The sequence below is a fragment of the Haliotis cracherodii genome, unplaced genomic scaffold (genome assembly GCF_022045235.1).
Source record: "Haliotis cracherodii isolate W230 unplaced genomic scaffold, xgHalCrac1.p SCAF_5, whole genome shotgun sequence".
NCBI lineage: Eukaryota > Metazoa > Mollusca > Gastropoda > Lepetellida > Haliotidae > Haliotis > Haliotis cracherodii.
In genome coordinates this window covers 281,338-353,426 of record NW_027266308.1, presented here as the reverse complement: position 1 = coordinate 353,426, position 72,089 = coordinate 281,338, and the positions used below count along the sequence as shown (strand labels likewise).

Genomic DNA, 72,089 nt, shown 5'->3' with positions numbered 1-72,089 from the left:
GTAAGGACTTTTCGCGACTTGAATAAATGCTTACTCTGGACTGAGTACTACTGGAAATACAGTAAACGGAACAAGAATTGCTTAGAACCTTTAAAAATATTATAATGAAAGGATTTTACATCTGTAGATGAAGCCTATCTTTGCAGTATAAAAAGACTCGATTACCTTAAGTCGTCAGTTATTAACAGGGCTATAACGGACTACGGGTTAACACAACAAACAAGAGGTATTACTTGATATGTGCATTTATATACCAGTATTTCAAACATAGATTTGTACAATAACTTGATGTACTATGTACACTAGTATTTGAGTGATACTTGTATATTCAATATTTCAATTTTAAGCCAGTTCATATTTTCGAGTATTTCTTTTATGTAAAATTATATTACTAACTTCCAGTGTCTGATACAAACTTTATCACAACGTAATTGGGGAGGAGAGGGCTGTGGCATGTACATTTGACACAGTTCTACCTTTTCAAATATAATGTTATATCTTTGAGCATTACTTACGGAAAAATGTTACATGTAATACTATGTCATATTGGACAGGTGTCTGTGTGTGTGTGCATATATGTACATGGATATAAGTGTATGTATGAATGTGTAATTATATATGTAGTCTTGCATGTATTTTTCATCAAGTATTAAATGTACAAAAAAAACACACAAAAAAAACAGAGTCCAGATATTCGTGCTTATCAAAACTCGTTGACCATATTTGTCAATAAAATATGCTTAAAACATAAAACAAGGGACAGGAGTGAACTTTCTTAGTTATTGTGGCACCGCTAATTACAGTCCGAATGTATAAGGAAGTTACTACAAAATGTGATTTTCAGAACCCTGGGAGAATCACTCCCACCTTGTTTCAATTTTCAGCACACGTTACATTTCACTATCGTCGAAAATCAGATATAACACTACCCCAACCTCCCCCGCCCATGCTGCCCCGGTATATTACATATGCATTGATACCCTGTCCCTGACGTGTGTCAACACAAGAGGCTTGAGTTGTATTCTGACCCTCAGCCGACAGTAACGTTGCGTGGCCGGGGTCTTGCAGACAAGGGTCGTGTCCTGACTCCATGTACGTCCTTCACCTATACTTGGAGATATTTATACATCTGACGTGTCTTTGTCGAGCAGCAAACTAATCGCTACAATCTGCCTCCTTCAACTTCTAATGTCGTGAAAAATTTAATTTCATACATACAGGTTAGAAAACAACACTTTCGGATACACATTACACTGTTAAATTTGTTAAGTTTCAGACAACTACGCACGCGACATGCACGTGCTATTTTCAGATCGAACACAGAAACATTCCTCCAGCCATGTGTATGCCACAGATAGGAGACATGGTCCGTTTTTTGTCCGTTAAACGTATGCAAAGCGCTTAAGAACGCAGGAAAAAATATGTCATCTGTCTGTCGCTAAAAATATCTAAATTAATATTTATAAAGATAAATGTATCTTGAAGGCGAGATCTTCAGCCACGGCTCTCTAACGTAGGCCCGCGGGCTTGTCTTAAATCACAATTATCTGTCTTGTGCTGCATATATTTATCTATTGTCTTTATTTTACAATACATTGTATTTATAATGTTTGCAGACCTGGCGTCCAAACCTAAGACAGGTTCGTCCTAGGACAATCAATTATACAATCATAATACTAGTAAATGCATTTGTATAGCGCAGCATTCACTGTGCTTGAGTGCTCTGTGCTAAGAAGTTGCACGGGGCACTCATCTCTTCAGACGAGGACAATTTAACGTCTACATTTACATCTAGTTCTCAAGTGATGGGTCGTATATGTGCCCATGTTACATAGTTTCAAATTAAATTAAACCAAATAAATATAAAGTGCCAATATATAAAATATTAACTTCTACCGCAAAATATACCTTTATTTAAACACTTCTGGAAACAATTTATGTCTGTCAACAGGTATCAGCTATTTTACTGTAATACTTATATCTCACGTGTTTAAATAGCAAATAAAACATCACTTATACGCTATTTACTGATAAGACGCTGGGCAGAAAGTATACACTTGAAAATTGGACTTGACTTAAAGATTACAAACGTTATCAAGACGTTACAAGGCTAAAAACAGTCGCAGTTCGACACTGCAAACTTAACATAAAAACCCAACTATGGAACCTGTAGAAAATACACAGACATTATATCTTGTATGTTTCATTTTAACCACCCTCAAACATGGTGTATAATTTCCTGTGCCCTGCAGATCATAATACATCAGGAATACCTTTTACTACAGCAAACTACCGTTATAACGAGCGTAGAGGGATGACTCAGTTTAGTTCGTAATAACCGTAGTTCGTTATAAGCATATTTACAGCATATATACATCACATGGACGGGGCCAAAAACAGTTCGTTACATCCGTCAGTTCGTTATAAGCGTGTTCGTTATAAACGTAGTATACTGTAATTGTAATTTTATATACAATAAAGGAATGTCCAGGGTGTCATTCAATCAGCAAGTTAACTTGACAATAAATGGATCAGACTCAGTCACTTGGTTGAATGTGTGGCACCTTACGAGACGCCTGGGGCGTTACTCATACTATCAATCACTGGTTTGTGTGGTTGAGACTGGATTATTACTGAAAGCGGCGTAAATTAGGAGAGAATGTTGGATCCGAACCCATGGCTACTGAGACGCGAGCCTGTCCTGCAAGAGAGATGATTCGGTCCTCATCGCCATCAAATAGTAATGGTTGGTTTGGTTGGTTGGTTTGTTGTTTAACGCCGCCCTCAGCAATATTCCAGCTATATGACGGCGGTCTGTAAATAATCGAGTTTTGACCTGACAATCCGGTGATTAATATCATAAGCATCGATCCGGGGAAATAGGGATACGATGACATGCATCAACCAAGTCAGCGAGCCTGACCACCCGATCCCGTTACGGTCCCTTACGACAAGCATAGTCGCCTTAAAATTACGGTAAGCATGGGTTGCTGAAGATCTATTCTACCCCGGATCTTCACGAGTCGCTTCAGATGTAGTTTACATTAGACAAACACATAGTCCATGTATTAATTGCATGATACATTTCTCCTCTAAAATTAAGCAATTAATTTTTCTGATGGTGAATTCACTAGAATTGGCGAGACTTGCGTTTATATAAATCTAGATTGGTTTTGTTTTCAAAAGTCTGTGTGCAGGACTGAGACGACGTCCAGGTCGAGGTGGTGTGCACCCTATGTATGTTGATATTATATTTTTAAAAATGAGGTAATATTTGTCTTGAGGAAAAGTTGCCATAAACTGTGACCACACCTTGGACATGAAGTGAGGTCAGAGGTCACAATTGCTGCAATAAGTGCGATTGTATAATGCTAGATCAATATTGTGTTAAGTTTTCCTTGTACGTAGACTACGTGCAGTGCGAAGTGAGCAGCGGGATGGTCCCCCCCCCCCCCCCCCCCCCCCCCCCTGTATGTGATCCACACAACCAGCTGATCGGCTTCTGGTCGGAGGAAATGTGTCGCTGTGGTTATCTGAAGAAAATACCAAATCTTGGTATCACGTTTCTTTACACCATGATTGCACACAACTACTGCGTCAGATTGTATTCGAAAACCTCCTCCGGTTTGAGGTTTCCTGCTAAGGGGTGTTAGTCGGGGGAGTGAGTGAGTGGTTGTTAGTCGGGGGAGTGAGTGAGTGGTTGTTAGTCGGGGGAGTGAGTGAGTGGTTGTTGGTCGGGGGAGTGAGTGAGTGGTTGTTGGTCGGGGGAGTGAGTGAGTGGTTGTTAGTCGGGGGAGTGAGTGAGTGGTTGTTAGTCGGGGGAGTGAGTGAGTGGTTGTTGGTCGGGGGAGTGAGTGAGTGGTTGTTGGTCGGGGAGTGAGTGAGTGGTTGTTGGTCGGGGGAGTGAGTGAGTGGTTGTTGGTCGGGGAGTGAGTGAGTGGTTGTTGGTCGGGGGAGTGAGTGAGTGGTTGTTGGTCGGGGGAGTGAGTGAGTGGTTGTTGGTCGGGGGAGTGAGTGAGTGGTTGTTGGTCGGGGGAGTGAGTGAGTGGTTGTCGGTCGGGGAGTGAGTGAGTGGTTGTTGGTCGGGGAGTGAGTGAGTGGTTGTTGGTCGGGGGAGTGAGTGAGTGGTTGTTGGTCGGGGGAGTGAGTGAGTGGTTGTCGGTCGGGGAGTGAGTGAGTGGTTGTTGGTCGGGGGAGTGAGTGAGTGGTTGTTGGTCGGGGGAGTGAGTGAGTGGTTGTTGGTCGGGGGAGTGAGTGAGTGGTTGTTGGTCGGGGAGTGAGTGAGTGGTTGTTGGTCGGGGGAGTGAGTGAGTGGTTGTTGGTCGGGGGAGTGAGTGAGTGGTTGTTGGTCGGGGGAGTGAGTGAGTGGTTGTTGGTCGGGGGAGTGAGTGAGTGGTTGTTAGTCGGGGGAGTGAGTGAGTGGTTGTTGGTCGGGGGAGTGAGTGAATGGTTGTTGGTCGGGGGAATGAGTGAGTGGTTGTTGGTCGGGGGAATGAGTGAGTGGTTGTTGGTCGGGGAGTGAGTGAGTGGTTGTTGGTCGGGGGAGTGAGTGGTTGTCGGTCGGGGGAATGAGTGAGTGGTTGTTGGTCGGGGGAGTGAGTGAATGGTTGTCGGTCGGGGTGTGAGTGAGTAGTTGTTGGTCGGGGGAGTGAGTGAGTGGTTGTCGGTCGGGGAGTGAGTGAGTGGTTGTTGGTCGGGGGAATGAGTGAGTAGTTGTTGGTCGGGGGAGTGAGTGAGTGGTTGTTGGTCGGGGGAATGAGTGAGTGGTTGTTCGTTGGGGGAGTGAGTGAGTGGTTGTTGGTCGGGGGAGTGAGTGAGTGGGTAGTTAACCGTTGTTGGTCCAGGGGATGAGTGAGTGAGTGAGCGAGTATTGGTCGGGGTAGAGGAGTACGAAGCAATTTACAAAATGTTATAATGCTGATTATAGATGTGATCGGGATGCTTTAGCAAAGTGACGTCGCCATGACAAGCAGGTTGAGACGGGCCCATGGGGCGGTGACTGTGAGTGCCACATTGACACCAGTGCCGCTCGCCGATCGTGAACATGGATTTTCAATTATATGTATATCCCCTGGGGAGATCAGGCTTGAGATGGTTTCCAGTCCAGGGTCGTGGTGATATCAGGTGCTCACCCCACGCAGTTGGGGTGTGGGGTCTTCTGAGGGAGCGGACAGTAATACCGGGTAATGAGATCGCCTGCAGCACCGTCATCACCCTGGATGTGGGGTGGATATTCCCCGTCGAGACAGCACTAATACCACACTTTGATAGCCGGAGTCCAGCTTGGGTAGGCGAGGCTGCGGCTGTTACGGGTATGCGAGAATATGATCAATAGGCGTAGGTGAGGTGGGGTCAAATTGGGTTTCACGTCGCATCCAAGAATTTAACACTATAGCGACGTGCATGCAGGCGTGTCTCGTCATTCTTATCTGAGAATTCATAGCGTGTAAGCAATCATCATAACTATCGTATTGCATGGATTCTAGAATGGGGCTGGGCCTAGGTCTGGGGTGTGAGGTAGGGTAGGGCTGTGGCGGGTGGGTGGGTGAGCGGTAGAGTGGCGGTGTGTCTGTGTGTGTGTGTGTGTGTTTGTGTGTGTGTGAGTGAGTGGCTGCTTGTACTAGTCCAGATTGATGCCGATTTTATCGTGCTAGCCCACTGAGAAACCATGCCGCAGCAAACTGAACCCAGGCCAGTTCTTGTTTTAGTCTCTTAATGCCGTGCGTCAAACAGGGTAACAACAAGTACCATCTTTTAACTTCTTTTGGTATGACGTTGCCGGGGATCGAACCCGGACCGGAGGCTCTCCGGTCGGAGGCTCTACCTCTAGACCACGGAGGGGCTATTACGGGTGTAAGACGAGTTGGTGTAGGTAAGGGTGTGGCTATTACGGGCATGCGGGAATATGACTCATAGGTGTAGGTGAGGGTGTTGAAATAGTGTATAGATCGATGGCTATTAATAGTATTTGGTTGTGGCTATTACGGGTAGGTGTGGATGCGGCTACTTCAAAGTGTAAATTTGACAATTACAGTTGGAGGGTGTGCGGTTATTATGGACAGATTGAGGAAGTAGCTACCACGGGTAGGTGGGGATGTGGCTATGGCTATAACGGGTAGATAGGTACGTCTTAGAAGGATGTGACTAATAAGTGAATGTTGGTTGTGGAGTTTGCCGGTAGGTATGAATGTGACAGATTCGGGTAGGTGTGAATGTGACAGTTACGGTACGTGTGAATGTGACAGATACGGGTAGGTGTGAATGTGACAGATACGGGTAGGTGTGAATGTGACAGATACGGGTAGGTGTGAATGTGACAGATACGGGTAGGAGTGAATGCGGCTGTGGTGGGTAAGTGGGAATTTCGAGTTGGTACAGATGTTCGGGAGAAACTAGGGGCATAGTGGCTTCTACGTGTAGTGTGATTTAGCTATGGACGGAGGTATCCATGGATGTGGTTGTTACGGGTAGGCGTGGTTGAGACTATTCCGATATATAATTGAACCTCGCTTATCCGGTCACTGGCGTTTCTCATATATTGTCCGGATAAACGAATTTCCTGAGACCTGAATCCTTTGTCAACATACCTCCATCTAACCAAATTCGATAAAAGCGAAACAGACGTCTGTTAGATAATGCATACATTTTTTTTCGAGTATTATACACAGTAAAAAACTACACCGTAACTCAAGTCTTTGAAAGGTATTTAAAAGTGATACACATAATGAAGAGAATTTATGGATGTCAACTTCTTTATTATGAGGAACACAACGTTTCGGAGTATATGCTTACCTGGTGAAAGAGTATGCAAATACTCCGAAACGTTGTGTTCCTCATGATAAAGAAGTTGACATCCACCAATTCTCTTCCTTACATCGTAACTGATACGGGTACATGTAGAAATGTCAGTGAGTTTGTCAAGATGGTTATTACGGGTAGGGGTGAAGATCAACTCTCGGTGAAAGCCTTTGCTGTGTGGGGTGCCGTGTCATCAATACGGTGAATACAGATCAACAAATATCGAACACTGGCGCGCCATGCCACGTGACAAATCATGGTTGAGTGAAATATACACGGCGTAGAAACACATTTTGATGGAAGACATATCTGTTGTTATGACAGGCGTCCACCGCAGTGGGTAGTTGATGTTAATTGCAGAAAGAACAACATCGCAGTGATCGTTATTAATAACACAAGACGTTTATGTTTGTTGGGTGTCACGTGTAGCACGTGCAGCGTGTCATTCACAGCTGGGGATTCTTGACGACGTGAAATATATGACAGGAATGGTTTGATTGATTGACGTCCGCGCCGAGGGAGGTCGGAGGTAGATAGTGTACTCCAGGATGACTTAACATAACACAATCGGGAACGATGAAAAATATTAACTTTTAACATTTCTTATATAAACTTAAACGAGGTATATGTATACAAAAACGGAGCACGGATTATCGGGGTATTTTTTAACTCTCACTGAGAAATGTATCAACAGTCTATAATAATGTTTTTGCGCTATTGACATTCTGACACCAACTAACAGAGATTTTTCAGTGGAAGGATACTGCATTAATTCACAAGTTTCTCTGACGGTTTGTTTACTTTGAGTCGGTGAATAATACCAGCGTAAAGTGTATGACAATGTTACCAGGGTTTATATATTTCAACGTTACCATGGTAACATGTATGTCAATGTTAACAGCGTTACTATTATGAAATGTATCTCAATGTTACCAGGGTTAATATGTTTCAACGTTACCATTGTGAAATATAAATCAATGTTACCAGGGTTACCAGTGTGAAATGTCTGTCAACGTTTCCAGGATTAATATGTTTCAACGTTACCATGGTAACATGTATGTCAATGTTTATAGAGTTACTATTATAAATTGTATCTCAATGTTACCAGAGTTACCATTGTGAAATATATGTCAACGTTACAACGGTTAATGCGTTTAACCCTTACCATTGTGAAATATAAATCAATGTTATCAGGGTTACCATTATGAAATGTATGTCAACGTTTCCAGGATTAATATGTTTCAACGTTACCATGGTAACATGTATGTCAATGTTGATAGAGTTACTCTTATGAAATGTATCTCAATGTTACCAGGGTTTTTGTGTTTCAATGTTACCATTGTGAAATGGAAATCAATGTTACCAGAGTTACCATTGTGAAATATATGTCAACGTTACAATGGTTAATATGTTTCAACGTTACCATTGTGAAATGGAAATCAATGTTGATGCCTGATGCCTGATGATGTCACTGAGTTCAAACATACACGGCGTTGCTACCACGATACTGTGTACATCACACTGGATGTTATCAAAAGAGTTTGTGAATATATTTGGGTGAACGTCTCTTTGAACAGTGTTCCAGTTATATCACGTGGTGTCGACTAAATGTGGGAGGAAAGCCCGGAGTGATGCAGGTAGAGATGTGCGGTTTTATCGGTATACCGGTATATTGCAATACAAATTCATCACGATACGTATCGCGATACGTTTTTGGCGTATCGGTTTTTCCCTCATTATTCAAACTGTGACTGACATGTATATGCCATGATGTATAGTCTTACTTTATTAAATCAAAACAAAGACAAAACAAATGCTTCATACTCTTTATTTGATTGTAGATAAAAATGATAGTACAATTTATTAAAATTGGTTCATAATTTTGACCAAATCGTTAACATTGCAGCTTTCATATTAATATTTGTCAAAGGGATATGAAAAAAAGCTTTTCTCTTGGTAGAAATTATTTCCCAATATATTGCAATAATATGTTTTTGAAATATTGCAATATATCGCAATACACTTTTTGTTCCAGTTCCCAACCCTAGATGCAGGTCTTGGACGTACAACACTTTGTTGAAACCCACGATCAGGGCAATGGTGCCGACTTACGAGAAACATAATCAGGGCCAACCTGGATTCAAACCCTCGATCACAGGTTTCTGGCATGCCTAAGGGACGTAACTCTACAAAGCAAAATTGCTGGCCTTAGATGACTGGGCCGCACGTGCTCCCGTTATAAAAAAGTTAGTGAGTGAATATGGTTTTACGCCGCTTTTAACACTATTCCAGCAATATCACGGCGGGGGACACCAGAAATGGGCTTCACACATTGTACCCATGTGGTGAATCGAACCCGGGTCCAAGGCGTGATGAACGAACGCTTTAACCACTGGGCTACCCCTTATGAGCGAACGCTGACAAGAGATGGGATACGGTTGTTTGCAAAAAATATCTGCATGATTTTATCAAAACACACATTTTAAGGCATTTAGACAAAATTAAGAAGGCTGATAATACAGATGAACGTGTGGAGTACGATGCGACACCAGTCCAGCCAGGGTAATTCGATAACACAGATACTGTCTCGAGCCCCGCTACACCACCAAAGGGTTGTTGACGCACCAGGGCGTGATTATCTCAAGGTCATTCAAACCGCCTGGGATACTACACAGAATTACTTTTTAGATCAAATTACCTATCGACAGGTAAGTAAACCCGCCCCCAGTTGACGGTTTATGGCTGTTTTCCGGTAGTTAAACTGCGCGACTGAATGCACGCGCTCAACCATAGCAAGTCTTTCCATGCAGGGAGACAGAACACGTCTCCCCTGGCGCTTGAGATGATCGGCGGTATATCTGATGAAAGGATGCGTGCTGTCCGTGATTTATGAATTCTGAATGGTTCGGTTTATATTGCACTGATAAATAAGGTCGTCATTATTTAATGCACTCAATTACACGTTTTCTTTCAATCAACATCAGTTGCAGTAATCGATAATGTGCTAATTCAACAGAGTTGGTCGCGTGGCCGTATTCTTCTTGTTTTTTTTGTATATATATTTTCACAAATACATTGTCGCATCATCATCATCATCATCATCATCATCATCATCATCATCATCATTATTATTATTATTATTATTATTATTAAATAAATATATGCAGCAAAGAGGGTTTGGGAGACCCTGGCACAGTCTGGCTGGTTAGGCTCATCATCAGCTCAGGGCACTTGTCCTCTCTACATGCAGATAGCGAATGGGACTTCTCCCAGGAAGCGCTGCCTCGTCTAAACAACCCAGAACCTTTCGGAGAATGTGAAAACTCCCCAACAAGGCAGCCTTCTGCATTACCCAGATTGTCAGAAGGGCTGTATTCCTGGCAGCAAACCCGGGTACTCTCTCAATGTCAGTCAACAGACGGGGAGGTACCAATGATTTCATTGGATTTATCAAAAAGGACAAGATCAGGTTTGTTGACTTGGATAGGTCCGAGGCTGTATACGGGCCTATTCCAAAGAATTTTGTATTTATCATTATCCATGACGCCCTCTACATTTTCCGGGTCGTTCCATGGATGGACCTCTGAGTCAAAACCACAAGGATGGTGAAGACGCTAATAAAATGATCGAGCCACTCCATCATGTCGCTTAAGATACTTTGTCTTTGCCAAAGCTGGGCATACACTCACAATGTGTTGGACAGTCTCATTAAATTCATTGCATATTTTAATTTCATATTTACACTGTGATGCAGAATCACACATTGACGGTTTCGAGTGGGATGTGACGGGTCCTGAGCAGCAAACAGAAAGCCTTGTGTTTCACTTTTCAGGCCAGCCGACCTCATCCAAACGAAGGACTTTGCGGGGTGCTGACCTTCTCAACACACTGCACATAAACTCGATGCAAGGGTCGTTCGGAAAGCCTGTGCCGATTTGATACGAAATTTCGCTTGGTTGACACTCATATCTGTATACCGCCCAACAGTACGCCCTTGGCTCGTTTAAGAAAACTATGGAATGCCTTGTTTTCATCATGAGTCTTGACATGCTTCACAAGGGGACCATCAAAAACATAAATGTGTGCAAAAGTGCACAGTAAATTCATGAAGAGCCTCCACGTTAATCAAACCTGGCCTTCCCGTTAATTGGTAAATATAAGCGATTGAGGGAAGAGCGATGGTGGTGAGATTTATTATTATTATTATTATCACCATCGACGTCGTCGTCGTCGCCGTTATTGTTGGACAATTGCAGTGTAATATTTTTATTTTTGAACTAATCATCACATATTTTGTCACATAAACTCTAACGGGATCTGTTGCATGCCCCGATCACAGTGGTCCGGAACGACAGGGGTTCAGCATAACTGGGGTCGTAATAACGAGGGTCGGCCGAACAACTACATAAACCTAGAAGTGTCAATCTAGAGAAAACAAGACAATGTTGTCAAATTAATCGGGATTCAATATATGTCATCAGCGATCGCTGCCGCTTTTACGTTAAGACGGGTCATTGGCCAAGCACGTCTCCGTTATCGCACTTCACAGACGCAGCAGGACAGGTGTTGTGTCTGTGTTGACACAGCCAGACACACAGCAGGGGGTCCAGAGTCATCTGTCGGGGCCCCTGTAACATATACACTGTTGTATTGGGACATTCTTTTTGGCGTTTTTTGTTGCATTAAATCGTTGACTTCATAATGCACCCCGTGTGTAGTGGACGCCGTGTGGTAATGCGACAATTTGAGTTAGAATCACCTGGTTTATCCGGATAGCCCCCTCGGTGGTCTGGGGGCCAAGTATTTAATAGTGTTCTGCGTGTTCGGATGAGTTAAACCGGACGATTGTAAGTGAAACTGAAACATTAATAATGTACAGAAACAGACACACGGCTGACGACATCACGACAGCATGTGAGTTGTGTGCGGGGTGGGTGTGTGCGGGGTGGGTATGTGCAGGGTGGGTGTGTGCGGGGTGGGTGTGTGCGGGGTGGGTGTGTGGGGTGGGTGTGTGCAGGGTGGGTGTGTGCGGGGTGGGTGTGTGGGGTGTGGGGTGGGTGTGTGCGGGGTGGGGGTGTGCGGGGTGGGGGTGTGCGGGGTGGGTGTGTGGGGTGTGGGGTGGGTGTGTGCGGGGTGGGGGTGTGCGGGGTGGGGGTGTGCGGGGTGGGTGTGTGGGGTGGGTGTGCGGGGTGGGTGTGTGCGGGGTGGGTGTGTGGGGTTTGGGGTGTGTGCCGGATGGGTGTGGGGAGGGTGTGGAAAAGAATTGCAGCATGATGAGTGAAAGTAGTGGCTGAAGTAGCGGAAGGAGTTGTTGTAGTAGCAGTAGTAGTAGCAGTAAAAGTAGTAGCAGTAGTAGTAGCAGTAAAAGCAGTTAAAGTAGCATTGAAAGTAGTAGCAGTAGTAGTAGGTACAGTAGTAGCAGTAGTAGTAGCAGTAGTTGCAGTAAAAGTAGTAGTAGCAGTAGTAGTAGCAGTTGTAGTAGCAGTAGCAGTAGTAGTAGTAGTAGCAGTAAAAGTAGCAGTAGCAGTAGTAGTAGGTGCAGTAGAAGCAGTAGCAGTACAAGTAGTATAGCAGTAGTAGTAGTTATAGCAGCAGTAGTAGCAATAGTAGTAGTAGTTGTAGCAATAACTGTAGTAGCAGTAACACTAGTAGTAGTAGTAGTAGTAGTAGTAGTAGTAGTAGTAGTAGTAGTAGTAGTAGCAGCAGCAGCAGCAGTAGTAGTAGTAGATCAAGTTTGTGACGACGTTCCTGTGTAGTTGTTGCTGTCGCTGTTCAATGCCAACTGTAACCTGAGACGTGTCTAAACCTTGTAGAGCAACACCATATTGCAATGATTATTTTCAATCGAATGTCCACCTTTGATCTTCGGTAATTTGGTCAACGTGCGCTCCCTGTTCGGCCTTGATTGGTAACAGCTACAAGTGTAATCGTTGCAACTCTGCGACAATGGTCAACGCCCTTAACCTCTACACAGAGCGCGACGTGCCATATGTGATTGCCGATTCAACCTTTGTTATCCAATGTTTGGGTTTTAGTCACGAATATATAATTAAATTCTTTCATTTCATCAATAAGTATTTAAATGCCACTTTATGACGAAACGTGTTGTGTTTGATAAGGATCACATTACTGTCAGATCAATGATAGGGTAAATACACGTGAGACATTATTATATGAACGAAAAAACAGGATTATTGGAACATTTACACTTCGAATATAAGCTTTTGGAGTTTCAGACATATTCCCGTTAAGAGGCAGATGTTGAACTGCCCTTGCAAACACCGTGAACTTGTTTATAATACACGACTAATCAGGCAATATTTTGCAAGTCTCAAACACGACGCCCTCAACTTGAGTACGATTTGTTTGTCTGTTGTTTTACGCCACACTCAGCAATACTTCAGATATATGATGGCGGTCTGTAAATAATCGAGTCTGGACCAGACAATCCAGTGATTGACATCATGAGCATCGTTCCACACAAACGTTCAACCAAGTCAGCGAGCCTGACCACCCGGTCTCGTTAGGCGAATACAACAAGCATTGATTACTGAAGACCTATTCATCTTCCCGGATCGTCACGTGTCCAACTGTTACGTGAAGCACGTGTGCCCGTGGGGGCTAGTATGTCAAGTGTGTTGGGGGTGTCTTGAGGGAGGGGGGGGGGGGGGGGGGGGGGTTGGTTACGCCTAATGGAATCTGTTTCAGGAGATAATCGAGGGTGATTGTTATTTGGCGATGTCGTGTTACGTTTACATTGAATATGCACCTTTCACCCAATCCGACAAATCACGACATATCAAGACAATATTTACATATCAACAATCATATATTGCCGTTATGATCATGATCATAATTTGATCAGGTTATCATATACGCTACCAATCTTCAATGGCATAGCATGAAGAAACTAGAGACGACATGGTGAAAATAGTCTTTGTTACGTAATTTACGTATCATTTTTGTTTGATACATTAAGCTGTCATGTTGTTCCGTGTTTGTGAGTTTCAGTGTGGCACAGATAGACATCTACGTAACTAAACTATCAAAACAAACCCCGCCTGCTCTTGTCAAACAATGAAATCGACATCGTTAGAATCAGCTTTCAAGCGGGTTTTGTTTCTTAAACAATGAAATGCTCGACCCTGCTTCCGCGATGAAGCGATATACGGACACTATCTGTCGATCAATCAGTCGGCGTTGCATATGACGACTCGCTTGTAAGTACGTTGTTTGTGCACAGTCGTACAAAGTCCTAGATCCCAACTGAGGCCACTGACACGCCGCTATAGAAAGAGAACCCTTTCGGATTTTTCAAGTAAAGAAATCGATGCAAAGCTGAGTGCGGCCTAAACGCCTTTAGTGTGTTTTGTAATTTAAATGGCTGGTTTTTTCGATTCTTGTGACACATGTCGGCATGTGTTGCAGGCATAGCGATGCACGGACGGTGGATAATTAATATAGTATTGATTGATTTCAGGAAGTATAAAGAATTGAGTGAAAAAGAGCTGCATGATAGTTTCAAATGACTTTTTACAATGGTTTAACTGAATGTGAATCAAGGTTGTTTTTTCATATAGCAGACAAAAAAAACGTGTTGGTTTGTTTAGTTTGTGCTTAACGGCTGAAAGCAGAATTCGAGCTACATGACGGCGGTCTGTAAATAATCGAGTTTGGACCAGACAAACCAGTGGCTGATATTAGGAGCAACGAACATCACCACACGATCCATTTCGTCATCGAGCCTGACCACCCGATCCATTAAGTCACCGAGCTTGACCACCCGGTCCTTAAAGTCACCGACGTTATCCATCCGATCCATTTCGTCATCGAGCCTGACCCCTACTCACCCCTCACCTACACCCTGCCCCATTCCCCTCCCACCCACCCGGCATGGTGACTCAGTGGGCTAGCAGTATAAAATCGGCATTTGTCCGGACCAGTACAAGCAGCCACACACACGCTCGCTCTGTCTCTCTGTCTCTCTCTCTCTCTGTCTCTCTCTCTCTCGCACACACACACACATGTGCAGTCTCACCTCTTACTTATACCCTGACCGCCCCCCCCCCCCCCCCACCCACCCACACACCCCCACTACCACTACCCAACACCCCCGTCACACAACTACACTACCTCTAACCCCAGTCCCCGACCCTGCGTGAGTGAGTGAGTATGGTTTTACCCCGCTTTAAGAAATATTCCAGCAATATCTCCGCGGGGGACACCAGAAATGTGTGCATTATGAGTTATGATGATTGCTTATACGCTGTAAATTCCCAGATAAGAATGACGACACATGACCACTGCTAACTACAGCTTTATCTATGTCAAAGGAGCCCCTCCCGGAGCCACCCTCGAGTGCACCTGCATGGGTTTAAGTGTACATTGAACACCTGTGTTGGTACTGAGGCCACTGGCAACTTCTGTGCACGTGGGTCCCCTATTCGTCCAGTAATATATGATTAAGTACAAGAACCTCCTCGTCCAGTGATATATGATTAAGTAAAAGCGCTTCCACGCCCAGTGATATATGATTAAGTAAAAGCACTTCCCCGCCCAGTGATATATGATTAGGTAAAAGCACTTCCTCGTCCAGTGATATATGATTAGGTAAAAGCACTTCCTCGTCCAGTGATATATGCTTACGTACAAGCACTTCCTCGTCCAGTGATATATACTTACGTACAAGCACTTCCCCGCCCAGTGATATATGATTAAGTAAATGCGCTTCCACGCCCAGTGATATATGATTAAGTAAAAGCCCTGCCCCGCCCAGTGATATATGATTAAGTAAAAGCACTTCCTCGTCCAGTGATATATGATTAGGTAAAAGCACTTCCTCGTCCAGTGATATATGCTTACGTACAAGCACTTCCTCGTCCAGTGATATATGCTTACGTACAAGCACTTCCTCGTCCAGTGATATATGATTAAGTAAATGCGCTTCCACGCCCAGTGATATATGATTAAGTAAAAGCACTGCCCCGCCCAGTGATAAATGCTTACGTACAAGCACATCCCTGCCCAGTGACATATGCTTAAGTAAAAGCACTTCCTCCTATAATGATATATGCTTAAGTAAAAGCACTTCCTCGTATAGTGATATATGATTAAGTAAAAGCACTTCCCAGCCCAGTGATAATTTTTTACGTACAAGCACTTCCCCGCGCAGTGATATACAATTAAGTACATGCAAGCACTTCCCCGTCAAGTACATGTACGTGTGATACTTCATCTATAACCTCTACAATTCTACAGATGCCGTTATGATTGTCACACCCTACCAATCAGGGACACAAGGAGGTTTGTTTGTAACACGTTTAGTTCATGGATCCTATAGTCCCGTCAAAATAACGACAGACCCACCACAAATTGCAACACTAATGTTTCAGTTGATTCATATCTAACAAGCCCTCCTTAACATCATATCAAAAATCAAGAAAAATCTAAAGGGGGGATCATTTCCAAATTCATCTTTATTGTGGCTATTAACTGGCATTTTCAAAGAAAAAATATAAACATTCATTTTTTTTTAAATCATTCAATGTTAATTATGTTACATATCAAATAAAAGCTACTAAGACAGGCTTATTGTGTTATACCTTTCCATATTCTATCTTGTTTTGGTTGATAGAAATCAGCAAAAAATTGTTTTCAGATTTCAATAATAGTATACTAATCTATCTTGTTCCAAACAGCAAGAAACGGGTACCTGGCGCCGTGGAGTTTATGAACCTATCAAGATCCACCCTGAAGATAAACTGTACTTTATCCTAAATCATGCGTTGTGTAAATGACAAACGTCCATTACACACACAGAATAATACCTTTGTATGGAGTGAAAGGGTGGGTAGCCTAGTGGTTAAAGCGTTCGCTCGTCACGCCGACGACCCGGGTTCGACCTGGGTACAATGTGTGAAGCCCATTTCGGGTGTCCCCCGCCGTGATATTGCAGGAATATTGCTTAAAGAGGAGTAAAACCATACTCACTCATTCACTCACTCTATCGAGTAAAGCGACCCCAGTAAAGACAAAATGGTGACTGATACACACAATAACCAAGGCAGTGTGTCCCTACAATACACCTATACTTAAATTTGTAATTATACAAGCAATTTTGTCATGAGATATTTCAGGCTTATCAAAGCATACAGTAATATATATGCAGGCTCGTGTAAATTGAGACTAGCATTGGCGTATTGATACATATACACTCTGAGTACAGGTCAAGCCTCGCGTCTAGATGTCCCCCGCAACGCTGTCGACATCACCCCCCGAACAGACAACACTTATCTCGCAAACTGAGACATTCGTTTTCCAAACGGCTCATGATACACCATATATTGTATGCGCATATATGTAAACGTCTTTTGTCTGCACATATCAATTTCGGCCCAGACCGTATAGTATCTATGTTATATCGATCGATCACGCGTCTCTAATCCTTCGACTTTCCGGTCGTACCCCCAGGTGCTCGATCTGAAACCTTATCAACAAAGACGCACACTTCACGACGTGGTTTTAGTCTAGGGTAACTGAGGCGGGTGTGTGGGGCAGATCGCTTAGTCACGCAACGGGGTCGGGGAACTTCAGACGCTGTGTCATAGATATACTCTTAAATATATATACGTATTAATGATGGAGAGATGGATGGATGGATTGGCTCTTGTTTGTTTGTTTGTTGTTTGTTTCAGCAATGTTCTAGCTATATGACGGCGGTCTGTAAATCTGGACCAGACAATCCAGTGTTTGACATCATGAGCATCGATCCACGCAATTGGGATCGATGACATGTATCAACCAAGTCAGCGAGCCTGACCACCCGATCCCGTTTGTCGCCTTTTAGGACAAGCATAGTCACCTTTATCGGCAAGTATGGGTTGCTGCAGACCTGTTCTAACCTGGAATCTTCACGGGTCGAATCGATATGCAGTCGGATGTAGAGATGTGCGGGTGTATATGAGATGCGAACAGGAAGATATGACACAGTAATTATAATGAGTGAGTGAGTTTAGCGTATGGCAGTTTTTAACAGTATTTCAGTTACATCACGTCCCTTCAGCTCATTGTGGTAGAAAAGCCTGAAGATATATCCGAGACGTTTACCACCTTGATAAAGTCTACGCGCACGGCTATAATGCGGAGAAACCTGGTTGTGAAACCCTACGATCACAGGATTCTGGCACGTATAAGGGAGGTAACTCTGCACGAAACTCACTTGTTTGCACGCAGTGTCGAGGTCATACAGATGGGTAGATGGTCGATCAGAAATAGAGGGGTTGCTTTCGGAGCGAAGGCAGGCGGGTAGATTGGTAGATGATAGATCACAAATGAATTCGGGAATTAAGAATTGAAAATTTAATGCTTTACATTTTTCGGAAACTATGCGACATTTTAATAAATGAATGGTCTCTCACGTCTTGACATTTGTTGCGTAAAAAACATGCAGCATCCATGACAATAGACAAGTGTCAAATTACTATAAATTATTGTATTCTTTACTAAATTTCATCGGTGATGCCATATGTTCCACCAGCCGCACATTGTTATTTAAGGTCTGACAATGCAAACCGATAAAAGTGGCGTTTTGAAGGGATGAGTGATTATCATGTCGGTGTGTGGTATGTTGTACGTTGTATGTTGTATGTAGGAAACACACGTGTTACACGGTGCATTGTTCGGAATACCATTCAGCGCCACCTGCAGTTGACGATGAGAACTTGACCATGAGACAGTTGAAACATATATCGTATCCGCTCCGCTGACTTTATTCGCGCTGAACTCACGGATCAATATGTGTTATATCGGCAGTCATCATAGCGCAAAACAGTTAATTTTTTGTTGTTGTTTATACGGACGTGTCCCTTTAAATATCACTGAACTCAGTTGTATGACAATATCAACATGAAAGAAGGGACGGGCGACGAGGTTTGTGAAAGGAGGTATCTCTTTAAATAACTATATGCTTAGATTAACAATTTAATTTAAAGGGGTGAGATGAACAACCGCATAAATATCACTGTGCACACAAGGTTCATAGTTTGATTGGGAATAAGGGACAGGCGTCGATATGATAAATATGTTAATTAACGTTTAGCTCAAATATAGATGATTTTTAATTGTTTGAGGTGTAGGATATCCATCAGCCGCCGGATTTAACTCAAGACATGATGCCTGTATTTGTACCTGGACTCCGACAACTATTTGACAAATATATAAAAAAAGGAAACAGCCACGCCCTGAAAATGTTTTGTCTTGGGTTTACAAATCTAAATCTACATGTTGGTGGCAGGTGATTGAATAAATGTTTATGACTATGTCCATTTTATCCTAGTGTTGACGACGAGTTTCCTTGTAAGATGACTGCCGAGGCGAGTGATTAGCATAGCACGTTGCTTGTCTGTTGAAGCAGCGAAGCGCAGGAACACCTGTAAGCCATGTATGTTGAGGCAATAACCAGATGATAAACAGCGCATAAAAACCTGTAAACCTTGTCTGTTGAGGCAACAACTAGATAATAAACAGCGCATAAAAAACTGTAAACCTTGTCTGTTGAGGCAACAACTAGATAATAAACAGCGCATAAAAACCTGTAAACCTTGTCTGTTGACGCAATAGCCAGATAATAAACAGCGCAGACAAATCTGTAAACCATGTCTGTTGAGGCAACAACTAGATAATAAACAGCGCATAAAAACCTGTAAACCTTGTCTGTTGAGGCAACAACTAGATAATAAACAGCGCATAAAAACCTGTAAACCTTGTCTGTTGAGGCAACAACTAGATAATAAACAGCGCATAAAAACCTGTAAACCTTGTCTGTTGAGGCAACAACTAGATAATAAACAGCGCATAAAAACCTGTAAACCTTGTCTGTTGAGGCAACAACTAGATAATAAACAGCGCATAAAAACCTGTAAACCTTGTCTGTTGAGGCAACAACTAGATAATAAACAGCGCATAAAAACCTGTAAACCTTGTCTGTTGAGGCAACAACTAGATAATAAACAGTGCAGACAAATCTGTAAACCATGTCTGTTGACGCAATAACCAGATGGTAAACAGCGCAAACAAATCTGTAAACCATGTCTGTTGAAGCAATAGCCAGATAATAAACAGCGCAAACAAATCTGTAAACCATGTCTGTTGAAGGAAGGCTGTTATCGCGTTACAGTCACGTGCCGCCTCTAAAACAGGCCCACAATGATATAACACATTTGCACGTAAACAAAGTCATGCGATATGGTCGGAAAGATTAGAATCGGAGACCGATGCTCCAGATATTCCACAATAGGCCAGGTCACAGTGACCTGTCACCAGTACATAGTGAATTCAATATTGCGTCAGAGAAATCCGCAGGTATAGAGACAGCACGCCTGGTTGCAGGTATGTAGGTATATTTATCTTGTAGTAATATACGCGCTGACAAAGAAGCTATAAACAATCCGACATGCACGTGTTTTGACATGTACCTGGTTTACAGATAAAAGCACCCAGTCCGAGATATGGTCCGGTCTGTTAATATATTGTGTGGACGCCGTACAAAACAGTTGATATTTATACGAGGTGAAAGAAAAAAATCTGAAAAAATCTATTTAGGGTACATTACCCTGGCGAAAGAAAGTTATAGTCATCTCAGGGATGGCTGTACCCTGTGATGTGGAAATGTTGTGAAAACCTATGACGTGTATATTTTTTACGATAAGGAATGTCGCGATGATGTCACAGGGGTGAAGTGGGAGCCCTCACACTGGTATAAACATTCGCATCATTGTCGCTAGGCGTCACGTCACTGTCACGCGATGTAGGTACGTGTCAAAACTGACACTGGAAGCGTGTTTCGTCACTTTGTGTGTCAGATACTCGGAGCGTGGAGTGAATGAGTGAGTGAGTATGGTTTTACGCCGTTTTTAGCAATATTCCAGCAATAACACGGCGGGGGACACCAGAAATGGGCTTCAAACATTGTACCCATGTCGGGAATCGAGCCCGGGTCTTCGGCGTGACGAGCGAACGCTTTAACCACTAGGCTACCCGCCCGCCCCTGTCGGAGCGAGGAAACGGGCTTGGGAGATATGATGGTTATATACTAGGATACTAAAAGCGATAGTTCCACACCACCAATGACTTCGCGGCAGAATATATTCCCGGCACCAGATACGAAAAGTACATACCCCCGAAATACAAGTATCAAAACTTGCGGTGTCACCCTGGGCAAGTGTCTTGGTTCAAATGTGCCTCTGTTCACCCAGCAGGGCATGGGTACCCGATATCTGAGGTGGATCCAAAAACCTTCTAGCGCCCCTAGGCAGCTTGGGTTGTATACTCCCCAGGGAGTTGAAAATGATCACTAGAATGCGAACGGATCCACTGGTCGGGGATCACATAAAACCGCATTTGAGCAGATACTAGTACCGGGATACCTGTGGTATATAAATGTATAATATAATAATAGTAATAATATTTGGCTCCGCCATGAAGATTCCGAGACTTAAAGGTCTTACTGCGTTCACCTGGCCCTCGGCATTTAAGGAATTTTTATTTATTTATTTATTTATTTATTCATTTATTGTTGCTGTTAATATTATTATTATTATCATTAATTATTATTGAAGGTTTTCATATATCATAATGTGACTGACGGCGTACACTTAGTGTAAATACAGTATTGATAAGTCACACTAGTTGTATTCAAGATTAACGTCATGTCTAAGAGTTGTCTACATGATGGCAGATTTTTATACACATGCCACAGACAATTTTTGTAACAGATTTTTCTTTTTCAGAACAGGAATTCAAGTCCTTACTTACTTATGTATCCGACATTACCTGTCTTCTCACAGGTTCTGCTCTTTTGACAGTGATTTGCATTGTAATTTTGACCAATTATGAAAAAAATCACGCGAAGGCCTTATAAGACTGCAGCCCCATATCTCAACTAAATATGACGCAATGGGTAAATTAAGACCATCTATAAGGGTACAAGAATTTTTGCAAGACGATGAGAAGTTGATTTCATTGGAGCTTTTGATCTCACACCACGCTCGCCTGCCCTTTCCTCGCAGTGTTATGATAGCAGCCTTATCAATCCTGTCCTCACCGGTACTGCTAGGTGTAGGGTGATAGGTACAGGAGTCAACTACCCCAACGATTTAACAGGATGATAAAAAAAAGGACGGGGCTTGGAGTCCATGTACTGCGTCTGAGTTGGATATCGGTGTAAAACTGGGGCATGGTTTCTCATTGGGCTACCACTTTAATACCGACATTAGTCCGGACTAGTACAGGCAGACTCACTCACTCACTCACTCAACCATCCACACACTCACTCACTCACTCACTCAACCATCCACCCACCCACTCACTCACTCACTCACTCACTCAGACACACATACACACACGCAGCCACGCTTACAAACAGCCAAACAAACCTACACACAAGCATCCACACACATACACGCACACATTTCACTTCACCAACTACTGTCACAAGAAAGAATCATATAATACTTTCTCCCAATACTCACTGGGATGAAACCTGCGCATCGAGAATTGAGCAGACAAGACTGATGCTGTGGTCTGTTTAATATCAGGAACGTCATAGAAACTATATCGTCTTACTTGGAACAAACAAGCTAGCAGACATGTAGTCAGGGTACGACGCTACACTAAGTCAGCCAGGTGGTCACCGAATTGACCAGTTCACCCCCTCACAGCGAGACGAGGGTAATTGTATGGAGAGCAGAATGTGCCACCACAAAACGAGATCAACGACCGAGGCGTGAGTTACAATTGATACCAATGCACTTGATAGCGTCTTTAGCATTCAGACCTCTTTTTGTCACAATCATCTCCGCCGCGTCTTCTTCAGTTACACGGAGTACGTGACTCCCAGCCATGTTTATCACCGCCATGACACCGCGACACACCGCCAAGGCGACACACTAACCCACAACCTGTGGCCAACACTTCTCTAATCTGCTAGCAGGGTGGATCTGCCCACTGCTATGTAAACACATAGAGAGGGGCCAGTCAATAACCGGAAAAGAGTTAATACCCAAGGTCCACAAGATTGGGAAAGGATGTTCAAGCCGACCTGATTCCCGTTGTAGCCACCTGATTCCCGTTGTAGCCACCTGATTCCCGTTGTAGCTACCTAATCCCCGTTGTAGGTACCTGATTCCCGTTGTAGCCACCTGATTCCCGTTGTAGCCACCTGATTCCCGTTGTAGGTACCTAATCCCCGTTGTAGCCACCTGATTCCCGTTGTAGCCACCTGATTCCTGTTGTAGCTACCTAATCCCCGTTGTAGGTACCTGATTCCCGTTGTAGCCACCTGATTCCCGTTGTAGCCACCTGATTCCCGTTGTGGTCACCTGATTCCTGTTGTAGCCACCTGATTCCTGTTGTAGCTACCTAATCCCCGTTGTAGGTACCTATTTCCCGTTGTAGCTACCTGATTCCCGTTGTAGCCACCTGATTCCCGTTGTAGCTACCTGATTCCCTTTGTAGCCACCTGATTCCCGTTGTAGCCAACTGATTCCTGTTGTAGCCACCTGATTCCCGTTGTAGCCACCTGATTCCCGTTGTAGCCACCTGATTCCTGTTGTAGCTACCTGATTCCTGTTGTAGCTACCTAATCCCCGTTGTAGGTACCTGATTCCCGTTGTAGCTAATGATTCCCGTTGTAGCCACCTGATTCCTGTTGTGGTCACCTGATTCCTGTTGTGGTCACCTGATTCCCGTTGTGGTCACCTGATTCCTGTTGTGGTCACCTGATTCCTGTTGTGGTCACCTGATTCCTGTTGTGGTCACCTGATTCCCGTTGTAGCTACCTGATTCCCGTTGTAGCCACCTGATTCCCGTTGTAGCTACCTGATTCCCGTTGTAGCCACCTGATTCCCGTTGTAGCTACCTGATTCCTGTTGTAGCTACCTAATCCCCGTTGTAGGTACCTGATTCCCGTTGTAGCTAATGATTCCCGTTGTAGCCACCTGATTCCTGTTGTGGTCACCTGATTCCTGTTGTGGTCACCTGATTCCCGTTGTGGTCACCTGATTCCTGTTGTGGTCACCTGATTCCTGTTGTGGTCACCTGATTCCTGTTGTGGTCACCTGATTCCCGTTGTGGTCACCTGATTCCCGTTGTGGTCACCTGATTCCCGTTGTAGCCACCTGATTCCTGTTGTAGCTACCTAATCCCCGTTGTAGGTACCTGATTCCCGTTGTAGCTAATGATTCCCGTTGTAGCCACCTGATTCCCGTTGTTGCCACCTGATTCCTGTTGTGGTAACATGACTCCCGCTGTGGTCATATGATTTCCATTGTAGCCACACTAACCCACAACCTGTGGCCAACACTTCTCTAATCTGCTATCAGAGTGGATCTGCCCACTGCTATGTAAACACATAGAGAGGGGCCAGTCAATAACCGGAAAAGAGTTAATACCCAAGGTCCACAAGATTGGGAAAGGATGTTCAAGCCGACCTGATTCCCGTTGTAGCCACCTGATTCCCGTTGTAGCCACCTGATTCCCGTTGTAGCTACCTAATCCCCGTTGTAGGTACCTGATTCCCGTTGTAGCCACCTGATTCCCGTTGTAGCCACCTGATTCCCGTTGTAGCTACCTGATTCCCGTTGTAGCCACCTGATTCCCGTTGTAGCCAACTGATTCCTGTTGTAGCCACCTGATTCCCGTTGTAGCCACCTGATTCCCGTTGTAGCCACCTGATTCCTGTTGTAGCTACCTGATTCCTGTTGTAGCTACCTAATCCCCGTTGTAGGTACCTGATTCCCGTTGTAGCTAATGATTCCCGTTGTAGCCACCTGATTCCTGTTGTGGTCACCTGATTCCTGTTGTGGTCACCTGATTCCCGTTGTGGTCACCTGATTCCTGTTGTGGTCACCTGATTCCTGTTGTGGTCACCTGATTCCTGTTGTGGTCACCTGATTCCCGTTGTAGCTACCTGATTCCCGTTGTAGCCACCTGATTCCCGTTGTAGCTACCTGATTCCCGTTGTAGCCACCTGATTCCCGTTGTAGCTACCTGATTCCTGTTGTAGCTACCTAATCCCCGTTGTAGGTACCTGATTCCCGTTGTAGCTAATGATTCCCGTTGTAGCCACCTGATTCCTGTTGTGGTCACCTGATTCCTGTTGTGGTCACCTGATTCCCGTTGTGGTCACCTGATTCCTGTTGTGGTCACCTGATTCCTGTTGTGGTCACCTGATTCCTGTTGTGGTCACCTGATTCCCGTTGTGGTCACCTGATTCCCGTTGTGGTCACCTGATTCCCGTTGTAGCCACCTGATTCCTGTTGTAGCTACCTAATCCCCGTTGTAGGTACCTGATTCCCGTTGTAGCTAATGATTCCCGTTGTAGCCACCTGATTCCCGTTGTTGCCACCTGATTCCTGTTGTGGTAACATGACTCCCGCTGTGGTCATATGATTTCCATTGTAGCCACACTAACCCACAACCTGTGGCCAACACTTCTCTAATCTGCTATCAGAGTGGATCTGCCCACTGCTATGTAAACACATAGAGAGGGGCCAGTCAATAACCGGAAAAGAGTTAATACCCAAGGTCCACAAGATTGGGAAAGGATGTTCAAGCCGACCTGATTCCCGTTGTAGCCACCTGATTCCCGTTGTAGCCACCTGATTCCCGTTGTAGCTACCTAATCCCCGTTGTAGGTACCTGATTCCCATTGTAGCTAATGATTCTCGTTGTAGCTAATGATTCCCACTCTAGCCACCTGATTCTTGTTGTGGTCACATGACTCCCGCTGTGGTCATATGATTTTCATTGTAGCCACCTGATTCCCATTGTGGTCACCCGATTCTCGTTGTAGCCACCTGATTCCCGTTGTGGTCACCTGATCCCCGTTGTAGCCACCTGATTCCCGTTGTAACCACCTGATTCCCGTTGTAGCCACCTGATTCCCGTTGTGGTCACCTGATTCTCGTTGTAGCCACCTGATTCCCGTTGTGGTCACCTGATTCCCGTTGTAGCCACCTGATTCCCGTTGTGGTCACCTGATTCTCGTTGTAGCTACCTGATTCCCGTTGTGGTCACCTGATTCCCGTTGTAGCCACCTGATTCCCGTTGTGGTCACCTAATCCCCGTTGTAGGTACCTGATTCCCGTTGTGGTCACCTGATTCCCGTTGTAGCCACCTGATTCCCGTTGTGGTCACCTGATTCCCATTGTAGCCACCTGATTCCTGTTGTAGCCACCTGATTCCCGTTGTGGTCACCTGATTCTCGCTGTGGTCACCTGATTCCCGTTGTAGCCACATGATTCTCGTTGTAGCTATCTGATTCCCATTGTTGCCACCTGATTCCCACTGTAGCCACCTGATTCCCGTTGTAGCCACCTGATTCCCGTTGTGGTCACCTGATTCCCGTTGTAGCCACCTGATTCCCGTTGTAGCCACCTGATTCCCGTTGTGGTCACCTGATTCCCGTTGTAGCCACCTGATTCCCGTTGTGGTCACCTGATTCCCATTGTGGTCACCTGATTCCCATTGTAGCCACCTGATTCCTGTTGTAGCCACCTGATTCCCGTTGTGGTCACCTGATTCCCATTGTGGTCACCCGATTCTCGTTGTAGCCACCTGATTCCCGTTGTGGTCACCTGATCCCCGTTGTAGCCACATGATTCCCGTTGTAGCCACCTGATTCCCGTTGTAGCCACCTGATTCCCGTTGTGGTCACCTGATTCCCGTTGTGGTCACCTGATTCCCGTTGTAGCCACCTGATTCCCATTGTGGTCACCTGGTTCCCATTGTAGCCTCCTGATTCCTGTTGTAGCCACCTGATTCCCGTTGTGGTCACCTGATTCTCGCTGTGGTCACCTGATTCCCGTTGTAGCCACATGATTCTCGTTGTAGCTATCTGATTCCCATTGTTGCCACCTGATTCCCACTGTAGCCACCTGATTCCTGTTGTGGTCACTTGATTTCCAGGTCGCAGTAGTCAAATCTTGCCATGTCTAGACGCCAGGTCCCAGTAGTCAAGTCTATAACCCCGGTCCGGCAGTCTAGATCCCAGGTCCCAACAGCCAAGTCTAGACCCCAGGTCCAAACAGCCAAGTCTAGATTCCAGGACTCAACAGTCAAGTCTAGACCCCAGGTCCCAACAGCCAAGTCTAGATCCCAGGTCCTAACAGTCAAGTCTATACCCCAGGTCCTAGTAGACAAGTCTAGATCCCCATGTCCCAGTAGTCAAGTCTAGACCCCCATGTCCCAGTAGTCAAGTCTAGACCCCATGTCCCAACAGTTAAGTCTAGACCCCAGGTCGCAATAGTCAAGTCTAGACCCCCATGTCCAAACAGTCAAGTCTAGACCCCATGTCCCAGTAGCCAAGTCTAGGCCCCAGGTCCTAGTAGTCAAGTCTAGACCCCAGGTCCCAATAGTCAAGTCTAAACCCCAAGCCCCAACAGTTGAGCCTAGACCCCAGGTCCTAGTAGTCAAGACAAGACCCCATATACAAGTAGTCAAGTCTAGACCCCAGGTCACAGTAGTCAAGACTAGACCCCATATACCAGTAGTCAAGTCTAGACCCCATGTCCCAGTAGTCAAGTCTAGACCCCATGTCCAAGTAGTCAAGTCTAGACCCGAGGTCCTAGTAGTCAGGTCTAGACCCCATGTCCCAATAGTCAAGTCTAAACCCAAAGCCCCACCAGTCAAGTCTAGACCCCAGGTCCTAGTAGTCAAGTCTAGACCCCATGTCCCAATAGTCAAGTCTAAACCCCAAGCCCCAACAGTTAAGTCTAGACCCCAGGTCCTAGTAGTCAAGACAAGACCCCATATACCAGTAGTCAAGTCTAGACCCCAGGTCCCAGTAGTCAAGTCTAGACCCCATGTCCTAGTAGTCAAGTCTAGACCCGAGGTCCTAGTAGTCAAGTCTAAACCCAAAGCCCCACCAGTCAAGTCTAGACCCCAGGTCCCAGTAGTCAAGTCTAGACCCCAGGTCCCAGTAGTCAAGTCTAGACCCCAGGTCCCAGTAGTCAAGTCTAGACCCCAGGTCCCAGTAGCCAAGTCTAGACCCCCGGTAGACCCCAGGACTCAGTAGTCCAGTCTAGACCCCAGGTCCCAGTAGTCAAGTCTAGACCCCAGGTCCCAGTAGTCAAGTCTAGACCCCAGGACCCAGTAGTCAAGTCTAGACCCCAGGTCCCAGTAGACAATTGTTGACCCCAGGTCCTAGTAGTCAAGTCTAGACCCCATATCCCAGTAGTCAAGTCTAGACCCCAGGTCCCAGTAGTCAAGTCAAGACCCCAGGTCCCAGTAGCCAAGTCAAGACCCCAGGTCCCAACTGTCAAGTCTACACCCAATGTCCCAGCAGCCCACGCTGCGTCCCTAATCGCCTGTGATGGCAGCGTCGTGCACTCTGTCCATGTGATTGCCGTGTTCGAGTGTCCTCATGGGGGCTGTTATCAATGCCAGTTGGCGTATCTGCCATTGAAATCAATTGTATGCTTGGTCACATGCCGAATCACACTGAACGTCATGTGATGTTTATGTATAATCACATTCTCCTCAACAAAACCTACTTCCGCGGTGAAGAGGAGCCATAACACTGAAAAAGTTGCCATGCATTGAGTCCTCGTGCAAGCCTTACACCCGTAAAGTATCATTACAGACTGAGAATTGTTCATCACACTGAATTACATTGGTTAACGGTCGTATAAATATGTGATAAACACATTGGAAATGTCTCCTGGGGGGTTTTGTGCTGAAAGACGTCGTTGCAGGTCGCCCACGGGGCCGGGTAGACAGCCGAGAAGACATTAATACGTCTTGCTGAGAAGTGAGGTGAAATGGGGTTTGACGCGCGTTCAAGATTATTGCTCTCGTATAGCGACATGCATGCACGTGTGTGTGGCTGCTTGTACTAGTTCGGACTAATGCCGGTTTTATAGTGCTAGCTCACTGAGATACCATGCCGCTGTTTAACATGAATACCCTGCTCGGATACGTTCGTCCAGTCAAAATAATGATAATCAGATCTCAATATTAATATTAATAACAATATTTTGATAAGAAATTTTACAATCTACTGAATAAAAAGACGGTGGTAAAAAAGACTTTGTTAACATTTTACATACATTTAAAGAAACATCTTTATCAAAATATTATTGGCTTGTGGCTCAGTGGACCCACGCCACGTTTTTCACAACTTTAAGTCACCACTGGTTTAGAAATACGACGTTGTATGAACGCTTAGCTTCAAGTGGATTAGATAGTTGACCACCGATCCTGTTAGTCGCCTCTTACAAGCATGGGTTGCTGAAGACCAATTCTGACCCGGATCTTCACAGGTCTGAAAAAGTACAATCTTTTAACGTCTTCGTGAAGATCCGGGATAGAATACGTCTTCAACAACCCATGCTTGTCGTAAAAGGCGACTATGCTTGTCGTAAGAAGCGACTAACGGGATCGGGTGGTCAGGCACGCTGGCTTGGTTGAAGCATGTCATCGATCCCAATTGCGTGGATCGATGCTCCTGTCTGGTCTAGATTCGATTATTTACAGATCGCCGTCATATAGTTGGTGTATTGCTGAATGCGGCGTAAAACAACAAACCAACCAACAAATTTTAACGTCTTCTGATATGACGTGGCGTGGTATCGAACACCGCTCTCCGGTCAGACGCTTTATCCGCTACACCACGGACGTGTCAAAGCGTATGAAAGACTGAAATAATCAACACACAGCATGCAATGTTGAATTAGGTCTGTATAATTTTTATGATCCTCAGGGAGTTGAGAAATCCCTTGAATGCACACGGATCCATGCGCTTCGGTTATGTTGAGCGTTGCGATATTGAAGTGGTCGTATTTTGTCATAGTACATTTACAAAACATCACATTAACGTAAATTCCATAATTCGATACATGATTTAAAAGAAGATATTAAGGAACGGTCCGTGCTGCATTCTTGTCGGCACCGTGAAGTTAAATATAGGAATCTGACCCAAAAAAATTTCATTTTTTTATTTTATATCTTATATATATATATATATGTATATATATATATATTTATTTATTTTTTATTTTTTATTTTTTATTTTTTTTTGGGGGGGGGGGGGGGTGGTGCTACTTTTATTATCATTACTATAGTTTTAACATTATTTATTACTATTGTCGTCACAGATCGGTGATTACCTCAGCATCAGCAGCGCTCATATTTGATTGACAGGTGTTGATAACGCAATACGATACAGTCGACAGCAGCCACCATGAAACATCAAGCACGTGTCATCTCGTCGTGAGCCTGCTTCAACTGTTCACGTCAGAATGACTCAGGTTTTCTTCCTATTGTGTGTATTTTCTGTGTAACACAGTTTGTTGACAAAAACAGGGAATTGGTCTGCGTAAACCGCACAACAATAGCTTCCACGAACAAGAAACAGAGTCAGGTATTTAACTCCTGTCACGACAACATGGGAACTCAAGTGTAACAGTCTGCAGGCTACACTTAATACCCCCTCTGTTGTCCATTAGGTACACCTCGGTGCACCGACCGGAGATACTATAGATAGTAGACTTCTTCTTTTTTTTTAAATGAAGATGTTAATTACATGAAACTCTAGTCAGAGAAAGAGGACAATTATTTCGTACAAATAAAAAATGGGTTCCATTTTATTATAGAGTAGAACCCGGATATAACGAACCCGGATATAGCGAACAAACGGATACAACGAACTGTTAAAAAATCCCCGATTTATCTCCTATATAATATCATATACAATTTACGTACATAACGAACTCTCTACAGGGAACAGGAACCGAGCTAAAACGTGTATAACGAACAACGGATATAACGAACTGATTTCTCTGGTCCCTTGTAGTTCGTTATATCCGTGTTCTACTGTATTTTTATTAAGTTAATTTTACAGCGATTTTCTGTAAGATATGATCATTTCAGTGACTGTATGTAAATCTAGTGCTTCACGGCCACACCTGTTATAAACATATTGTATCTCTTGAGGCAAGTGACTTTGTTCGAAATGTGCCTCTGTTCATCCAGCAGCGAATGGGTACCCGGTGGGGTGTGTAGGAAATGTGCACCCAGAGCCTACTTGCAACTGCTTGTATATGCCCCAAGGGCTTGGTAAACGCATTCAAAGCAATGTTCACTGATCGTTAACCGAGATAACTGTTGTCATGAGAGCGTGGATGGTGTTATTAGCGCTCTACAACACATATTATGAGTAACTACAAAGCTGTTCAGTCATCCATTCATATTATTTTCATCCGCAATCTGTTTCGGTGGATAATTGAGAATGATTATTCTCTGATTCGAATTTATATGGAGAATTAAACGAAAAGTATCATACATAAACGTACATAGACAACGAATTGTGTCAGCCCCTACAGCTTTGCAAAATGTTATCATATAAAAAACAACGCAATTAAAGAAATCAGTAAAACGCAATTACAACTAAAGCGTTCTTATTTTTCACCCATTAAATATTTTCTTACGTGATTAACAAACTGTAGATCAGTCACTAGACTAACATCTAAATTTAGAGTCTGAAATGAACATATTATACAGAATAAAAGTTGTTAAATTATAGTTATAAAATATATTAAAAAGGAGCCCAGAGAATTTCTTCCTTTTCAGATATTGCAGTAATCTAGACTTGCCAAACATCATAGACATGTATAGATATAATTGTTTCAGGGTCTGTTTGAGACTAATCGGTCACCTGCAGCGGTGATTGAAATAATCAAACAATGTATATTTATTTAACAATTCCACAGGGGGCAATATTTTGTGGTGGCCGAACACTGACTCTCCCTCTGTCGCGCTGCTTGTACAGCCTATGGTTTCATTCATCATGATAACAAAACAATTATGAAGCTTGAAACATAAATATCAATAATTTGTTGACCAACTGACTGACCCGCTGGGCAAATAAAGATAATTATGCGTGACAACCTCATAGAACGAGCGTTGTCTGACCTCATAGAGCGAGCGTTCGTCTTACCTCATCAGCTACCAACAATTCCAGTCCTCGTCCCGAGTCAGGGGCTGAACTTGTCACCTGTGTTTAGACATATGTTGCCAGCCTGTTATTCAATTTTCAGGAGCGATATACATTTTTAAATGCTCACACCAGGGATATGAGAATATCAGTATAATTGGGCGAGGTTATGACCTCTCGGTGGAAACAGTTATCCTTTACGAGCCGTGTAGTGGGTGGATGGGTTTATGTGGCGATGGACACACACGCTGAGCAGGTGTGCGACATCGGAGCTGACGATGGCAACAGATTTGTACATAGGATATGGGATGGTTGACACCGGACGCTTCTAAATCGTATTCGGAAACTTGCGACATGTCATAGAAATTTGAATTGTGCCGTTAATCTGTAGGATGATAATTAATGGGCAAATTTGATCTGTCGTGCAACAGTTTTATCATGGGGAAAATGTCAGTATATGTATGGCTTCCTAGATTTAATTACAGTAATATAAGCGACAGAGTATTGACTAGGAGATCATTTCTCATCCAAGTTCGATAGTGTGCATGCCATTAATGATTAAGTAGAATGTACTTTACACATGATAGCTATAAGCCAAACAACCTTAAAGTAGATGAGGGAGTTAGTGATCTTTGCTTCACATCGCATGTGCAATGCTGATTTACATATTTCCTGTTATTATGCCTCAAAGTGAGATTGACCAATCAGAGAGCAGAACTACTAACACCACCGTATTCCGTCAGTGAAAATACAAGACGGTTGTTGCTGACCTAATATGAGACAGTATACCGTCACGCCTTGCCAATACTTTTTCTGCTAACCTTATATGACACGGTGTACGGCAACTGAAGACACCATAACTAATAATATACATATTCCTATATTCAGTTCTATTTATTGTATTGACGCCATTGTCCCACGTACAAATGTACATAGTTTTACAATGCGCAACAAGCAATAGAGGTACATATAATTGAAACATGGAATTGACATTGTTTAAAACCCTGATTGACATGAGGGTGTTGGAGAGCGATCGATGCTTCACATAACATGAGCAACAATGATCGATTGGTCATAGAATGAATGAACCAATTCTACCCGGGCAGGGCGCGTGGAATTGCAGTTAATGTAGTAATGGCAGTTATTGTTGCGATGTCGAGAACACACTAACGTGACTAAAGCATTTGTCTGGATAGTTCTGTAGAGAAGAAATGAAGACATTTGAAGTAGGTATATAATTATTTGAAAATAAATGCATGTTTACAAAAAATATATCTGTATTATTACTACTACTACTACTACTACTACTACTACTACTACTACTACAATGATGATGATGATGATGATGATAATAATAATAATAATAATAATAATAATGATGGTAATAATAATAATAATATAATAATAATAATAATAATAATAATAATAATAATAATAAACATCATTATCATCCAGGATCACCCAAACCCTCTTTGCCTGCATTTTAAGATTTTCTGTTAATGAGTGGTAATTGTTTGTTTGGCAAACCATGTGTGGTCTGGTGGATAAAGCGTCTCCCCGGAGAGCGGAAGGTCAGTCAGTATACAATGTCTGAGATGTGTATGCATGTTAAACTGCGGCATTGTATCTCAGACAGCTCGCACTATGAAACCGGTAATGTACCGGCCTAGTTCAAGCAGCCACACAGCCCAGTGGATATCCGGGTGAGAACTGGTCTTCAGCAGCCCATGCTTGCCGTAAGAGGTGACTATGCTTGTCGTAAGAGGCGACTAACGGGATCGGTTGGTCAGGCTCACTGACTTGGTTGATGCATGTCATCGTATCCCAATTGTGTTATGCTCATGATATCAATCACTGGAATTGTCTGGTCCAGACTCGGCTATTTATAGACCTCCGTCATATAGATGGAATATTTCTGAGTGCGACGTTAAACAACAAACAAACAAAGCAGACACACAAACAAACAAATCAGACACACACATGCATGGACATCGCTGTAGAAATGCGATGGTCTTGAGCACAACGGTAAACCGCATCACACCTCACATCAACACGGCTTACCCCTCCCCACACCCCGCATCCTTGTTAACCCCCCTCTCCAGCCACAGCTACCCCTCCCTATTCCACCACCCCGGTCGTATCCACCCCCTGTTAACCCTTCCCCTCCCCGACAATCACATCATCAAAGTTTATAGCTTTCCCTTATTCACCAACAAGAACACTTAGCTCATACAACCTTCCCACTGAATAGGCACAGGCGTTGCCATATACCATCAATACAGACACGTGATCAGCGGACTGGGGTAGAGATTTCCTTTTGTGCTGCGCAACCTAATCAAATCTCCACTAACGTAAGCTTTATTTATATTTCCGACAACTTCATACAGTTGAAACGCTAAGATTGTCGTCATTTCAACAAATCGGCAACTTCAATGACCCGAGACACGTGTTGCAGCTAAATAGCGTTTTAATTGGTTTAAGAGACTTGAAATAGTCCCACTGAATGCCGCTTGATGTTATCTAATCACAGGTTGGCGAATATCAATAGACTTGCAGCCATTCGTACACTACTTACACCTGTGTTTGGTGTTTTCCCGCGGACAGGTGTTAATAAACTCTCTGATGGATGGCGCTGCACGTGATTTGCATGAGTATATATGATAATCGTGTGTGAGTCGCAGAAGTAGCGAGAGAACGAGAAAAGGAAAAATATTTGATCAATGTGTCACATGTTATATATATCGACACCTGTTACACAATAACACTTGATAAAATGTATAACATCCGTTCAAATGGATTACGAGACACAAGCATGACAATACTATAAACACCGATATTCGTGTTACTCTTATACACAATAGTAAAATAGCATAGCGCAGCTGTAGGTAAACACTACGTAATACTACATAACAACGAATATTTACGTCTATCGTACACTTTAACAACCAACGGCTGAGGGCTTTACAAATTTGTTATTTCCCAGTCTGGTCGATGGTCGACAGAAGACTACAAAATGGATTTACAGTCAATACATATTTCCATAAATTATATTTTAGGTCAGAATAAAATTGACAACTGATAAGAAAATGAACTTCATCCTCAATGGCGTCTCTATCACAGAAATTGCATAATTAAGGTGTTTTGGGGCGTGTAAATCTGCCAATTTCTATTTCCCAAGGCAGAGTACCGCATCTTAATTTATCCAATATACTACGGCGACACCTTGGTATAGTTTCAATAAAAACATTCAGATACAAGTAGTTGTTGAAACTGTCTAGGTACGAAGTGTATTCTTGTGAGGTGAAATTTCCACAGATGGATTGAACCGCGCTGAAAAAATGTCCATAATTACGAGTGGTAATAATTTATACCATAAACATCAACGAAGCATACATAAGTTGATTTCTTTAATAATTTTGAATTATTGATGGCGGAATAATAACTCTAGATATACTTTTGGAGCGAAAACAGTTCTACTCCTCGACAAGTATGTCTCGTGTTTCTAACCATGTATATAGTCCATCTTACATTAAAGATATCGGAACACATCTTACACGGAACTGAGGGTAGAGAAACACCTCTGTATCCTAACGGGTTACGCCTGGTTTCTTGATTGAAATATACAACTAGTACCGCACAAATCTGGAAATTCATCAGTAGTAGTCACCTGAGCTATGAATGTTGTATCATCATCATAATCATTGTCATCGTCGCCGTAAATAGTCAATATCTTACAGACGCCCAGTCGCCGTCACTATATTGTCATTGTGTATTGAACAGGATTTTTACATGAATGGGATAGCATTAGGCTTGGAATATTAATAGTTTTGAAAATAATTTTTTGAGCAGTTTTCAGGTAATTTAATTATTCCATAAGGTATACACTGTAACAAAAAATTTGAATGATCACAGCATGTACATCAATATGATTGGCACCTAGAAATGCACAAAGTCAGTCGATAAAGTTATTTGTACACTTGTGACAGTGTCATACAGCGTTGTCACAATGGTAATCGCCCAAACACACGCGTCAAGAAATCCACTGGGGGTAGTATACGACTGTAAACGGAGTAATTGCTAATATAAAGCGACTTGAATTATTCAGTGTCTAATTTGTAGAATCCTATTGTCAGTCATCCCAAGACGGGAGTCCATTCACAAAGACTCCTTTGAATGAAAAGATCACTCGCAATAAGCTATTGATACACGATCATCAATCGTTCCCTGGACAAAAGTGCACGAGTGATGACAAAAGTAAACTTGTCTGCCTGTCTACACGGGGTGAAAGGACTATTTTAAGGAGTTTGTAGTCCCTTGTTTCAAGTCACGGTTAACTGAGCAAAGATTTCCATCCGTTTGATGACGCGATGTGGACAATATCTTAATTTGATTTAACTCATATACACGTGTTGACGGTATCATCTTTCATCATCATAACTGATACATAATTAATGCTTGATCTTTGATGTCAGCGAAAGCTGTTTATTTCAACCATTAAAGAAATTATTCGGTTTTAAATAAAGAAATTAATAACAACCACGTGCAGGTTTTATCGAATTAATTTTTTATGAGTGCAAAGAATATCAAAAACGTTAATGGGTACTTCTGGGCTGTAAGCATACGATAACAGGTAGCAGTACTGAACATTTAATATTTTTAATCGAGACGCCCCCAACATCAAAGACCGAGAGACGCTTTGAAGTGATCAACTGTTTCAATGTTGTGTTTCTAATGTTAAAATGTTGCTAAATCACATGCTATCCCCCAAAACATTCTACAACACTGCACCAACCCTACCTCATTTAACGCCGCTTTTAACAGTATTCCAGTTATATCACAGCGTGTCAGCTTAATGTGGGAGGAAAGCCCGAAATGATGCAGGTCTCAGACGTTTACCACTTCGGTGAAACCCACGAGCACGGGTATGGTGCTGACAAACCTAGAATCATAATCGGGACGAAGCGGGATTCGAACCCACAATCATAGGTGTCTGGCGTGCCCAAGGGACGTCCGTGCCCCCTCGTCAACATTGACCACAATTCATTTGCAATAAACACATAGCGAGCTGAATGAGACCCTGCGCTGTGGAATGATGATATTCTTCTATGGATGCAACACAAAAGAGAATTGTGTGTTATCTTGTCATGCCCTACATCATATAAACTTAATCATTAAGCAATCTGTCATATCGTAGCTAAGTGTTTCGTATATATTTGAAAGTATTTTATCTTGCATCTTTTTTTCTTTTTTTATTGATTTTCTTTCGTACTGCGTGTGGAGTGGTTGATTTTTTAGCAAATTGTATGTTATGTGTATTTGGTTTGTATATATGTAAGGTGAAACATGAGTCAATTATCTGTCTCTGTCTATATTTTTGTCGAGACTTTATTTATGTATGTGTCGACACGATGGTGATACAGACATGTAGTTGGTTACGTGTAATCGAATACATGGCCTACATGTTATCTGGCGAAGAAACTATGACTGTCATTTCAGCCCCGAAATTGACACGACTTTGATAAGGGCCTGGTGTATCCATTCCTGTATCGTGATGAAATCGACAAGTGTACATCTGTGATTTGACACCGACGGTGTGTCTTTGCTCACTCTGAATACACAGGTAAACTACCGCTTGTCGTGTCAACAGATATTGACAAGGTTAATACAGTAATGGGTCACGTGACCGTATAAGCCGACCAGAGCACCTGATTAGCGCCGAGGAACTTGCAACTTGCGTATCAGTTGCAGGCCTGTCACTCTGGGTGATCGTGAGATTTGTTTGTTTGTTGTTTAACGCCGAACTCATAGCTATTTTCCAACTATAGGACAACGGTCTGTAAATAATCGAGTCTGAACCATACAATCCAGTGATTGATAACATGAGCATCGATCCAGCAAATGGCATTGCACCAATCAAGTTAGCGAGCCTGACCACCCGCTCCCGTTAGTCGCCTCTTACGACAAGCATAGTCACTTACTACGGCAAGCATGGGTTGCTGAAGACCTATGTTCCCCCGGGTCTTCACGGGTCGTGATCGTGAGAGAGTGAGTGAGTGTAGGAGTGAGTGAGGGACAGAGGGTAGGTGAGATTGGGTGAAATGGGATTTAACGTCGCGTTTAAGATTTTTGTACTTATATAGCGACGTGCAAGCACGTGTGTGTGTGTTTGTGGCTTCTTGCACTGGTCCGGACAAATTCCTTTTTTTTCATAGTGCTAGCCTACTAAGAGGCATAACATGAATACTCCACACAGATACGGTATACTGACCCCGAGCCGACCAGTCCTTGGTTTAGCCCTTGAATGCTTAGCGCCAGGCAGGGTAGGGATCTTTTAACGTCTTTTGGTGTGACGCGACCGGGGATCGACCCCCGACCTACAGTTCTTCGGGCGCACGCTGTACCATTAGACCACGGAGGTGGCCCAGGGAGTATGAGTGAATGAGAGAGTTGGAGAAGGAGAGTGCAGGAGAGAGAGAGGGAGTGAAAGAGAGAGTAGGGCTGTGAAGGAGAGAGTGTGATAGTTCGTGAGGGAGAGGATAGGAGTGTGAGTGAAGGAGAGAGTAGGGAAGAGTAGGAGAAAGAGGGAGTGAAGGAGAGAGTCGGGGTATGAGAGAGAGAAGGATAGAGTGAGAGAGTTCGCGTGGGAGAGGATAGGGTGGTGAGAGAGTGAAGGAGTGTGAAAGAGAGAGCGCTAGATTTAGTGAAGGAGAGAGTATGAGGGTGAGAGAAAGAAGGATAGTGAGCGAAAATGAGTAAAGAAAGGACAAAAAGAGCGTGAAGGAGAGAGAAAGAGAGTGAGAGAATGAGTGAAGGAGAGATTAGGGACGTGTGAGAATGAGTGAAGGAGAGATTAGGGATGTGAGAGAATGAGCGAGAGTGAGTGAGTGAGTAAAGGACTAGAAGAGCGAGTGAGAGAGTGAGTGAAGAAGAGAGTAGGAGTGTGAGAGAGTGAGAGAAGAAGGGAGTAGGAGTGTCAGTGATGGAGGGTTAATGATAGATTAGGGATGTGACACAGTGAGCGAGAGTGAGTGATTGAGTAAAGGACTAGAAGAGCGAGTGAGAGAGAAGGGGCGTGAGAGAGTGGGGCAGTGAGCGAGGAAGTGAGTGAGTGAGTGGATGCATGTAGACAATTCATAGATAGGTTAAGACACTCCTCTAGGTCGGGTTCAGCTCGGAGCATCTCAGCCCTGATGATCTTGCACCGCTCGGGATTTACATGTTCAACTAAACCCTCGAAAAAAATGTCGAGTTTTAACTGTAACTGTAACTGTAACTGTAAAATCGTTTTTACAAATCAATTACGAAGTGCCGGGAGAGTAACTGTTTAACGAAGTTACCTGGCTACTGTAGTGTAATTTATTACCGAAGCGTGACTAGGCAGTTTGTGTGTTGTAGATACGATCTAGGAACAGCATTGGGCCGTCTGTCACGGCTGACACGAGTTAGCTCCCTTGAACCCTACCTGATGGCTTAACACGATCGCGAACTTTAATAACTTAATTACTTATCGATAGCCTTTTCACCTTTATTTGAAAAAAATGATCATGCCTACACAAGAAATACGGTTTAAATTTCCCTTCACTTTATGTCCAAAAGTGGGCATTTCACCAATATTCCAGTTGCCTTCAAAACATGTATCAAACTTCATAATAAGTTGAACTGTGGTATTGGTGTGATGTGTGTATTGACAAGTGTGTTTAATCTCGTCCCAGGAAGCAATAATTGATGAGTGTTCATCACATGTTTAATATCTCAAAATCACCTGAGGGTTGTGTGACTCATGGTAAATCACTGTCCAAAAATTCGTACTGCTTATAGGTGTCGACCGACTGGAAATCCCCATCCAAGTTTAGCACGAGCGGGGATTCTTTGAGCTTGACCTTCTTGGTCTCGTCCTGATGTTTACGTACTACGTAATCTATGTCCTATCTCCTCTCTCCCTCACCCCCCCCCCCCCCCCCCCCCCCCCCACCCCCCCACCTCTACCCGGATCCCGCAAGTGTTCACGGATTTAAACCGTGCTATGTTAAAGGGGCACTGCGACAAGTATTGAATTAGGATCAGATATGTTCAACGGTAGCTATTGGATGGACCTTGTGCCTTTCCTTGACGATTTATAAACAATCATGTTGCATCTACAGATATAGTTAATGTATATATAGGAACATGATTCACGGTTCTTGTAGCCCGCAGTCAAATGTGGTTCTATATATAGGACCAATGCTATAATTACTGCTTGTTCATAGACGTCGATATTGAGGTTCTACATACTTGAAGCGTGTATAACGGAGAATAATGATAAATAAATACATTTTAATTCCGAAATTATATCTTTACTTGATCGGATGATGAACTGCAATATTCAGGGGTGATCGCCTACACGCCGTAACGTGATTTGTGGACGTGATGCTACCAGTTAAAGGCTCATCATCTGTGATTATAATTTATCTATCTAAGTAGACGTCCCAGATAGTTAGGCGGACGCCATGTTGTATTCATTACGTCACCTTTGACGTACAGTCACACCATAAGGACATGCCCGAAATACTTGAGAGTCAACGACCACCTTTAACTAACTCTATCCGGGTAGGGCGCGTGGTATTGGGTTTCTTCATTAATAAGGCAGTTAATTTTGCGACGTTAAGTACACACTAAAGCACTTGTTTAAATAGTTTTGGTGAGAAGAAATGAAGATATTACACAACAACAACAATAATAATAATAATAATAATAAAGATAAATGATAATATAAATAATTATTATCATCATAATCATCATATAATCCGTCAAATAGCCGCATTGCAGCAGTTTTGTAAATAGAGTAGTTCAACCTTTGTACTTCTTTCCGGCTGTATTTAAATGCACAGCGCATGTATTGTGTAACAGTCTTGTGAAATATGTGTTTCATAGTCTCCAAACGGTGTTATGGGCGTCTTGCTACGTATATTCATCTCTGACGTCATCACTGCACAGAGGAACAGGCCTCTTGGGCTCTCGTTCGGGGGCACCTATGGTATATCACTATAATGAAGTGTAAAACAGATTACTCCCCAGACAATGCATGCACACAAGATGTAAAGGCACTCGGTTAGTACATGCATACATATCTTGCATGCACTGGATGCATGCACCCTGTCTGGCCCGGATAACAGTAGTTCTCTCGCCGGGTGAGATAGCATGTCCAGGGACCTTTCGCTAGTGAACGACCGCCTTTAAATGAGTTGTCACTTTCCGGGTTGATCTGAGTGCATGGGACACGTTGTCTTCACGACATCACAACACAGCAGCCTTGTTGGCTTCAACTATGAGGTCACTGGAGATGACGAAGTGGTTGACTCTTGCCATGATGTCATCGATGATTGTGAGGTTACTGGAGATCTTGACGGCTCTTGTTTGGATGTTCATGGGGGATCTTGAAGGGGTGGGGTTTTGCTCGGAGGTCATAGGGGATCTTGAAGGGGCGGACTTTTGCTCGAAAGTCACGGAAGATCTTCAGAACTCTTGATCGGGGCCGTTGGGGATCTTGACATGGTGGCTCCTGCTTAGTCACATTTAGGATCTTGAGATGGTCATCTTTTTCTCTGGGTCCAAGGGCGATCTTGATGGTTGTAACCGGCTGTGTGTCATTTTTTTCAGTACACTCAGTATCCGATACGTATCACGATACCTTGCTCTCGATCCGATACATATTACGATACTTGCTTGTGCTCGTATCTGTAGTGCATAACCCATATTTTTCAAAGACAGGATATTCAAATACCTGGCACACTGATGATGTATAGTTGGCAGTGTCAAGTATGGCGCAATGGATGACAATATTTACTTTTTCACTACTAATTTTCTAGTGTTTGGTGTAACATTTCTTAAAGGTGAGGTGTAACATTTATTAAAGGTGAGGTGAGGTGAAATGGGGTTTAACGTCGCGTCCAATATTATTGCACTTATATAGCGACGTGCATGCACGTGTATGTGTGTGTGTGGCTGCTTGTACTAGTCCGGACTGATGCCGATTTATAGTGCTAGCACACTGAGATACCATGTCGCAGTTTTACATGAATACCCAACTCAGACACAGTATACTGACTCCGAGCCGATCAGTCATTGTTTTATCCCCTTAATGCCGAGCGCCAGACAGGGTAACAACAAGTACCATCTTTTAACGTCTTTTGGTATGACGCGGCTGGGGATCGAACCCCGGACCTTCCGCTCTCCGGACGGACGCTCTACCATTAGACCACGGAGGCGGTCTACATTTGTCAAAAAATACATTTAAGGTAAGAATCGATACTTTTTACCTAGGGTGCAACAGTGATCGATACTTGTACCGGGAACTGAAATATCGCGATCCACCGATGCATCGCTGTATCGTCCCATCTATAACACCCAGCAAGTGTGAAATGAATAAATACATTTTAGAAACCACGTCATTAGTACTGCGACCACCCAGTGTTCAGACACGTACATAAACTGTGATCACTGGCTTAGCCACCACAGATAACAGAGAGTTATGCATGTTACGTTACCTATGACGTCAACACGTCGTTCTCAGTCAAAATGGGGGACACGGGTGGCCCAGTCATCTAATGCGCTGCGATTCGCTGTGCAGAGTTGCGTCCCTTTGGCACACCAGAAACCTATGATTGTGGGTTCGAATCTCGGTTCGCCCCAATTATGTTTCTGGGTTTGTCAGCACCGAAGTTGTAAACGTCTGAGACCTGCATCACTTCGGGCTTTCCTCCCGCATTAAGCTGACACGTCGTGATATAACTGGAATAATGTTAAAAAAATTGGCGTCAAACCCAATTCACACCCTCAGTCAAAAGGTACAGGAATCCAACAATATATTAATATCTGTACGTACATGTGGCTAGAAACAGTTTTTTTTCAGTTTAGGAACTGATTCATTCCCTTATATCCAAGGCGTGTAGCTGGTCTGACCACTTTCAGAGAAGAAGTAAGCCTCAGCCTTGCGACATTTAGGCGGTGGAACCTGGTTAGACCGGTTTTCGATTGCTAGGTCTGTCACCGGAAGAATGACACGAGTTGCCGTATGAAATGTGTCAGGAGCATAGTACTGTTACATTGAAACTAAGATTCATACTTCAAACATTCAAACGGAGATTCACTGCTAATACACTTGAACAAAAATTAATACCTCAGACTTTCGAGCAAAATTCATTCTTGATAACTTTCGAGCAAGATTCATTCTTGATAACATTCGAGCAAAATTCCTTCTTGATAACATTCGAGCAAGGATTCCTTCTTGACATAAACTGACACTGTTTCGGTCTTGATACATTCTTACGATGATTTATTCTTGATACATCATTGTAACAATCATGTGCTCGATGTTGACATATACTGACACAGTTTCGGTCTTGATACATTCTTATGATGATTTATTCTTGATACATCATTTTATCATATAATGGGTAGGTTTCTCGGCAGGATAAAGCCAACGGATAAAAACGATATCCGTTGGGGTCATATGCGGATAGAGATGCAAATATCAAAGGTCAAGTAGGGACTACTTTCACTGTTTATAAACAAACATGGCGTCGCCCTCGTCATTTGACGATCAAGTCAGAATTAACCATCGGGAATCTGGATAAACTACAGGGATAATTGCTATCATTATCAAAAGAACAGTCTAATATACTGAAAATCAGTGTCTAAGTGTGACGTAGCTAAGGCATTTTATAAGTTTTGGCAACTTTGGAGATATAAATTTCGAAACAATTTTGCGAGGGCACGAGGCCTAGCCAAGTGGGATCAGTATCCATATCTGTGCTTGTAGACCTCTGCGGCTTGAAACCTTCTCCACAAATTAAAATAGTTGGATTTGGAACCAAATATGTTTGAATTGTTACCTTGTTTCGTTTTGTCGCTGTGTGTACATCTGACTACACTTCTCAACGTTATGACAGACCGACGGTCAACAACGTCTGACCGTGGCCGTGACGTCTCATAGACTAGGGTTAGAGTAGCTTCCCTTTGACAAAGGGCAGTTACTCTACGGACAGACCGATGGATTGCCGCGAAAGGCAAATAAAAACAATAGTTGTTTTGCGTATATATTGCTTCGCCACTGTATAAGAAACAGATTTCAGTTGGAACTATATTGGCTACTGTCACTGTCCGACTGACACATCACTTACCCTGTGACGTAATAAATATTAATGCGCGCATTCCAGGAAAACTCGCAATGTTTCGGTAATGTTTGTGAAAGAGGGAAAGTGATTTTGAAGCACAGAATTAAAGAATGACATTATATGATAAAGAGGTTATCACGCTTGTGTGTTTGGGGATGGTAAATATCCTGTATTAGGAATAAACACTATGTATTTAGCTCGCCAAGGCTCGCTAAATACAATGTTTATTCCTAATGCAGGATATTTACCATCCTCAAACACATTCGTGTGATAACCTCTATGTAACAATCATGTGCTCGATGTTAGGTTAGATGTTATAGTTATAAAACCTAATTTTACCAGATGAACGAACGAATGAACGAACGAACGAACGAACGTCATCCAAAGTTTAATCCGAAGATCTTAAATAGGCAAATACAATATTTACAATACATTATTTAGATTACTTGAGTAAATGCAATGAAATCATGCCCTACAGTGCTCACGAATACATAATTTGCTATGTACAATTTGTGAGAAGTAGGGTATTTGTGTCAGCAGCAGGGCACTAACTGAAAGTGGCAATAAACGAATCTGTTATATGTATTTTACGTAACCCTTGTATATGGCGAGCAAAGTACATTCTACCATTTCAAGCTCTTTTCCGTATAGATTTGTTTCTGTCAACCTGGTGTGTCATGACGTCACGAAATTCAGTCAGATATCCACACAGCGACGAATGAAAAAAATGTGACACTTCGGACATATTTCGACCAAATCCAGCTGTTTGAAATTGGGGCAAACGTCCAAAGCCCACTTATTTTGTTATCTTAGACTATTTTATTGATAACGATAACAATTTTCCTGATATTTTTTCAGACTTGATCGTTGATAGACAAGGCCCCGCCATGTTATTTGCTGTAAAACAGTACTATCTACCTGGCCTCTAGACTTGCAGACCGCCTCCGTGGTTTTGTGGTAGAGCGTCCGCCCGGAGAGCGGAAGGTCCGGGGTTCGATTCCCGGCCGCGTCATTCCAAGAGACGTTAAAAGATGGTACTTGTTACCCTGTCTGGCGCTCGGCATTAAGGGGCTAAAACAAGGACTGATCGGCTCGAAGTCAGTATACTGTGTCTGAGTTAGATATTCATGTTATCCATGCAATCTATCCATTGTTTGATAAAAATAACATTTATCCTCTCCTAATCCTATCGAGTGGGCAAATCTTTGTTTGAGCTTTACCTGGTTGTATTCACCGCGACCATCTATCTCTCTGAGCCTTTGATTACTACATATGATTGACACGCTACAAATCTCAAATACCTTACTCTGTGTACCGTGTACCGTGTACCGTGTCGGCATTAGTGCACTCTAAATCCACAGTCGGCCTCCTGTGTGTGCCAGGGTGCTCGAAATAGAGCGTTCACTGCCACAATATGTTCTGTAGGTATTTGTCACTGCAGGTATTAGTCACTTCGGGTATTAGTCACGAAGCCAATATGAGACCTCACATCTCAACGCTATTTATCAGCATTACCAACGATGGAAATATTTATCCACTTCAAAGAGAGAAGTGACGAAGATGTGTCGAACCACGTTGCCGCATATATTACACAATTAAAAGAGTTAAAAACACTTATATTCACTTTAGCACGGAATTTTAAAAGAGAAGAAAGTAATCTGAAAGTATTGCCCGTTATTGAACCTCTGACCGTCTTCGTGGTCTAGTGGGAGAGCGTCCGCCCGGAGAGCGAAAGGTCCAGGGTTCGATCCCCGGCCGCGTCATACCAAATGACGTTGAAAGATGGTACTTGTTGTTACCCTGTCTGGCGCTCGGCATTAAGGGGCTAAAACAAGGACTGGTCTGCTCGGAGTCAGTATACTGTGACTGAGTTGGGTATTCATGTTAAACTGCGGCATGGTATCTCAGTGTGCTAGCACTATAAATCGGTATTAGTCCGGATAGTACAAGCAACCACACACACACACACACACACACACACACACACACACACACACACACACACACACACACACACACACACACACACACACTTGCACATCGCTATATAAGTGCAAACATCTTGGACGAGACCTCAAACCCTTTTCACCTCACCTACTGAATCTCCTAACCACGGGCACTATTGGTTGACGGTTTGTTTGTAAACTATAGAAACTGAACAATGTCAATGTATTTAGAGGCATTGAAGAGTTTGTGTACAAACGTGTTGATCTGCTCCACATACTGTGTCCCCGTAACTTAACACATATAGACATTTGTGATGGTGTTAGTATACTATGTCAAATATGATCGGAGTTCAAGCATACCAATTGACATAATTGTGAAGGTTTTTCAAAGCATACGGTCATGTACTGGATTTACAGCGAGGTGTCACCACCGACGACATCCCCGCCGACGTCATCCCCGCCGACATCATCACCGCCGACATCATCACCTTCGACGTCATCACCGCCGACATCATCACCTCCGACGTCATCAACTCCGACGTCATCACCACCGACGTCATCACCGCCGACATCATCATCTCCGACGTCATCACCGCCGACATCATCACCTCCGACGTCATCACCACCGACGTCATCTCCGCCGACATCATCGCCACCGACGTCATCGCCACCGACATCATCACCTCCGACGTCATCACCGCCGACATCATCACCTCCGACGTCATCACCGCCGACATCATCACCTCCGACGTCATCACCGCCGACATCATCACCTCCGACATCATCACCGCCGACGTCATCACTGCCGACGTCATCACCACCGACGTCATCACACCGACATCACAACCACCGACATCATCACCGCCGACATCATTACCACCGACATCATCACCAACGACATCGCCACCGACATCACCATCATCATCACCATGCAGCAGCAACAGCAATTAATTAACATCAGTAACAGTCTAACAATTATTGTAAATCTAGACCACTAAAACCTATATAAACCGACATTATAACTACCAATAAAATAAACAAATAAGATACGCGATAAAGTTAAAACACATATTGTTTTCCTTATTGCTGACCCAATCATTTGCCCCAGGGGCAACGTGACACTTCATTTAATACTGATACCCTCCTACAGAGGTAGATAGTCTTTTTATCCCACTGAGACACCCTCACATGAACGAATAAGCCAGTTTCTGTCATGTTGGCGATACAATAAACGCCGAACGAGGTATGTACTGTTATCTTTGGAACCTGTTAAATAAAAATTTCTTATCACTGGTACAGAATACACCTACCGACACAGTCTGATGTCGATGGGCCATAGCTTGGGCGAGAAGACATTCTCTGGGCTCGCCTGCACAAACCGCCCTTAGCGCCAGAACTGTAACCATACTGTGAAAAAGATTTACGACAGTTGTACCCTTATTTCTATCAACTCACGAGAGCCGGTGCTTGGATTTTATCGTAAAAAATAAATTGACCCAGAAAATCGTGAAAAAAACAGTTATATTTCAGACTGTCGAAAGAAAAGACATTGTCTGCCACAAAAAAACTTAGATTGTCACCACTATTGGGCTTATTTGTTTGTTCGTTTTTTTCTTTGTTTTTTAACGCCGAACTCAGCAACATTCCAGCCTGTCTGTAAATAATCGAGTCTGGAAGGAAGACTACTAGGGGGGTGGATATAGAGAGGAAGACTACCAGGGGAGCGGATGTAGAGAGGAAGACGACTAGGGGAGCGGATGTAGAGAGGAAGACGACTAGGGGAGTGGATATAGAGAGGAAGACGACTAGGGGAGCGGATGTAGAGAGGAAGACGACTAGGGGAGTGGATATAGAGAGGAAGACGACTAGGGGAGAGGATATAGAGAGGAAGACGACTAGGGAGGATGATGTAGAGAGGAAGACGACTAGGGGAGTGGATATAGAGAGGAAGACGACTAGGGGAGTGGATATATAGGGGAAGACTACTAGGGGAGTGGATATAGAGGGGAAGACGACTAGGGGAGTGGATATAGAGAGGAAGACGACTAGGGGAGTGGATATAGAGAGGAAGACGACTAGGGGAGTGGATATAGAGAGGAAGACGACTAGGGGAGTGGATATAGAGAGGAAGACGACTAGGGGAGTGGATATAGAGAGGAAGACGACTAGGGGAGTGGATATAGAGAGGAAGACGACTAGGGGAGTGGATATAGAGAGGAAGACGACTAGGGGAGTGGATATAGAGAGGAAGACGACTAGGGGAGTGGATATAGAGAGGAAGACGACTAGGGGAGTGGGTGTAGAGAGGGCGCGGGGTGCTAGAGATTACACATACTTACTGTTACGTTAATTAACCATGATTTGTCCGACATTCACTTACGTTATGTTTTAGTAAATGTCGTCTTGCCATATACTTCATACACTGTGTGTCACGCACCTGCGAAACACTCGACAAAATTTATGATCGTGCGTTCAGAATGTGTTCTGTGACAAGTTTACTTCTAATTTGGACGTTGACATAATTTGATCTTATCTTCTTGTATCGAGTTCAGCGATTGGCTTCAACACCACTTCCTGCTCTATCGACAACTGCCTGGTCGGTCTTCTTCGTACTCACGGGTATGCCGGACACCAATCAAACACCGGCGTCCGTAGCAACAGGAGGGCACCTGCCCTCGTGTTACGTAACATGATACATATAGACACACATCGTGATAAAGCAAACCAAGACAGGTAACCACGAGTGGGTAACCAGTGCCAGTTACACTTGTCAGATACAACTTTTTTCGATAACGAACTGATAAAGTGAAAAAAATAACTACATACCCACCACAAACTGGGCTATTGCCTTTCTGTCTGTATGTCAGTTGAGAAAAGGTGTCCTTTTATTTCATTTTACGCATATTGTTTCTGTATTTTTTTTTATCTGATTCACTCCACGTATTAAATATAAAAAGACTGTATACCTTTAATCATTGCCCCATTTCCCGACCCCCGTGGCACGATCACCACATCGTCAGTATCCGGTGTCGTTACGTATACCTAGATACAACCTGATATTATTCGGATATGCGATCATTTGCTCAATCATCTAATGTCAATATTCGTATTGTATACACAACCCGTGCCTAACCTAGGTGTAACAGTTTCATTTTTGTTCTCTTTAAATCAGCCGGTTTAATATCCTCCGACACAAACCTAATACAATTTTTTCCTCTATTTCATGATTTAATTTTCGAAATTGTTGCTTCAATCAGACATCCTATACACATTTGTTCAGATATATTAAATGATATTATTATTAAATGATATTCAGGAAAAAAATGGCAAATATGCAGACCTCGCTTTCGAAATCTTGCTTGCATCCCAAATACCAAGTTGTCCGACTCCCCATTGTTTTCGTTGCCATAGGTTTGGTTCCTCCCAGTCTGTTGACTGACATTGGACCCGGGAAGATCCGGGATAGAATAGGTCTCCAGGAACCCATGCTTGCCTTTAAAGGCGACTAAGCCTGTCGTGGGGGCGACTAACGGGATCGGGTGGTGAGGCTCGCTGACTTGGTAGAAGCATGTCATCGATCCCAATTGGGTGGATCGATTCTCATGATGGCAATCACTGAATTGTCTGGTCCAGACTCCATTATTTACAGACCGCCGTCATATAGCTGGAATATTGCTGAGTGCGGTGTAAAACAACAAACCAACCAACCGACAACTGGGAGAGTGTCCGGGTTTGCTACCAGGAATACAGCTATTCTGACAATCTGGTTAATGCAGAAGGCTGCAGAGTTGGGGGTCCTCACATTCTCCGAAAAGTTCTAGGTGGGTTTGACTAGGCAGCGCTTCCTGGGAGAAGAGTTGCGGTCGGGTAGCCTGGTGGTTAAAGCGTTAGCTCGTCACGCCGAAGACCCTGGTTCGATTCCCTACATGGGTACAATGTGTGAAGCCCATTTCTGGTGTCCCTCGCCGTGATATTGCTAGAATAATGCTAAAAGCGGCGTAAAACCATTCTCACTCGCTCTCTGGGCGACGTGAAGAGGGGGCAAGGGCCCTGAGCTGATGATGGGCCTAACCAGCCTGACTGTGCCAGGGTCACCCAAACCCTCTTTGTTGTATTTTGTATTTTAATATATAAATAATGATAATTGCACATATATAGCGCATCTTTCACACAAACTAAGCTGACTTTGTCAAATGAAACCATTTCGCTAACCACATGAATATTATGGACAGGCATGTATCTGTGTTCGCGGAACGACCAAGAGACTCGCTGCGAAAAATAGGAATACTACTTGACCTGCATAAATGAAGCTATCCAGATAACGATACAATTGGGGGTTTTCCCCGGAGGAAATAACGTTCTATTCAAATCTCGTGCTGACAAAACGTTACATACCCAGGAAGCGACGAGGTGTAGATATCACATACCCTTTGAAATGTACCTGCCAGTGATGAATGAGCTGCGACAGAACTGAAATAGACACGTGTCATCACAGATTTGGGGGGGGATTTATGCGTTTTCTTACTAGAGCGAGCTATTGCGTTGAGGGGTAGTCATATTAGATACCCACAGATAGACATAGCACTTTGATTGTGTCGTCGAACGTATGTTTAGGCGTCTAAAAAAGTAAAAATGTTCGTATCCATTACCATCCACGGCTTATTTGGAAACGCATGGCAACAGACACTAATCTTTTTGTTTATTCTTTATAATTTCAAACAATAGGAATTAAACACACATCAGAATCTTAATGTGGTAATAATTGTGAAGGCACACATATTCGTCAGTCTGTCCACGACTTTCGCCACAAAACAGGATGTTTTTCAATCAAAGTTGAATGAGAAGAGAATTACTTCACCGAAACATTTCGCGTGAAGCAACACGTGGATGATTTAATTTGTACACAAAGTTTGACTCCTTGAAACCAAAAGAAAACACCGTCCGCTCAACTCTGTATATACGCATAAAAGTTGGCAACTGTTGACAATTTGTTTTGTGTTGGCAAAAGAACAGATATTAATTAGATTATCCTCTTACGTTGACATAAACTTTCACATTGCAACATATACACAAAGTGCAAATTTGTTCCAGACATGATGCAAATTTGTTCCTGGTGTAAATATACACACATGAGTAAAAGCGTTCACATGACAAGTATACTCACGTATGTATTTCTACACCCGCATGCACATGTACACACCTATGTATATGGGCGCATGTGGACGGGGTATTAGAAACATAAGCAGTATTGCCGAAAATTCACTAGCTGATATCAGTTTGATATTCAATGGAAATGGGGATTCACCAGAACAAGATAGCATAAAAATTAGTTATAAACGTAATACAAAGAGATTAATGTAAACTTTTGTAATTTTTTCTCACTGTCCACTTATCTTTCCTATTCTTTTCTTTCCTTCTGTTCCGTTCACGTTAAGTACAAGCTGTAAATAAATTGTGTAAATATCTGGGAGAAGGCGTCATAAGTTGGAGAACTTGTACCCGTCCCACTCACTTTTTGTGCATAAGTGTGAGTGAGTTTGATTTTACGCCGCTTTTAGCAATATTCCAGCAATATCACGGCGGGGGACACCAGAAATGGGCTTCATACATTGTACCCGTGTCGGGAATCGAACCCGGGTCTTTGGCGTGACGAGCGAACGCTTTAACTACGAGGCTACGCGAGCGCCCCCTTTTGTGCATAAAATCTGTTTAATTCAAATGTTGTATCAAATCAAGTCAGGTTTCTCCACACAAAGAGGCTGTTTTCCGATGATGCCTGAATTTAGGTGCAAAGATGCGGCCTTTCAAACCCGAAATTATGATTATTAATATCCCATTTCTCACGTCCAATCGAATTGCAAATGATGTCAACAGATTTACCCATCCTTACATTATTCATCTCATCACATCAGTAACATATACAGTTGATCTGCCATCCACCTTTAAACCCGTGACGTATTTAATGATACATTGATTGCACTGGATATATGATCTGCATTACAAACAAACCTCTCGAGTCTGTAAAGTGTGTTTGTTCTCCCGGCTCTGCTAGCCTCGTTGTTTACGACTGGTATATGTACCGTTAGTTTACAATAATTAGAGGCTACTTGGAATTATAATTATATGTCTCGAGTGAGTTAATTTTGTCTGTAGTTCAAGTAAGTTATTCTGTGGCCATAGTTTCTTTGTCTGTTTGATTCCTCAGAATATTACAAGATAAGAATAAACATGTACAGTAAACCGCGGTTATAACGAATTCAACGGGATCGCTGATTTTCGTTCGATATAACCGTAGTTCGTTATAAGCATATATACAGCATTTATACCGCCAATGGCCGGGACCAAAAATATGTTCGTTGTATCCGTCAGTTCGTTATAAGCGTGTTCGTTATAAACGTAGTTTACGGTAGTTTATTATAATATCACACAAACCGTAACCCTTTACGTACAGTAATACATGTATATGTTAAATATCTAATATAGACGCGCGTTATCCGTTCAAAATGGCCTATGAGACATATATAAAGCAGGCAAAGACTTAGATAAAAAATGAAATCGAAAAGAACATACAATAAAAGTACTGGACGTGATACAGAGGGATACAAATGCAGGTGTAGGTTGCTCCGTGAACGAATGGCCCGTGAAGATTCCGGGGTAGAATAGGTCTCCAGCAACCCATGCTTGCCGTAAAAGGTGACTATGGTTGTCGTAAAGGGCGACTAACGGGATCGGGTGGTCAGGCTCGCTGACTTGGTTGATGCATGTCATCGATCCCAATAGCGTGGATCGATCCTCATGATATATATCACTGGATTGTCTGGTCCAAACTCGATTATTTATAACCGCCGTCATATAGCTGGAATATTGCTGAGTGCGGCGTTAAACAACAAACCAAACCAAAACCGTTAACTAATGGCGGTATGAATATTTGACAGGAGTAGGTGAGTAAGGCTAAGAGATATGGATGATCAATTAGGAGCGACGTTTTGGTGTAGGTTCTAGCACCGTTATCAAGCAAGTGATGTGAAGAGTGTGGTTGACAAACTTGATAACGGTTTTAGAACATACACCGAAACGTCGCTTCTAATTGTAAAATAGAAGTTATTCATCCATATATCTTATCCTTACTTGGTACTCCAACTTCTAAATGCCTCTCAAAGACGTTGAGAGTAGGTGGTTATAAATTATAATACCGATATCATGATACTGGGACATAAATCCCAAACGGGGACGTATTCAGGCGCTGGAACTAACGAATCACACATATCATGTAGCGTCCTTACCCTGGACCCTGGACCACCCACCACCCACCCAAACCCACCACCTGATCCGCCTATGTATACAGCACCGATCATTGTATTTCTGGGGGTGGGGTGGGCGTGGTGCTGTGAATGGAGGCCATACTAGCAAAAATAAAAAATGTATCGCGAAAATTAGCAGCAACCAAACTTCTCCACTCACATCCCGCCCAGGTCTATAATTGCATTTTAATTGAAATAACCCGTGTGTCATTAGCTGAGAATTTTAAATTTATGTTATAGCTGTATTTCTAACGCAAACTTTCTGTAAAGAAATTTAAACAAGTTATTTAATATTAACCTATTCATCCTTCGTAATGTGAGGTGTCGTGACGTGAATATATAGTGTAAAACCGAATAAATTGATAAATAGAAACATGAATTAATATATTGATAGATCTTCCAACTTTAAAGTCTCCAACATAAATATTCCGGCCAGTTTGATTCACGTTAGGAACAACTACTGATTCAAACCATACACTGTCACCCTACACTCGTCACGCGTCGGGGGCAATATTTGGGGGATGTTACGGGAGAAGAAAAATTAAAAGATAAATGTCTTTGATAAAACAAATAGGCAAGCGATGATACGCAATTAATGATACTCTTTGCGACCGTGTCATTGGATAGGAATGTCGCGGACTTTTTACTAAAGTAGGTTCTTTCTGAGTTATATTACTTATACATATTCATTTGCAGAAGATTGAATTGATCAAGAATCATGTCGTATGTGCCCTTTTAAACTACGAATATTATAATTAATAATTGAATTATACCAATTACTCATTCGGTTTTAAAGTGTGTCTTATATTCGGAGAGTATTCTGTCCCTCTCGACTTGCCTGACAAGGGGTTGTCGTGGAGCTTAGTACACGTCTATAAAGAGTGTATGTCTCAAAGATAGGCAAGTAACATTCAACACAACAAGTAACATTTAACACAAGTAACATTCAACACCAGCAACATTTAACACAGGTAGCATTCAACGCTAGTAACATTCAACACCAGTAACATTCAACACCAGTTACATTCAACACCAGTTACATTCAACACTAGTAACATTCAATACCAGTAATATTCAACACGAGTAACATTTAACACAGGTTACATTTAACGCAAGTAACATTAACACGACAAACGGGACCGGGTTCTATTCTCTTGTATTCACCTATCTATGGTGAACACTGCTCGAGAGATATAGCAGTTTGTCCATATACGCCTAGTCCTGCACCATGACCGTGGAATATATTTATTTTATGAAAAACAATAATCTAGAAATGTATACAAAAACAAGTCTAGCTAGCTCAAGCTAGCTCTATTCTACATAGGGAATTTTTTATATATTTTTGGAGTCAAGGATATTGTGTAATATAAGATTTCAGAGACTAAATGTTAGTCTACTATACGCCGCATGCACTCCACAATCACCCTCGCTTGGACACGTTCACAGAAACGAAGCGTGCATGGCCGACAACAATTCAGATGTCCAACTGGTCGCTCTCTCCAAATACGAAATTAAGAGTGTGGTTTCGCCTGCCATTGTCACGGGTGCGTCTTTGATGATTACAAAGTATCAATTTAATGATACTATTCTAACACTGAGGCTGCTCATTTTAATCCTCGGTGATCTAATGTAGTTTATTTTCACTTTTAAAAAAATGCAATGATATACACAGGGTAAACGAGGATTCGATCAAATATCTGTTTTTTTTTCTAAACTATACCTGTACCTGAAAGTGTAGTAAAATAGAATTATATATTTTATTATCAGGAAATTCCGAGTATTTCACATGCAACGCGAGGTTTGTGGTCGCTTCCGTGTAGGTATTTACAGGAATTGTTATCAACAGGTGGAGAGATTCTTGGTAGCGGGTTTCATGTCGCGAGTGACTGACACGTGTCTATTTCAGTACTAGCAAACCAAAGACACGCTCCACGCCACCCTAGCGATAGTTGCCAAAATAATACACCCATTATACATGAACAAAGAGTCGTGCAAAAGGTAGCCAGTATTCACTTACTCACAGCTGGATACGATGGCCAGTAAATATTGCTAGATACAGTACGGGGCTATTTCGATTGCCACGCCTGGTAAAAACCAGACGAAAATAGTAACTTAGGCAATATGACCCAAATGCATACGTCGACCAACAGCCTCAGTTTGGCGCCAAGTGTAAGAGATCAGCGCCAACCAATAGTTGAACTTATTTCACGCGAGTAGCAGCCTTTACTGTTAGGATGCATGGACTCATTTGCATGTCACGTGACAACTCCGATTGGATGATTGGATCAGTCACGTGCCTGCGTGCCCCAATGCTGTTTTTACTATGAATACTCGTAATAGCTTGCCCCCGCTGTCAAAGCCCGACACAACACAGGTGAAGTCGTTCCCTCCTGCGGCCGAGTTTTCCGTCTGTGTACATTTCAGCGCGTGAGCACGAGCTTCAGCTGGTTTGGAGTCCTTCTCAGTGATATATTTCATTCTCACGGACAGTTGTACATTTCTCTACGGTGAGTGGTTGTCAGCTACTGTAGCAGTTACATGTGGTGTATATTTCAGTCTGTCAATGTGTGTCACGTCAGTTCGCCTGTTCTTTCAGTGAGGGAAGGGAGGCAACCCTTGTCAGTGAATCAGCTGATTTCTGTCAGATACGGTTTGTGAAGTTTTATGCAACTCATTTGAAAGATTTGCCAACGCGATGTTTAAGCGTTTAGTCGTTCAGATATTTATATGACATACACTCAATATAATTTCATAGTCAGATTCAAAGAAACGCCATTTCGTGGACCTTGATTTATTATTTACATATATGTTTAATAGAATAGAAAGAAGCGTGTTGTGTTTCCCGCTTTCTTCGCAACGCAAATCAATTCCAATTTTTTTTCTAAACCCCGGTACGTTCACACCTTGTTGATGGTGATTCGTATAGCCTACGTCACACTGTTTAACCATCTTGTTAAACTTGTTTTTGGTGTCTGGTGTCTCTATCAAGGATCACAAGTCCCGGGGCATGAACACTGACTGTGTGTATGTCCTCGCAATATCCGTGTCATGTGATCGACTGGTCTCCGCGAGAGATGGATATGGACGAATAGAAACAAAGGGTCGTTGGTATCGAACAAGCGTATCAGCATCAGGCCGATCAAACTCTGAGCTCACACAATCACGACACTGATAGTTTTGTATATCAAAACAACACGGGATTTCGTGTTAGAAGGACCACTGTGTAAACACCTTGTCAATCATGTGTCAGCCATGGTGACAGGTGCTTGTTGGTTTCACTGAGTTTGGGACCGACTGACAGGCACATTTTTTTTTATATCAGTCTCACCCCAATTCATTGCAACAGTTACATAATACAATACATGTATGGGTCATTCCGTATTCACATATTTAGCAATTTAAATAAAAACAGAAGCTGACTCGCAACTTTATAAAACACTTTTCATTTTTTGTAAACGCATTGCAGGTTTTGGCGGAAAGAGGACACATAATATTATGTGACTATTAGGCTATTGTAGGCTATTTTCTGTACGTCACACATGTTGATATAATTGGAGTTTAACTCGTGGCATTTGTTTAAGAGACTATGTCGCTCAACAACATACACAGGACAATTTAAGAAATGACATGGCATTTATCTTTAACGACGCTAAGAAACTGAAAACACTTCCTGTCTTCTAAAGGCATGTTATATACCGTCCTAACACAATGTGGACGTTAGCTTTGCAATTCTGAATTTAGCCAAAGCGCTTCTATGGGCTCGGGGCATAGGGCGGGTGTCAGTCTCATCAGCAGTATAGTTCTGCTTAAGACAACAGTATACTCTAAGTATTTTTTTATCTTCTCTGCGCGATGGACCAACGGGGTGTGAAATTGCATTTTTCCATTCAGTTTTATGTGAATTAAAAACATAACGTTTTACCTCTGTAACAATGACACTTGATCTAAGGCAATTGTATGGGGGAATAAAATCTGCCAAACCCAGATCTACTAATTTACAACGGGTGTGGAAGTTGAGATTGTTCTGTTTCGGGGCTAGACATCTGGATGCAAGGGATGCAAGAAACCGTGGCATCACAACGAAAGGGGATGGGAATACACATGCTTTTACAATATTTTAACAATGTATTCAGAATCACTTATTGACGAATTTAAACCGGAATTATTATTATTATTATTGTTGTTGTTGTTGTTGTGGTTGTTGTGGTTGTTATTATTGTTGTCGTATTGTTGTTATTGTTGTTTGTTGTTTTTATTATTATTGCTTCCACACTTTGAATATGCTGCATCACATTTGTATGGTGATGATGATGATGATGATATTATTATTATTGTTTATATTATTTTTATTTTTATTATTATTATTATTATTATACGCTCGAATAGAGCTCAGTGTTGTTGCGTATATACTCATATGGAAAAAGCGACAATCAAATATGTTGATGTGTTCATAAACAAATGTTTTAAATTGTTCTAACAATGACATCCTTACTTATCTGTATACATTTTATAGTTAATTTTATTTTTTCATTACACACATTTCTTAGTTTGCGCATTTATCAGCTTAACTTTTTGTCTTGGAGATAAAGGTTTTTTAGTAGTAAAATCTCTTTTCCTTATGAATTTGAATTCAGTAGTTAATATTACTGTTTGTCTTTAATTTCCAGAACACAAAACAAAACATGCTTGCCGATCGCGACGACGAGGCTCGATTGCAATTGGCAACTCAGGTTTCCATGGAGACCAACCAGATGACTCCATTAATCAAGGAGGAGTTACGCCTGTCAATCATAAAGAAACGGCACGCGAGTGGTCAAGAAGACATAAAGGTTGAATTCAAGGACGCCGAGAAGCATGAGGTAAGCGTCAGATATATATCCTTTGTCATTTTTGACTACCCAATCACTGTTTATAGATATACGTGTAATTTTAATATATTTCTGTCATGGACCACGCCCTACACAATCAAATGCGTCTTATTTTCAAATGGACTTATTTTCATTTCTATTAAATCGTATCCCTGTTATTTATTTATTTATTTATTTATTTATTTATTTATTTATTTATTTATTTATTTATTTATTTATTTATTTATTTATTTATTTCAGATAATTAAATATAGTATTTCATAATAACTTACCTTTTCAGATAACATTTCTTTCATGGTTCAGATCTGAAACAATTGGGTTTTTTTCATAGATAAGAGGCGTCTCTTGGAGATATTCTTTACTGCATGTTCTTGTTCTAGGAAACCCATGCAGGACTTATTAACTTTTCTTTTGCCCTGGATTTGCGAATTAGTCCACGAAAAAGAATAAATGTCTCGGAAAAACAAACTGCTAGCACTTTTGTTTATTTAGCAAATATATAACCGATAAAAATATATCGATGGACGTTTATTTAAATAATTGTTTCATGTTTAGAATCGATGTAAACTTTTGAATTGTTTACATTGGAACACAAATAATTCGATGTCATCAAACACTTTTTTTCAATTTGAAATAAACCACAAAATTAATAACTGCGGACTTAACCCATACTCAAAATTATATAATTTCATATTTCAAACAGTTTGTTTAATAAAATATAATATTTACATCGCGATTATTATCCAAATTATTCATATTTAGTTGTTTTTTCAAATTAATTCGTTTGTTTTCCCCAGCTCACGGCTTATGAGAAACAGAAACGCGAGAGGCGGAAGGAGCAAAACAGAAGAGCCGCACGGAGATGTCGGGAGAAGAAGAAACTGCAGCAGTGCGGGAACACACAGGTGGGTTTGTTGAAGTTTTGCTTTTCTAAATTTCATTTGCTGATAACACAACTCTGCATGTTTTAATAATGAATTTCGTAAAACTTTATTGACATATTTTCGCATCGGAAAAAAAATGAGTATGGTTTTACACCGGTTTAATTTCCGAAATTCCGGGGTCACCAGAAATGGGTTTCATGGGTACCCCATGAGGGGAATCGAACTCGGGCCTTCGGCGAGAACGAGCAGACGCTTTAACCACAAGAATACCCCGCCGCCCCGGAAAATACTGTATAAACAAGTTCTTTTTACATTTATGATTCACTGTTAATTTCATTTTATGTACTTTTGTAATGAGTTGTTTTTTAGGTAATTGTTATTTTATTGTTATTGATCATTTGTGTTGCAGTATTTCACGAACATCATCGACCATAACAGTGAACTGCAGACACAGGTCAAGGCGCTCCGCAGGGAGAAGACAATCCTCCAGGATCTTCTCAATGATCACATCTCCTCCGGATGCTGTCGCCAGGTTAAACTTGAAAACGAGGCTATGCCTGGTGACCCCGTGACCCCTGACATCACAGCCGCCCTTACCCCGCGCCCGCTTGAAGTTCACGGAAACATTGAGACCATACCCGTCGTAAATGTAGGACCGCCCGACAACGCTCTACCGTCGTTTTCCCAAACCTTCCTTGAAAACGGTTCTCCTGGATTGGTAAACCAAGATGCCTTCCAGGTCCTTTCCGCCATTCAAGACATGCGCACTATCAGTTCACCCGCCAGAACCTGGTCTGGGACATCTGATGACGTCACCCCTTCGGAAACTCTACCGGAAGCCATCTTCGACGCCTTGGATCCTTTGGCCAATGACGATGTATTTTACGACAACGACCAGTTTACGACAAAGAAGACGAACGATGAAGCCATTGCTGATCTGATGGACAGATGCCGGGATCTCGTTGATGGAGAATTTTTCCTACAAGCAGATACATTTCAGAATCTGACTGCGTTTGATCCAAACGAGCCGTGAGAGACCTCGCCATAACAACGACCACTACCACACAGTGAACGCCCACACAACAAGACGCCGGAACTCTCCTTGTCAAGGCCTACTCCCCAAACACACACACTTCAGGGGAACTGACTTCTTCAAGTCTTCAACCGCCACTCTCAGTATCCTGTTGATAACTTCCGTTTGAGATAAATATTTCATTATTTATCATAACATTATACCAAATGGATTCATATGTTTTTCCAAAAGACAAATGGTGTTATCAGCAATTGTGTTATTGTGAGTTAAAACAGGTGGTTGGCTACTGTTTGATATAGGAAGTAACGTATAATTGTTTCAACAAGTCAGTTTCAAACCATAAAAAAATTGACAATTGGCGTGATGAAATTTACAACTGTTTTACGCAACTCAACACTTTAACGCGAGTCGCGCTTTTGTAAATATGTTTCACTTAAAAACGCTCAACTTCAACAATCCATTCCATTCAGTTATTTCCTTCATCTGAATTAACCAACATACATCCGATCTGATCGTCATTGTCTGTTTGAGAAACTGCGCCAACCTCTAAATGCAGGTAGAATCAAAGTATTTCTTGGTTTCATTTGTGCACGTGAAATATATCATTTTACCAAGGCAACCAGTATTCGCATCACCATCGGCCAAAAGAGTTCACAAAATTATACCTAACTGAAATTAAACCATTCATATCAGATCAAAGGTCACCGTTGCATATTTCCAGTACAATGTAATAATTTTACATATGTCCAACCGCTTTATATCGGGGTGGAGTGGGAAGTGGCTGGTTTTTTTAAACAAATAATTTGTTCCAGAAAAAATGGAAAGAAAGTTATTTGTCCAAAGGCTGTTTTACCCGGAACAATAACTGTTCCCTGGACATATTCTAAAAAGAAAATTGCCTGCTTCGAAGCAGAAACTGAAACAAAAATCACAGGTAACCCCACCCACTCCACTTCGCTCCACTCCACTCCACTCTGCTCCACTCCACTCCACTCCACTCCACTCTGCTCCACTCTGCTCCACTCCACTCCACTCCACTCCACTCCACTCCACTCCACTCCACTCCACTCCACTCCACACCACCCCACTCCACTCCACTCCACTCCACTCCACTCCACTCCACTCCTCTCCTCTCTGCTCCACTCCACTCCACTCCACTCTGCTCCACTCCGCTCCACTCCACTCCACTCCACTCCACTCCACTCCACTCCACTCCACTCCTCTCTGCTCCACTCCACTCCACTCCACTCCACTCCACTCCTCTCCACTCCACTCCACTCCACTCCACTCCACTCCGCTCCTCTCCTCTCCACTCCACTCCACTCCACTCCACTCCACTCCACACCACTCCACTCCGCTCCGCTCTGCTCTGCTCCACCCCACCCCACCCCACCTCACCCCATCCCACCCCACCCCACCCAACCACTCCACTCCACTCCACTCCACTCCACTCCACTCTGCTCCACTCTGCTCCACTCCGCTCCACTCCACTCCACTCCAATCTGCTCCAGCCCTTCAGTGCTTATCATCGTGTCATATGATATATACGCCATGCATATGTGTGTACATAGTCTTTGTAATCAGTGTTATGTAAGATGTCGATATGTTATAAACTACATATGAAGATACCCTAAATGTGTTCAACCAGTCAAGTTCATTTCACTTTTCTAAACATCCCCTTTTGTGATTAAATCGTATTTTGGACATATTATTCCACGTATTAAGATCTCAAAAAAGAAATGTGTTCATTTCAACATATATCCACAGTGCTGCTAGTCGTCAATGTCATGTTCATTTCATGTCGATTTCAAAACAAGATCAAACTTCTTCACGTTAGTAAAGTATGGCGAACGACAACGAATCAAATATTTATGCCATACGTGATTGATGCTGCACCAATTCATGCGACCCATCGTCTTGAGGGTAACGTTGCGCTAGTCCCGTTAGCAACATGGAATACGTGGATTTTGTTTTATGGAAAATCTTATGCAATGTATATTGATCTAATATATTGATGCGATTCCTATGCAATTGTTGTACATGCCGATGTATTTGCAATAAACTGATGTTTTGATTGACGACGAAATGTATGTCAACTGACCGAATATTTATTGTCGATTGTTTTGTAATTTGTCACAATGATTTTGCTTCCTGTATATGTTGATAGTGTTCATACCAAGTGCTCTGTCGCTGTATATTTGATTAGTGTAAGCTTTACAAATCTGTCTTTATTTGTTTTACAAATTAATATCTCATTTCAATATTTTGTTTTGAAAATTTATGAAATGGTAAATATTTTCTTACCACTATTAAAAATAAATTTTGAAATATGAAGATGAGCAGTTTGTTGTATCCTTTGTGTGAGACTTCCCCGGCCGCCCGGAAGTACTTGGGAACCCGATGGCCCGAAAGCCCGATGGCCCGAGTATCCACGATTCCGCGCAGTGCGTTGAGCTGCGGCCACGGTAATCAGCTGTGGTATCTCCAGGTCATAGATGCCAAACCTAACGAACATTATTCCCTGACTTCAAGATCGTTACCTGGCTTCAAAATCAGGATTTCACTTCAAAATCACCGCTTGGCTTCAAAATTGTGACCTTGACTCAAGATCGCTAATTGCTTCAAAATCATGACTCGCTTCATTTTCGTTATCCCTGACTTCAAAATCGTTACCTGGCTTCACTTCAGTCCCCGATTGACGAGTAGGGTTGGTCCAGTCTCTGATTGACGAGTACGGTTGGTCCAGTCTCTGATTGACGAGTTCGGTTCGTCCAGTCTCTGATTGACGAATACGGATGGTCCAGTCTCTGAGTGACGAGTACGGCTCCCTGATTGACGAGTACGGCTATCTGATTGACGAGTACGGTTGGTCCAGTCTCTGAGTGACGAGTACGGCTCTCTGATTGACGAGTACGTTGGTCCAGTCTCTGATTGACGAGTTCGGTTCGTCCAGTCTCTGATTGACGAATACGGATGGTCCAGTCTCTGAGTGACGAGTATGGCTCTCTGATTGACGAGTACGGCTCTCTGATTGACGAGTACGGCTCTCTGATTGACGAGTTCGGTTCGTCCAGTCTCTGATTGACGAATACGGATGGTCCAGTCTCTGAGTGACGAGTATGGCTCTCTGATTGACGAGTACGGCTCTCTGATTGACGAGTACGGCTCTCTGATTGACGAGAACAGCTCTCTGGTTGACCCTGTCCCTGTCCAGACACAGATATCATGTACTCACTGCGTCAAAAATTTCCTTTCCCCGTGTAACTATTGTGCCCCGTGATATCAAATATATCAAGGCTCGCTGATAACAGTATCAATATCTGGGGTGTGGCTACTGAAATAGACGGTGATGTATATTTAACACGAGGATGATACCCTCTGTATCTCAGCGGGACAACACCAACGTTGTTTCAGGTTTTCAGGCTCAGAAAAGTCCAGATAGAGGAGTTGTCTGGATTAAGCAGGTTGGCCGTGTTTCCCGAGCCTGGCCTCTTGCATGTAAGTTTTAATGTCGTGTGCCGTGTGTTTACACGTTCAGTCTTAACCAGGCCCTCCCTCGTCTATTAATCAATCCGCGCCTAAATATTCATGTTATTGTCAGCTGACGCGAATGATATGGGTATGAAATAGATTATATTTCGTGTACAAAGCGCCTGACCTACATGTACTTATAGACCGGGCTAGTATGTTAGTACTGTGTAGTTCATTACCACGGCCTATCCCGGCTGTACTTTACACAGCTGGGTCTCTGTGACACGTGTAGTCTCTGTCAGTGAGAGCTTGAATTACATGTGTCGTAAAAGTTGGTGATTTAAACAAACCCAGTCTGTTTTCATCATATTAATTCTCGCGATTCTAACAACAGTTGGCACATCTCGGGTCTTTCCGTGATCTTTATTCAGTCATATTGTTTCTCTTGGCATTGTGACTGTTTATCGTTCAGCTGGGTATTTCAAACAACAGAATTGCACACTTTCTCAATTTGCACGAGGAAACCTAGATTAACATAATGTCCATGAAATTTTTTATCACACAATATATTTCTCTCCTCTAAAATTAAAACCAATTATTTTCCTGAAATACTTTTATAGATCTAGATTGGTTTCGTTTTCATAAAATATATATATTTCCAAAGTTGCAGCACTACAGGAAACCAGTTAAGGTGTATTCTGGTTCAGGTAATTGATTCAGTATTTCAGTCCACAAGATTAAGTTAATCCACGGGTGGCCCAGTCGTCTAAGGCACCGCGATTCGCCGTGCCGAGTTGCGTCCCTTGGGCACGCCAGAAACCTATGATTGTGGGTTCGAATCCTGGCTCGCCCCGATTATGTTTCTAGGTTTGTCAGCACCATACCCGTGCTCGTGGGTTTCACCGAAGTGGTAAACGTCTGGGACCTGCATCACTTCGGGCTTTCCTCCCACATTAAGCTGACACGCCGTGATATAACTGGAATACTGTTAAAAGCGGATTTTGTATCGAGGCCAGATATTTTCCCAGCTTCAGTTTCAAAACCAGATATTGATTTAATTTATAACTCTGAGCCTGAATGTTTTTTAAAGAACACACCTTGCAGCAATGTCATTTTTTTGGCGGGCAATGTGTTCTTTTCAAAGGTCTGAAGCAAAATTATTTTTCTCAAGAATTTTCAGGGACAATCTTTTCGATGTAACTTGCTGATACAATTTTTGGCGGTATGTGTCATTAAGTCTTTGTGTACTTAAATAAAAAATAACTAGTCATCACCAAACACGACAGGGTATCCACACATACAAATATACGGTGGGTATCTTTTGTGCATCCGTCCTCAACCTCTTCATCCAATGTGTGATAACTCGTATATCACGAGAAATATATCAAGTACAACGACCAGCTTCACCAAGTACGGCTTTATTTCCCAACACCTAAATATCGCTTGAAGTACAATGTGTGAACTTGTTCAATGGATTCATGATACTTGTGACCCACATTTCGGATCCCCAAGACCTATTCAACCAATGAGTGAGAGGCTCCCAAGTCCCGTCTATTTCCACCTCCAGACCGGCTGCCAGTTGTCACCATCAGTCGTGAGCATTGTCGAGTATTGAGAACAGTCTACCGATGAGTGAGTGAGTTGGGTTTAACTCCGCTTTTAACAGTATTCCAGTTGATTATGATTGATAACTGACCAACAAGGTATAATTTGTTTAATTATTATGTAAACACCTTGACTTTATTCTGTTACTTGATTATATATAGGGAGGGGTATTAAAATAAGGGCGTTCGGGTAGTCTAGTGGTTAAAGCGTTCCCTCGTCACGCCGAAGACCCGGGTTCAATTCCCCACATGGGAACAATGTGTGAAACCCCGCCATAATATTGCTGGAATATTGCTAAAAGCGGCGTAAAACCATACTCACTCGCTTATTATCAAAATAAGCCTTGTCTTGTTTACCAATCCCAATTTTCAATCGAAATAAATATATGTTTAAACTATTTTAACTTCACATGCATTAGATAAACGTGAACGTCACTACCTGGACTGAACATTAATATGAATATGTATAATTAAACATTTTAAACATTTTAACTTAACATGCCTGAATACGGTAACGAAATTGGTGATCGGTACTACTTTGTTCTCGTCTAATTTGCCTGGTACCCGGAGCGCCAAATCCCGTGTCAATGAAACGTGATTGTGCACTTATGGTCCCGGGAACGCAAAGAGGAGTTTTCCTACGTTATATCAAATCTGGCGCTCCCGGCCCGACACCATCAAGCTAGGCTTGATCTCCTGTCCGTTCGCGCTTCACTCATCATGTGTTTACAAAACATACACTCATCCTTATCCAAGCAGTAATTTTCATTTATTTGTTTTTGTTTAACGCCGCACTCAGCACTATTCCAATTATATGACGACGGCCTGTAAATAATCGAGTCTGGACCAGAATATTCGGTGACTGATATTGTGAGCACAGCGCCGGGATAATATGACACGCAATCGGCAAGTCACCCCAATTCATTTGGTCGACTCTGACTACAACAGGTAGCTAGAAGCCCAGTTCCACCTTGTCTCGTTGCCACATCTCAAAAAGAGGTATAGTGTGTTTCTCTATGTAGAAATGAATACCTGTCTCATCAGACATCCGGGGGACTTGAATGCAGACGACGTGTTGCTAGGCAGTTATGGCCAGGAATCGTAAGATCGCTTGTGACGTCACTCCTGCGTCACGGAGGTACGTTGCTTGTGAACACGTATCTTAGACACATAGCCGAGGAATGTTTGTCGGAAAAGGTAATAACAGACAACCACTGACAATAGAACGAAATACTACTGCTTAATTATGCATGCATATACTTTGGCGCAGCCATCTTGACCTGTATTCAGAATTGATTTTCTAACGTCGCTGGCAGTTGAAACAGACACGCTTTTATGACATGACGTCAATGGTGCGAGTTGAACACAAAGGGCGCTAAACTTAGACTACAGGAGCCTATTCCACTACAAAACCTATTTTAGCTACCCTAGATCTGCTTTATGAACATCGGTATGGATGCTAGAAGTTGTTGCATTATCTTCTCAAAGTAGAGTTTGTTGAACGTTGAATACTGACGAATTATTGACACGGCGCGACACGCAAACAGCGCGAGCGAAACAGTCTCGTATATTCTGTCACGTTTGTCGGGCGTGACCGCTTTTCCAATCACTGAACTATTTACATGCAATTGTATGTACCACGTGACTTGTATATGGCGTTGGTTACCTCCACACATCATCACCAAACTGCACGACCTCTACGTCGATGGGACGAAATTAATGGAAACACGATTTACAAACGGTTTTAACGATAATCATGTAATTCATGTGAGGTTTAATGGTACATTTGGCTGAATACATAAATAACTGCCTCCATCTTGATCTTGAGACAATGACGAAAGTTTCTTTGTTATGTCGTTAATGAGACTTGAAGAATATAAATTATGTTATAAAAACAGCACATAGTTTAATACTCGTCGCTTTTATAAATAGGCCTTCGAAGAATGTTAGTGTGTATTAAATATGTAATGTCACTAACCACTATATTATTTTTAAATGCATTGACTACACACACGGGCTATATGCATGCCAACGTATCCCAATTGCATAGATCGATGCTCATGATATGCTTGCTTGCTTGCTGTAAAAGGGGACTATATGCTCGTCGAAAGAGGCGGCTTACGGGATCGGGTGGTCAGGCTCGCTTACATGGTTGAAAGATGTCATTGATCCAAATTGCGTGGATCGATGCTCATGATGTCATTCACTGGATTGTCTGGTCCAGCCTCGATTATTTACAGACCGTCGTCGTATAGCTGGAATATTGCTGAGTGCCGCGTTAAACAGAAAAAAACCCAAACACAAAACACACAAATCAAACGAGTAAAGGTCAGTTCAATACGTGCGTACAAACAAAAATTAATTATCATAAATACAAAACTGCAATAATCATCGAGTCGCTGCAATATCAAATACTCTCTCGAAAATACATACCAATGCTTACGCAATGACTTGTATTATTGTTTTCTGCTTACAATTCGTGGACACATATTCATTGCTATCATATGTCACATATTCCAAGACACATTGAAGCTTGTTTATTCTGTCATTTGACCTTGTGTCGACATTCGTCCTGCAACACCTGCCTGTCTATTTCACGGCCATACTCTTGCGTCAGACCACCGTGGCTATATTTAATGGTGAGTAATGGACTCAGCCACATCATCAGATGTTAAATTTGGCAACTGTTCAACGCTGATATTGAAGCATGTCCGTGGCATCAAAGACGTGGTGGCTAACGGTTGTGATGTCTGCTAGCGAACGTTGGACGTGTTTGTTTATATACATTTACTCTTTCAAAATACCGGAGAAATTAAATGCTAATTTCAGGGCGTCGAGACATTTAAGATCATAATTAGGCTATATGAAACTATGTCACGGAGACAGCGAGGGTGAAATCGACATTTGTGCGAGTCAAGATAGTCATTGGCATGCACAGTTTTTTTTATTTTTTTTTTTTTATTTTTTTTTTTTTTATTTATTTATTTTTTTTTATTTATTTTTTATTTATTTATTTTTTTTTTTTGGGGGGGTGGGGGGGGGGGGGGGGGGGGTGGGGGGGGTGGGGGGGGGGTGGGGCGAAGCCGAAGAACACGGAATAAGTATTATTTTTACTAGAAGTTACAACAGATCATTTGAGGGCTTGCCGAGATAATTAAATACAATAATTTCTTGTTTTATCATGTCCATGTTGTACTGTGTATTAAGGGTTGTATTTACGCTCACCTCCAGATCTATATTTCCCCATAAACCCCTCACAGCGGTACACAGTACATATACTGATATTATAAAGATAACAACGACAGGCAATGATAATGTAAAAGTGTTAGTTAAGGTCAACTTATGGACATCATAATTCGACCTTTTCCAACAATCATTTTTACTTACCAAATATCCATTTGATAATTATGTGCAGTCGACAAAATAGCTTAGTTCTGGTTGCAGACAGACGATGAAGCCTATAAGTCGGGACGAGGATGATAATAACTTGGTGATAATAAACTCATTACGGTATGACATGTTGTGAAATAGGTACAACATGCAGGTGGGCCCCACTCCGATCTGACAGTTTGTTTATTTACTATAAAATATGTTTAACATAAGCATACCTTCAAAAACATCAACAAAAACTTTGACCCCATGCGCAGAGAACTAACGCTCTGGCTAACGTTCAAATGTTTAAAAGTATTTATGAATACATTTTTGAAACTAATACGTAATTCGAGTCGAGTGGTGTTGGGTGGTATTAGGTAGTGTTGGGTGGTGTTGGATAGTGTTGGATAGTGTTGGGTGGTGATGGATGGTGTTGGGTGGTGTTGGATGGTGTTGGATAGTGTTGGATGGTGTTGGATGGTGTGGGGCGGTGTTGGATGGTGTTGGGTGGTGTTGGATGGTGTTGGGTGGTGTTTGATGGTGTTGGATAGTGTTGGATGGTATGGTTAGTGTTGGATGGTGTTGGATAGTGTTCGATGGTGATGAATGGTGTGGGGCGGTGTTGAATGGTGTTGGGTGGTGTTGGATGGTGTTGGGTGGTGGTGGATGTTGTTGGATAGTGTTGGATGGTGATGGATGGTGTGGGGCGGTGTTGGATGGTGTTGGTTAGTGTTGGATGGTGTGGGGTGGTGTTGGATAGTGTTGGATGGTGATGGATGGTGTGGGGCGGTGTTGGATGGTGTGGGGTGGTGTTGGATAGTGTTGGATGGTGATGGATGGTGTGGGGCGGTGTTGGATGGTGTGGGGTGGTGTTGGATAGTGTTGGATGGTGATGGATGGTGTGGGGCGGTGTTGGATGGTGTTGGATGGTGTTGGTTAGTGTTGGATGGTGATGGATAGTGTTGGATGGTGATTGATGGTGTTGGTTACTGTTGGGTGGTGTGGGGTGGTGTTGGTTAGTGTTGGATTGTGATGGTGTGGTGTGGGGCGGTGTTGGATGGTGTTGGTTAGTGTTGGATGGTGTGGGGTGTTGTTGGATAGTGTTGGATGGTGATGGATGGTGTGGGGCGGTGTTGGATGGCGTTGGTTAGTGATGGATGGTATGGTTAGTGTTGGATGATGTCGGATGGTGTTCGATGGTGTGGGGCGGTGTTGGATAGTGTTGGTTAGTGATGGATAGTGTTGGATGGTGATGGATAGTGATGGATGGTGATGGATAGTGATGGATAGTGATGGATGGTGGTGGATAGTGAGGGATGGTGATGGATGGTGTTGGATGGTGTTGGATGGTGTGGCGCGGTGTTGGATGGTGATGGATAGTGATGGATGGTGATGGATAGTGATGGATGGTGATGGATAGTGATGGATGGTGATGGATGGTGTTGGTTAGTGATGGATGGTGTGGCGCGTAGTTGGATGGTGATGGATGGTGTGGCGCGGTGTTGGTTAGTGATGGATGGTGTGGGGTGGTGTTGGATAGTGTGGGGTGGTGTTGGATAGTGTTGGATGGTGATGGATGGTGTGGGGTGGTGTTGGATAGTGTTGGTTAGTGATGGATGGTGATGGATAGTGTTCGATGGTGTTGGTTAGTGATGGATGGTGATGGATAGTGATGGATGGTGATGGATGGTGATGGATGGTGTTGGATGGTGTTGGTTAGTGTTGGATGGTGTGGGGTGGTGTTGGATGGTGTTGTTAGTGTTGGATGGTGTGGGGTGGTGTTGGATAGTGTTGGATGGTGTTGGATGGTGTTGGTTAGTGTTGGATGGTGTGGGTCGGTGTTGGATAGTGTTGGATGGTGATGGATGGTGTTGGATGGTGTTGGATAGTGTTGGATGGTGATGGATTGTGTGGGGTGGTGTCGGATGGTGTTGGTTAGTGTCGGACGGTGTGGGGCGGTGTTGGATAGTGTTGGATGGTGATGGATGGTGTGGGGTGGTGTTGGATGGTGTTGGATGGTGTTGGTTAGTGTTGGATGGTGATTGATGGTGTGGGGTGGTGTTGGATGGTGTTTGTTAGTGTTGGATGGTGTGGGGCGGTGTTGGATAGTGTTGAATGGTGATGGATGGTGTGGGGTGGTGTTGGATGGTGTTGGTTAGTGTTGGATGGTGTGGGGTGGTGTTGGATAGTGTTGGATTGTGATGGATGGTGTGGGGTGGTGTTGGATGGTGTTGGTTAGTGTTGAATGGTGTGGGGTGGTGTTGGATAGTGTTGGATGGTTATGGATGGTGTGGGGCGGTGTTGGATGGTGTCGGATGGTGTTGGATTTTTTGGGGTGGTGTTGGATGGTGATGGATGGTGTAGGGCGGTGTTGGATGGTGTTGGATGGTGTTGGTTAGTGTTGGATGGTGTTGGATGGTGTGGGGCGGTGTTGGATGGTGTTGGTTAGTGTTGGATGGTGATGGATAGTGTTGGATGGTGATGGAAGGTGTGGGGCGGTGTTGGATGGTAGGTTATTGTTGGATGGTGTCGGGTGGTGTTGGATGGTGTGAGGTGAAGTTTAATGGTGATGGATGGTGTGGGGCGGTGTTGGATGGTGTTGGTTAGTGTTGGATGGTGTGGTGTGGTGTTGGATTGTGTCGGTTAGTGTTGGATGGTGATGGATGGTGTGGGGCGGTGTTGGATGGTGTTGGTTATTGTTGGATGGTGCTGGTGTGGTGTTGGATTGTGTCGGTTAGTGTTGGATGGTGTTGGTTAGTGTTGGATGGTGTGGGGTAGTGTTGGATGGTGCTGGTGTGGTGTGGGGTGGTGTTGGATTGTGTCGGTTAGTGTTGGATGGTGTTGGTTAGTGTTGGATGGTGTGGGGTGGTGTTGGATAGTGTTGGATGGTGATGGATGGTGTGGGGTGGTGTTGGATGATGTTAGTTAGTGTTGGGTGGTGTGGGGTGGTGTTGGATAGTGTTGGATGTCGATGGATGGTGTGGGGCGGTGTTGGATGGTGTTGGTTAGTGTTGGATGATGTTGGGTGGTGTTGGATGGTGTTGGGTGGTGTTTGGTAGTGCTTCATGGTGTGGGGCGGTGTTGGTTGATGTTGGTAAGTGTTGGATGATGTTAGTTAGTGAAGGATGGTGTTGGTTAGTGTTGGATGATGGTGGGTTGTGTTGGGTAGTGTTGGATGATGGTGGGTTGTGTTGGTTAGTGTTGGGTTGTGTTAGATGGTGTCTGGTAGTGCTTCATGGTGTGGGGCGGTGTTGGTTGATGTTGGTAAGTGTTGGATGATGTTGGTTAGTGTTGGATGATGGTAGTTAGTGAAGGATGGTGTTGGTTAGTGTTGGTTAGTGTTGGATGGTGTTGGATGGTGTTGGATTGTGTCGGTTAGTGTTGGATGATGTTGGTAAGTGTTGGATGATGTTGGTTAGTGTTGGATGATGTTAGTTAGTGTAGGATGGTGTTGATTAGTGTTGGATGATGTTGGGTGGTGTTGGATTGCGTTGGTTAGTGTTGGATTGTGTTGGATGGTGTTTGGTAGTGCTTCATGGTGTGGGGCGGTGTTGGTTGATGTTGGTAAATGTTGGATGATGTTGGTTAGTGTTGGATGATGTTAGTTAGTGTAGGATGGTGTTGGTTAGTGTTGGATGATGGTGGGTAGTGTTGGTTAGTGTTGGATAG

The 72,089-nt window shown here is 43.0% G+C and overlaps 2 protein-coding genes and 1 pseudogene across 3 annotated transcripts; 2 read left to right on the top strand and 1 right to left on the bottom strand.

The window, feature by feature from the left end:
* Nucleotides 1–15,332: 15,332 nt before the first annotated feature.
* Nucleotides 15,333–15,758, bottom strand: LOC139442211 (uncharacterized; annotated as a pseudogene).
* Nucleotides 15,759–20,131: 4,373 nt separating this feature from the next.
* On the top strand, nucleotides 20,132–61,181 carry LOC139442502 (uncharacterized). Of its 2 annotated transcripts, none has more exons than XM_071223316.1 (4): nucleotides 20,132–20,184; nucleotides 57,856–58,047; nucleotides 58,854–58,961; nucleotides 59,350–61,181. In XM_071223316.1, the coding sequence occupies exons 2-4, from the start codon at nucleotides 57,871–57,873 to the stop codon at nucleotides 59,971–59,973; spliced, it is 909 nt and encodes a 302-aa protein (XP_071079417.1). In that variant the 5' UTR covers nucleotides 20,132–20,184; nucleotides 57,856–57,870; the 3' UTR covers nucleotides 59,974–61,181. The 2 variants fall into 2 exon arrangements, with proteins under 2 accessions (XP_071079417.1, XP_071079416.1); XM_071223315.1 differs by lacking the exon at nucleotides 20,132–20,184 and adding an exon at nucleotides 55,553–55,695 and having other exon boundaries at nucleotides 59,350–61,179.
* LOC139442209 (rhoptry surface protein CERLI2-like) lies at nucleotides 41,094–46,838 on the top strand. The gene is made up of 2 exons (XM_071222994.1): nucleotides 41,094–41,210; nucleotides 46,305–46,838. Exons 1-2 carry the CDS (start codon nucleotides 41,094–41,096, stop codon nucleotides 46,836–46,838), a joined length of 651 nt encoding a protein of 216 aa, XP_071079095.1.
* Nucleotides 61,182–72,089: the final 10,908 nt, after the last annotated feature.

Bases quoted from the DNA above. Each gene is read 5' to 3' on its own strand.
- LOC139442502 (XM_071223316.1), top strand. From the start codon at position 57,871: ATGCTTGCCGATCGCGACGACGAGGCTCGATTGCAATTGGCAACTCAG. The intron at 58,048-58,853 runs GTAAGCGTCAGA...TGTTTTCCCCAG, and splicing joins AGGACGCCGAGAAGCATGAG to CTCACGGCTTATGAGAAACA. The intron at 58,962-59,349 runs GTGGGTTTGTTG...TTTGTGTTGCAG, and splicing joins AGCAGTGCGGGAACACACAG to TATTTCACGAACATCATCGA.
- LOC139442209 (XM_071222994.1), top strand. From the start codon at position 41,094: ATGAGGTCACTGGAGATGACGAAGTGGTTGACTCTTGCCATGATGTCA. The intron at 41,211-46,304 runs GTGGGGTTTTGC...CTGGATTTACAG, and splicing joins TCATGGGGGATCTTGAAGGG to CGAGGTGTCACCACCGACGA.